The sequence below is a fragment of the Corapipo altera genome, unplaced genomic scaffold, assembly GCF_003945725.1.
Source record: "Corapipo altera isolate COAL_440 unplaced genomic scaffold, ASM394572v1 1, whole genome shotgun sequence".
In the NCBI taxonomy this organism is placed as follows: Eukaryota; Metazoa; Chordata; class Aves; order Passeriformes; family Pipridae; genus Corapipo; species Corapipo altera.
The window spans coordinates 30,653,854-30,725,942 of NW_020884873.1; the positions used below are offsets into that span (position 1 = coordinate 30,653,854).

General features: G+C 36.9%; 1 long non-coding RNA gene across 1 annotated transcript; it reads left to right on the forward strand.

Annotated features, from left to right (window-relative positions):
- The first annotated feature begins 23,697 nt into the window (after positions 1-23,697).
- On the forward strand, positions 23,698-47,531 carry LOC113956345. Its single transcript, XR_003530815.1, has 4 exons — positions 23,698-24,018; positions 30,359-30,485; positions 34,300-34,430; positions 47,357-47,531. It is a non-coding gene; the product is annotated as an uncharacterized LOC113956345 (long non-coding RNA).
- The last annotated feature ends 24,558 nt before the right edge of the window (positions 47,532-72,089 follow it).

Sequence of the window (72,089 nt, forward strand, 5' to 3'; positions counted from 1 at the left end):
ATTTGAAAGTGCAGATATACTTTTGGAGGGGAAAAAAATTGAATTCTGCTGCAGGTTCAGCACTGTTGTAGTTTAACTCCAGTTACCTCACTTTCTATGGCAGGTTAAGGATGAGGAGAATTTTCTCCAAAGACTCCGACTGAGACACTTCGTATAGGACTAGTAGAGAGAGAAAGTTTTTGATTGATGAATGATCATCAGTTTATAGACAAGCATTTACATGGATGAGTAATCTAATGATGAATAATGAATTAGCACCACTTTGGGGAAATTGTGCTCCTCTTCAAAAGAGTTTGAAAATGAGACAATAGAAAGATTTTCTGGAGTGCAATAACTGTTTTGCAGATTGTCCAGCACTCAGCCAGCCTTTAAAATTATTCACCTTTAGGAATCAGTTCCAAATTAGACATAAGATTATTAGGGGAAACTTCCATTATAAATTACTCCTTTCATGTTTTTCTCTACTAATAAACTAAATAGGGCTAATGCATTAGTCCTGAGCCCTGCCCTGAGATTGTTCAACCTATCACTGTAATTCTAGGCACAGTTTTGAATTGTGATAACTAGGACTTAACAACATCTCAGCCTTGGCCACGTTGATCAACCTAACTGGTCTACTCTGGCCTCCAATCGGGAGGTCTGGAGACACACTATCTTCAACGCTGCTGATGCTTTTGAGAAAACACGCAGGATTCACTCTTGAGGAGAAAAGACAACGCAGAAAGAATCATGTCTTGCAGGATATACCACCTAAGGAGTCTTTCTGCTGTGCCTTTTGCAACCGGACATGTCTATCTCGTATTGGCCTTTTTAGCCACCAACGCGCTTGCAACAAACGTGGGTAGAGCCCTCCCCAAATCTTTGTTCACAAAGCCCAGCCATGAGTGAGATGAGATGACCTAGGCAAAACCTGGGCATGGTTTGGAGGTTAGTGTAGACCAATAACCTTTCCAATTACACAGATTAGGAGTAGTCACCTCTTGTGAGAGGACAAGCAAGTGTAATTGCAGAGATGGAGCTGTGACATAAGTGGACCTCAGTGTCAGAACATGGTTCTTGATCCATTTGATATGTTTAAATACTGCATAAATTAATGTATACAGCAGTAACCCGCAAAATTCCTTGATATGCTTGTTTTGCTTTCCTGTGTGGAAATAGAATTTGTACTAACACAAAGCTGAAGGTCACTTAGACAAACTCAATTTTCATCAAAGCTACAAGAAGGTTTGTGAAAAGGGTACAGTCACAGGTCAGGAACCTTTTTCATAATCCCTGTGCACGACCAGGTGTCCCAGCCCTCCAGAAGTATAACATGTTGGGTCTCATCCCAAAACAGAGATCTGGAGATATGTTTTTCTTTCATCCCAGATCACAGACTCACACCTTCACAAGAAAAGTTGAGATTCTGCTTTGCCACTTTCATCCTTTCAATGAGTAAACCATAAGTTTCAAAAACTGATTTTGATCATGGAAATTATGAACACTTCTAAGAATAATCAAGTTCTCTCTAGTCTGGCTTAGACATAATCAACTGATGTCAAATTGCTTCTTTGAATAGCACAGAATATAATTAGGACAGGAATAATCACGTACTTACTACCTGTTAGCAAATCCTTCCTTCACAGTGAGCTTTATATTTAATTTCTATATATAGACCTTATTGTCCTATATGTCAAATAAGTCTCTCTGTGCATTTAAAGAAAGAGTCTATTTCACATTTATGATAAACTGCTTCACAGTAAGTCATATCAAACAGTTGCAAGATCTCACTTTAGTAATTTTATTTAATAAGATTAGCATACTTGATACGCAGACCCTTGACTTGTTTGAGGGATGTCTGTACAAGTACAGAAATACAATGTTCCCTACCATGTTTCTTTGTTAAACTGAGAGAAGAAAAGCATGGGCATTGGAGTAGTCCTCAATGAGATTCACTTCTTGAAATCTCTCAGATTTTTTTAAGAAATCTCCTAGGATGAGAGCTTTTTATTCTTCTCCAAGCTTAAACATCTTTTCAAAGTTTGAGGCCAAGAGTCTTGACAAAATTCACAAAAACTGTGACGCAGTCCTTTTTCAAACTACTTCATTCTATAAGTGACTAGAGGGACAATACATTTGTTACCAACAGTAAAATCCAAATGAGAATAAAAATGCATTACTTTTAATGAATTGAATTTTATCTCCAATAATTTTTATTTGTACAAGAGGAGTTGTATCACTTTTGCAAATATATTTGGGCTAAGGTATAGCTTTATTTTGCAAATTTGGAATCTCTGAATCATTACCAGTGAAGTCTAGCATAGTGTTAGTATATAATATAATGTAATAATCTGGGAGTACAGTTTTAGAAAAAATAGTGCTAAATTATTTTCTCTGTTATGATTTTGACTCTGTTATGATTTTTAGAAGAGAAATATTATACCTATTAATAATCTAAGGTAGCATTAAATCAGACTTTTTTTAGTTCGGTCACCATTCAATTCTCTGAAAAATAATTCTCAATAGTCATACCTGTTGCCCAAGGGACAGTTTTTCATGAAATTAGGGTCTAATTCCATGCAAAAAAATCATGTAATCAAACAATATAGCTACAATAATTTAGTAATATTTAACATGAACAGTAGTATGATAGAAGTCTGAATAAATAACAGCAACTCTATTAAGTTTTATCAGTCTTGTAATCTGATCAAAATAGATATCATATTAATTAAATAGAATCATCCTTCTATAAGGTCATATTGATTACTGCTATTTCTATTGTCAGATTTTATTTAATCTAATGCTTTATTTTTTATTGTTCACAAATGGCAATTTTGTTTCAAAGTTATTCAGACTTTCCAAAGTAAAATGCATGTACTCTCCATGTATGGAAGTCACATGTGCATGTGGAAGAATAATGAGGAAAACCTTTCTTGTTGTTCTTTCTTAGGTGACTCCTAATAACAGAAACAACATGTACTTAAGTGGAGGTAGGGTCCATTTCTAGAATTCCCAGATTAATTCAATCCAACATTTTAGTACATAAATGTAATCAAATGATGAAACAAAGATACCTGCTTAAGTATGTGCTTAAATGCTCTACTGAACTGGATATATATCTTCCAGCTTCTTAAATTTCCCAGAATTAAAACCCATATTTTCCACTTTGATAAAATATCAGATGATTTTCACAAGGAAGGACAAAGCTGCTTCTCAAGTCATTAGACCAAGTTCTGATTGCAGGTATATTCCAGAGACACCACAGTCACTCACTCCTAAGATACCTTACTTTGAACAAGTGGAAATAAGAGTCCAGACTAGCCCAGGAAGAGCTATATGTACTTACATAGGATCACAACTCATGTTCTTTCTTTGATAAAATGATGAAAAGCAATGTCAGAAATTGAGTACATGAGACCAAGAAAATGATATCAAGTCTTAATATTTCTCAATTATGAGTTAAACATGAAAAAAAAAATCCTAGAGGGAATACGTCATTTATAATGTCCATTTAAACTGAAAGAGGACCATAACATTCAGATACTTAAAATATACTGTGGCGTTTCTGACTTTTCTAAAGATGTTCGTTGATTTTCTGTTGCTATAATTACATTTCATACGTAATTTTTAAACAAAAATTTTTTACTCCAGGTCTTCAGCCACCTTAAGGATAAACTTGAAGTGGTATATGGAAGCTAGCTGAAGAAGTTAGGCAAAGAACAGCATTGAAATGCTTGAATCTTTAAGGGTCAACTAACCATAGAAATTTTGCTAAAGCCAACATATTTAGCCTCAGGAATTGTAAGGGATAGAATTAATAAATATCTCAATGGCTCTGCAGCTACTAATTAAAAACATAAAGAAATACTTGCAGTGCATTCATAGCACAAATGTAATCTTGTCTATTGAGTGTAGATCTTCTTTCTTCCATCTGTCCTAACTATAATTCTTCCCTTCTAACAGCGAAGAAAATCACTTTTGGTCTGGTTGAAATAAATATTTATTTTTGAACTCTAAAAAAAAATACTTTTACCTTTAAAAGATCAATATTAAGGTTTCTTAAAACCACAGTTGAGGTTAAGGGACATGATCCTTCCTCTCTGTGTGACACTGGTGGGGCACACTTGGCATACTGGGTCAAGTCCTGGGCTCCCCAGCACAAGAGTAACACAGAAATACTTGAGCAGGTCCAGAAAAGAGCCACAGAGATGATTAAGGGACTGGAGCATCTGACATAGGAAGAGTATGGACCCTGCTCAGCCTGGAGGAAAGTCGAGGGAATATTTAAAAATACCTGGCCGAGGGCAGTAAAGAAGATGGAGTCAGACTTTTCTCACTGGTGCCAACTGACAGAAAAAGAGACAATGGGCACAAACTGAAGTACAGGGGGGATTTAACCATAACAGATGTCAAGCCCAGGAACTGCCTGGAGAGTTTGTGAAGTCTCTATCCTCTGAGATATTCAAAACCTTACTGGACACAACCCCTAGCAACCAGCTCTAGTTGATACTGCTTTGAACAGGGAGTTGGATTACACAGTCCTGAGAGGCACTTCCCCATCACAGTCATTCTGTGATTCTGTGAACAAAAGTTTCATTTCTGTTTTGAACCCAAAGCCTCCATGAAGATGCAAATGTCTTGCCAAAGTCAGGAATACAGCATACATGTTCTCATTCTTCTACCACCTTCTGCAACTGAACTAACATGCAAGACGGTGCCCAACTAGACAAGAAAAAGCCAGATCAGCAACATTTTCAGACTTGAGGTGAGGGAAAATCATAAAAAATGTCTAATAATTCGAGTTTATTTTATTACTTTCTAAGGGGAAAAAAACCCAACACCCCACAGTTTTATCTTTATCACTTCCTTTATTTCCTAAATTTTTCCATGTTCTGGAAGGGTTTCCTTTTTCTTACACATGTTATTCAGAGAGCAGTGCTGAAATAGATTTTGTTCCTAAACCTCTGTGAGCTTTCCTTGAGCACTCCTGAGTGAGAGACACTCAGGTCTATTTGGAGTAAAGGTTCAAGTTGAAACAGGTTGCCCAGAGAAGTGGTTGAGTCACCATCCTTGGAGTTATTTAAATGTTGTGGTGCTCATGCACATGTTTTAGTGGTGAACTTGGCAGTGCTTGATTAACAGTTGTGCCAATGATCTTAAAGTTCTTTTCCAACTGAAAAGATTTCATATTTCTATGAAAGTCAAGAGGTTGAGCAGTAGTATGACATACTGAGAAGAGCTTTGTGAAGTCTCAAGGGCAATATCCTGGGTTTGCCTAGAATAGTTAGTTTTCTTCCTAGCAGCTGATATAGTGCTGTGTTTTGTATTTAGTATGAAAGCTATGTTGATAACATACTGATATTTTACTTGTTGCTGAGCAGTGCTTACACTAAGTCAAGGACTTCTCATACTGCCCTGCCAGTGAGGAGGCTGGCGGTGCACAAGAAACTGTGAGGAGACACAGCAAGGACAACTAAGCATCACTGACCAAAGGGATATTCCATTTAGTACGGTGTTATGCTAAACAATGAAAATGTGAGGAGTTGACTGGGGGGTAGCAGTCTGCTGTTTGGGGCTGGTTGTGCATCTGTCATCAGAGGGTGGTGAACAGTTGCATTGTGCACCACTTGTTTTGTTTATTCTTTTACCTTTATTATTATTTTACCTTTATTTTTTGTCCTATTAAATTGTATTTATCTTAACCCAAGAATTTTACTTTTTTTTCTGATTCTCTCCCTCATCTCACTGGGAGACGGTGAGTGAACAGCTGTGTGGTGTTTAGCTGCCTGCCAGGCTAAACACAACAGACCATTGCAAATGTCCAGGATTAACGGTGTGACATATATCTCTTGGGTCTGGTGAGGCTTAAATGAAACCATGGGACAAGTCAGATGTCCAAGAATGGATCAGTATATACCAGCAGGTTTTGTTCCTGATAAAGTAAGTACTAGTGCTTTCATACAAAATCATAGAGATGTGTAGAAACACCACTTTTGCAACCACTAACTTTATCTTAGAGTGGACTAAATGCAACATTCTTTTAAAGGTGTCTAGCTGACACCCCAACCTCCCAAAAAAGACAAGGAGCCTTTTGTCTTTTTGCCTTGAAGATGCAACACCATAGTGCTTTACTCCTCCAGTAGCTCAGAGTTTAGCCCACATAGCCAAATAATCAAGGGGACTAGGAGCCTACCACTTAAGTGTATCATAGGTTCAATCAGGGCTTGGATGTGATATAAAACAGATTACTGTGACAGAGGTTACAAAGGCTCACATTTTACCCAAATTAACCCAAATTTAGCCATTTTCTTCTCAAGAATCCAGCTTTCAATAAGGAAAATAATAATACAGAAGTAAGGACTATTATATGCTTTATTATAGTAATGTGTGACAATGTTGCATCCACAGTATTCTTTCCAGATGTACTCATGAGCATGTTTATAAATGTTAGTTTAATAGTAACTTTTCAAATATTTAAGCAGATGGAGCATCTGCTTCTATCAAGTCTATAAAGAAGGTGAGGTGTTAACAAAGGCTTCACTACTGGCACAGTAAATGTGAGAAAGATTATTGTCACTTATAAAAGCAGTAAACACTATGAGAGGTGCAGTCTGCATACCGATGGCGAAATCTTTCCAAAGGTCCCTTCCTCTCTCATCATTAGACTGTATTAGCAGTCTATCAAAACAGGAGCTCTCTATTAAAGAGACAGGAGCAAGGCAGGGTAAAATGCTGAAAGTAAAGCCACATGGCAGTAATCATGGTGAATAACTCTAGCTGTAAAATTTCATTAAATGAAATTAACTTTATAGTCACAATAAAACTGGAAATAGTAAAGGTTATGTTCTTTCTGCAGAGAAAAGCCTAGCTGTTTCAAGTTTAGAGGGAATCACGTAGGCATTTGAAACTGTCTGCAAATGTACTATTAAGCCCTGAAGTTCAGCTATAATGAACCATGAAAGAGGAGTAAAAAACTGCATATAGGCATAATATAAGATGTAATCATATTAAAATTACATGAGATCTATGAATCTACAGTGGGTGTGCATGTGCTCAGCTGCAAGTCTCAGAAAGGGAAACTTCAAGAATGTCAGTCTTTATTGCCATGGAATGTGACATGTATTACTTTACTATTCTTCTTATATTGTTAACTTGCTATGTACTTTGCCACTGTTGCCCTCTCCTACATTAACTGCAATCACTGCAGTGAGAATATTGCCAAGACTTCTCTTGCATCCTTGCAGCCTCAACAATTGCAATCTCCTTTGTGAACTGCTATTTAATTGCAGTACTTTCTTTTTCTCACAGACAGTTTTTTTCAGCATATTTTTTAGAATTCCTAATAAAAAATTATCAACATTAAAATCTTAGACATCTTAATTGGGACAGTAGTTGGCTTCTGGCTTCCAGCCCTGTTGTGCTGTTCAGAAAAATAGCATGAGATCATTTTCTTCTAGATAGACACAGCATGGTCATTTTGATGTTCATTTGAATATTCACCAAAATGTTGTCACTGATATTAGTATGATTGGCATAGCAATAACAATTACTTTTGAGTGACTTTTTTCCTTAGAATAAAGTCTTCTATTTACATATGAAAAAAGACGAAGGGAGGTTTGGGTTATGATGGGGAGAAGGATGGGGAGCATTTGCTAGCCAGTTCTTATTTATAAACACTGGTTTCTACCTCTAAACCCAGGAATAAACTGATCAAGATTGTTGCACCATTTGAGTTATGTGCAATCCTGTTAGCATTTCCTACAGGGCAGTTCCTCAGATCAAAGGACTGAGTCTCTTCAGGAGCTTCACATTAATTTTTTTTTGTGGGGAGAGAGAGAGAAAGAGAGAGAGATGTATGCATTTATATATTTATTTTATATGCATAGATATGAAGCCTGCAATCAAACAATCAAACAGTATTTTGCAAGTTGATGATGGTATGCTGTTTGGGAGTGACTATTCTGTCATTGAATTTAACCTTGTTCACCTGCACCTTTAACCCCCATATTTCCGAACATTACTTTACATATATGTATTTATACTCAGTTTAAATTTATTCTACAGGATTCCACAATTTCACATTATACCTCTGGAATCAAAAGAATATCTCTACCTTTTGTGCAGATTAGCAACATTTTCAGAAACATCCTACAGTTTGATATACTTCATCATTTAATCTGAGTACATGATATTATCAGCAAACACCAGTTTGCTGATAAAACCTCCTACAACAAGGAAGGTTGAATGAATCATAGAATGGTTTGGGTTAGAAGGGACCTTAAGGATCATCTAGTTCCAGCCCCTCTGCCATGGGAAGGGACACTGTCCACTAGACCAGACTGCTCAATGCTTGATCCAACCTGGCCTTGAACACTGCCAGAGTTAGGGCATCCCCAACTTCTCTGGGCTACTTGTTCCATTTCAGTGTCTCACCACCTTCACAGTAAAGAATTTCTTCCTAATATCTTATTTAAACCTATTCTTTTTTGGTTTGAAGCCATTCTCCCTTGTTCTATCACTACAGTTCCTGATGAAGAGTTCCTTTTTGGCTTCCTCATAGGCCTCCTTCAGATACTGGAAAGTTGCTATGAGGTCTCTGTGCAACCTTCTCTTCTCCAGGCTGAATAGCCCCAACTCTCTCAGCCTGTCTTCATAGAGGAGGTGCTCCAGTCCTTTTGCAAACTTCTTGCCCCTCTCTGGGCTTGCTCCAACAGTTCCATGTCCTTCTTATGCTGAACCAAATGCAATACTCCAAGTGGAGTCTCACAAGAGCAGAGCAGAGGAGCAGAATCACCTTCCTTGACCTGCTGACTGTGCTCCTTTTGATGCAGCCTGGGTCTCAATTGGCTTTCTGGGCTGCGAGTGCACATTGCCAGCTCATGATGAGTTTTTCATCAGCCATCACCCCCAAGTCCTTCCCTGCAGGGCTGCTCTAAATCAATTCTTCACCCAACCTCTATAATTTCTTTTCAAAATGGCACTCCTCAGGACTTAATTAGGGCAAAATAATGCTGATATCCAATAAAACAGTAGAACAGGAAAAGTTCACGGTAGAGGAGATTTAATTCAAACTTCATCTAAATGTTTACATAATGGTTTTTCATTAACTGTTGTTTCAGATTTTCTTTTAAATATTTATAACATAACACTTTTACCAACATAAATATATTTTAGTAATATTCTCAGTGGTGTTTTTTTCTTAAACCAGTCTTCTAGATTGAAAAACTCATAGCACATAAAAAATGTTCTAGGAAGTACTCCAAGCAGCTAAAACTACTCCTAAAATGTAGCAATGGACCTTTAGTTCATGGAATAAGAACAGTACATATTCACACAAAAAACAGGGAGTATTTCAGCTTTTATGTCATTCCAGTGACAATAGTACAGCACTAATTTTTCTTTCTTATCTCCTTTGTATGGCTCGATATGAGCAGGATTCAAGTGAACATATACAGTAAAATATTTAACAGCCCCCTCTGCCCTATTCCTACTTGCCCTTCTCTCCCTACTTTTTTTGATTTTCCATATCCCGTTGTGGTGGGTTGACCTTGGCTGGAGGCCAGGTGCCCACCCAGCCGCTCTATCACTCCCCTTCCCAGAGGGACAGGAGAGAGAATAAGGTGGGGGAAAAAAAAAAGAAAACAATTAGTGGGTTGGGATAAGACAGTTTATTTAAAGCAAAAAAAGCAAAGCGAAGCTTGCGCGTGCAGAAGTAAAGGATAGCAGGGTTTATTCTCTACTTCCCATGAGCAGCGATGGTCGGCTACTCCCGAGAAGCGGGGCTTCAGTACGTGTGACAGTTTCTCAGCAGGCAGCCATCAGACAGTGAATGCCCACCCTCCTGCTCTGTGCCTTAGCTTTTATATCTGAGCTGATGTCATACAGTACGGAATAACCCTTTGGTCAGTTTGGGCCTACTTGTGTCCCCTCCCAGGATCTTGCCGTCAATTAAGGAAGGAATGTTACAGTGTTCATGCTGTGCTCAGCAGTAACCAAAACATTGGTGTGTTATCAATACCCTTCTAGCTGCTAGTGCAAAGCACAGCACTGTGAGGGCTACTCCTGTGAGGGGAAATGAACTCCAGCTCAGCCAGACCCAACACACCCGTCCAAAAAAATTTCTTCCATACCTCTAAATTGAGGTAGTATACATCCTTATAAAATCACTCCCATCTACTGTTTACCTACAAAACCCAAAAGAGTGTAACCTCTATAATTTTTTTTTTTTTTGCATTCTGTTTATTCTTAATCTGGGCTACAGTTTTTCCTTGAATATCAAAATATTTTCTAATCTTGAAAATTTGGATTTAAATTCTTTCGGTCAGGAATTAACCTTATTCCATGATTATACCTATAACAGGGTGATTTCATATTGATATAGTCCTTATACATAACCAAAATAAAATGAAACAATCAGTAAGATTTTATTAAATTATTTTAAGTCTTGTTATGCCATAGAATAGGTGCTACACCATTTTTTTTTCTTGCACTTATTGCTTCAGAATCAGCACTCTCTTTATAACCAAAACCTGAGACTGGAGTTTAGATATTTTGCGTCTTGTATGGGGGCGACCGTTTTTGATTATGTGTCTGATAACACTGTCCTTTGCTTAGGATGCTGTTACTATCAAACTTTCCCTTTGCCTTAACATAAAATTAGTAGAACAATACATTCCATTGTGCTGAGTTTATTATAATTAAAAGACATTGTTATTTTTTATTAAAAGACGTTAAAAGGTCTCCCTTTCCTCCCCTTTTCAGAGTCAACAAACACAGAAAAGGTAATCTTTTCCCTAGCACTCCATGTTATTTTTTTCAAATTGATCAGCTGGGAGAAGCACTCAGTGAAACAAGCCATGACTCACTATTAGTAAAACTTGAGACGTTCCTGAGAGCTGTGGTGAAATATAAAAATATATATGAAGCAAAAAATGAGGATAGACTAAAAAGTATTTTAAGGATAAGTAAGGGAAACACCAAAAGGACACATCAAATAGAAAACTCCTGTGTTCATTCAAGCCAGTGAGCCAGCATCTGAATACGAGGGCAGGGAAACCACAGAGAGAATGATATCACACCACTCTCTACTACATCAGCAGTTTGCTGATTTTTTTCATTCTTTTTGTACTAGTGTGCTCTGAGGTAGATTTCACATTGTAAACCATATATTTTGGAAGAAACTGAGAGTTGTACATGTTCTGTGATTCTGTATGTGTGTGGAAATACATACTTTATTCTTAAATCAAAATGGAAAGCAGTAGGACTAAGAAGCCTTTAGACAGCACAAAAAACAATAGCTTGAAGGAGATGATGTTTCCCTTGGGTGAAGTAAGTTCTTTATTCTTTGTAAAAGAAAGCAACCTTTCTCTATTTGAAAATGGGCATCTCCAATTACTGTGAATTTGTGGATGAACAGCATGTTGTTAGGGAGTCATTAGTCAGGCAAGTGGTCTTGGTGACTTACAGAGCTACTTTAAAAGTTTATCCACAGATTGTCAGCATCAGTGATGTCTCTGAAAGAGTAACTGTCTTAGAAATCATGAGGATCTTTAGAAGCTCCAAATATTACAGAAGTTAATTAACATCTTATTATAAAGAAACACTTCATTGCAATATTTATTTTTTTATGTGGGTCATAAAAGGGAATATGAAGATATATAAAGTCTGTGACAACTGCTGGGGGAGATGTAGCCATGCAGTGACTCAAATTATTACTAAGGCAAACCACACAGTATAAAGCAACGCTGAAGAAGATGGGAGGAATAGTATGCCTTATATAGCAATTCTATCATCCAGACTTCGTAGAAGAAAAAAAAAGATGGTAGGCTCCCTCAGCTGCCTGAAGCTCCGTCTCCTCAATAGCACCCCATGGAGATTTATTTGGACATTCATGGGCAGTTTACCAAAGGGAACTTTGCGGAACCCTCCTAACACGCTGGCCTCCAAGAATTCTCTTCAGAATCTTTGGGTGTCCTTACTTCCAGTTACCACAGCAATTAAGGTAATTACGGAACATCCCAACTTGAGAATTCAGTGACCACATGATTTTTCTCAGATAGTCATCTTGTATCTCTTCCATGCATAAAAGATGGAGCAGTGCAGTAGAAGGTGCTCAAAAAAGGTGGAAAATAAGGGATAACATGCCACACTGAAGAGCAAACTCACAGGAGAAGCACTTTGAACATAATATAGAAAATTTAAAGTAAAAGTTACCATCACAAGTCCACTCATCTGGCTTTGATATCTAGTTGCTGAGCAACATGTTCATTTGTAACAATCACTGAACTTGATAAACATGGTTTGTCTCTTTGCTGGAGGTGATATAAAGATTTCTCAGTCTGCAATCAAGAGATGATCAAACTTTGAAAAATACACAATAAACCAGCAGGCTTAACCTGAAATCCAATTTGTTTTATAGTCTCCAGTAATAATTTCTATAACCAAGTGCTAAATGTTGGGTCAATATTACTTCCTTACTTCATGCTTTGCAACTAAATTATGCTGCTATATAGGGAAATGGTAATTATAGCACTTGAGAAGCAGTTTGTATTTCCAAAGCTCTATTCAAAAGTTAATTACTAAAAAGTGATATAGCTTGACCCCTCTGGCTGTATACTCTGGCAGGGCTACACTCAAGGGACAATTCTGTGAGGTTAGCAGCTTTCACAGTCTGTCCTGAACTGTGCCACAGATTTCCTGAATGAGTCTTGTGAGATAACTTAGGTGCAAATTTTGCTGATCCTGGTCACAGTCAGTCTAAACAAATAACTTACAATTACTTCATTAGGATTTCATTAGTCCAGCTGACTAACACTGTACTCTGTGAATAGCATGGTGTTAATGAGGGATTCTCAGGGTAAATAGAGTAAAAGAGCAATAATAAATAAAAAAACTGAAAGAATAAAAAAAAGCCATTGGACATTAACAATTTTTACTTCAAACAAGTAATAAACAGAGTAAAAATTTATTTTTCAAGAATTTTCATCCTGAAAGTATTTCCTTAAGACCTTGAAGTATTCACAGACCTAGCTCCATAGTTGTTAACTGTGAAAAACCATCTGCATGAATGTTATCTTCTTATGGCACAAAACCAGAAGATTAATAATAATTAAGGTACAGATAAAAAAGATTTAACATTAGATGCATGGTCTGGCCTTTGGTTAATATTTGCAAGCTGCATTCAGTACAGTAAGAGTTCTATCACGTATCTGTAAGTCAAGCCAATGAGTAACTTTCCTTTGTCTTCACTACTGCAAAGAAAACACAGTATCTATACTATGTCTATACTGTAATATCTATACTGAGTCCTCTCAAAATCACTTCGATGTTTATCAGCAAAACTGTTTTGTGTTTCCATGTGTTTAGTGTCTTAGGGTACTTCCAGTGTTGTCTCAGGAAAGTCTGAAAAATTGTGAGACCCCTTGTACTAACATTAAAGACTCGGAAAATATTCTTTTTAAGAGAAACAATGTATTGTGAGTTATTTGTATGAAAATAGCAAAATTCTCTTGTGTAGCGCTAAACCTGCATTATATGGGAAAACTGTGGTTTAAACAGGTTTTAAAATGGCTTTTACCTTTTTGCAGAGTCATTGCCCCTTCTTCCCAACACCCCCCACGGTAGTGTTATCTCAGGAATGTCCTGGGAAGGTGTCCTGAGGTGTTTCCCATTGGCCTTTGTTAACCCCTTCCTGTGATTGGGTGTTCCTGTAAGCCCCTTGAGACTTCTAATTGGTTACTCTGTGAATCCTCCTAAACCCTATAAATGTAACATCCCCCACAATAAACTCTCTCTTGCCTCCTCTCCACACCCGGTGTCCTGTCTCCATGCCGGCCATGGGGCCACGTGCAGGGGGGGAAGGGGGAGCACCTCTCCCCTCCAGGCTCAGGACCAGAAGAGACCCCTGAAGAAACCCCTGGAGTTCTCTTTCCCCTTCCTTCAAGGCGTCGCAATGGTTCTTCAGATGGAAATGGAACTAGAACTGGGCCACCTCACGTCGTGGGTGGGGAAAGGGATCCAGACTCTTGTAGGTGGGATGTAAAGGTAAAATTTCTGACATCACTGGCCAGTCTATCATGTCTAATTTTTTAAATAAATTAATATATATGGTCTTGGGGTTTTAATTTTGAGAAGTTTAAGGATACACTTGATCAGCCTGATGTTTTTATCTATGCTAAGATACTCTTCAATACATGACCCTTTGTTGCATTTCCAGTTGTTCTTCTGAAAAATATGTGGAAACTGTGGGAGTTGTCAGTATGACTGTTTTGCCTTTGTGATACTGTTGTTTGTCATGAATGAATAATAGGTTAACTCAGAATTAGATAATTTTGTATTTCTGGATAAAGTCAGAAGATGGCTTTAGGTAACACACATTATCAAAATGTACAGGGATAATATAGCTTTCAGGCCTTGCACATTGTACTTCTGAATATACCTTCATATCCACAGAAAAGATTAAAAAAAAAAAAGATGATTTCTAAAAAACTCATCTCCTACAAATATTGGGAAGCAACTGTCTCTGGATAAAAGTATACAGTGTCCAATTGCATCTTAAAACCTCCCATGATGGAGACTCTACACTTTTCCAATGACTGGTTGTTCTCACAGTAAATGAATTCTTTCCTATATCAAGATAAAACTCCTATTCTATGCAACTTGTACTCTTTTTTTCTTGTCTTTTCCATGAGTAAAGACCTTTTCCAGAGAGTAAAGACCTAACTCCTTCAATCTTTGCCCAGAGGACAGATTCTTCGATCATGTTCTTGAATCTCCTTTGGACTGTTTCTATTCTCTGTTCACATTGTTCTTGATTTGTGGGGACCAGAACTGGACACAGTAGTCCAGGTCCAACATGACAAGCACTGAGCAGAGTGGGATGATCATATCTACATGTCAGCTAGTAATGTCCCTGTGGATGCAGGCAAGGATCTCATTTACCTTCATTGCTGCAGCAGCACACTGCTGACTTGTGTTCAGCTTATTGTTCACCAGGACCCCCAGGTCCCTTTCAGCAAGGCTGCTCCCCAGCCGTGTAGATTCTAGTGTGATTTTGTCTCACAGGCAGGACTTTGCACTTGTCTATGTTTATCTCATCCTGTTCTTGTTAGCCCACTCTTCCAGCCTGTCCAGTCTCTCTCTAAGATATCTCTCCCTTCTGTTGTTTGCACATCACAACCCAGTTTGATGTCATCAGGAAATAGGGTGATAGGGCTGTCAATTCCGTTATCCAGATTATTTATGAAGACACTGAACATAGACTACCATGACCTATCAGCGAGTTTCCTACCCGTCTTGAAGACCACCCATCCAATCTGTATCTTGTCAGTTTTTCTAGGAGAAGTTTTATACTTTTAGCAGAAACATTACAGTTTTATAAAACTCAGTTTTCTGGCATACTGGTTATTAGGCACTATATACTATCACGGCTAGTGGTTGCACTCATAACTACAGGGAACTTGAAAAATTAATTTTTATTTGAAGCCATCATTGAGAGTTACCACTTTGGTTTTCAAAATGAGGCGGTGCATTTGTTTTTTCTCCCTGGAGAATTTTTTAAATGCAGGAAAGGCACATACATACCTTAGGTTGCCATATGCTTTAATGTTTACTAAAAGGAATTTGGAACAAAAACTGGCTAGAAAACACAATTTCTAGTGTCTGTAGAGTAATATCCCTGCTTGTAATGACAAAATCTAATATTCGCAATCAATTTACGCTCTGCAGCTTGGTATGGCACGTGGTAAACTGATGCAACCTTAAATAAATACTGCTAGTAATAATAATAGGGAAAGATCCATAGGAGAAGGGAACCATTATAGCATGGCTCTGCTTTTCTGTTAATTTGAGATGCTGATTCACAACATTAGGCACTAGTGTATATAAACCATATAACTAGCCAGTCAGAGAAGGTGGATTTGGACATAATGGCAAGTGAGTATTAAAGAGATGAAGTGCGAACCAAGTTCACATCCAGAGCCAAACTAAATATAAACTCACAGCAAAACCACTTAAACAGTACTATTGTTATTAACTAGTGTCTTAGAAAAAGTTGTGCTTTTATAGATCTCAGTACCTGGGTCAGTGAAGCATGATCAGTTTGGGATCTTCATTTCCTCCATATTGTACTGCAGTTAAGATAAAATTAAACACGTACTATGTAGAAATAGGTGCCACTGTGTGATGCCATTAGCACAGTTTGCGTTCTAGTCACATAAGTGTCCTTACAAAACTTGCTATTTTCTTATTCTTAGGTGTTCAACAATGTTAGACAACTTCAGAAATAGAACGTTAAATTTGATGATATATTACTCAAAACCCAACATTTTGCTATGAGAAATGAGTTTATAAAGATGCTTTGATTGCACAGCTCTGTGTCAAACATTTGGAATACGATTTCTGAATTTGCACTTGAGAAAAAAATTTTTGGAGCCTTGTTTATGGGTCATTGGTAAGCTTAAAGTGTGTATTAAAATAGTCATGACAGCATACTGCCTTGGAGAGTTTTTCCCTAGACAAGAAGTCAGACATATTAGAAATATAATTAATAATGATCCAGAAAACTTGGAAGTATTGTAAAGCAGTTAATTTAAACATCCATTCTCTGGCAAAGTAGCCATAAAAACTTTCAAAAGGAAAACCATTTGGAGAAATTCACATCTAGAAAATTCATTGCTCCGGTTTTCTGCGAGTAGTTGTATGCAGTATCATCCATGTGTTGTATTTAATTTCTAAATTTCATTTCTTGTTCTACATATAAAGATGTCCAGTGAGATTTCTAAATGTAGGTAAAAAGCACAATTATGTTAAAGTTCATGGAAAATTTTGGATATAGGAGATATTCTCCATATTTACAGAAGATTCTTAATTCCATCCTCTCAGCCCAATCTTGATATGATAGCTGTAAAATGCAGTTTAACTTCTCATAAATGTTATTTTGTGCTCAGGATAAGCAGGTAAAACATGGAGGAAAATAGCCACAAGGTACCAAACGAAAAACACACAGGAGCCATAAGCTCATCTAACACTTAAAAATAAAATAATTTTTTTTCCTGTTGATCTAGTAATTTAAATACAAGATCCCTTGGATTCATATTAGGTTATGCAACAAGAAATAATTATGTGTTGGTAAGTTCTAAAGAGCACTGATACTTTCGGTTAACAACAAGTACATGTGGACTGCTATTGGACTACACATTAAGTTCAAAAAACAAATATTAATTTAAGCATGTTATTCAAATTTATTGATCTTGTTACAAATTCTAGTACATTCCAAAGTTGTGTATTGGCAAAGCATGAGTGCTTGTGGAAGCTGTCCTTAGGGAAAGCTGGAAGCTTTTTCTAGGTTAAGGAAGCTGAAAAATTTAACCACGAGAAATGGCTATGTCTCTTCTATTTTTTTAGCAAACAGGGCTGTTACTTAACAAAGTTGTTTAGCAGTGAAGTAGCTAGTGTAATTTAAACTATTGTGCTGTTTTTGCGGGAACATACTATTGAGTGAAAATGCAGCTATTCAACTATTTCAAGCTAACTCTAGACCTTGACAAACAATTGTACTGAAATTTCAACTTGTCAGTCAATACTAGTCATTTAGATTGGGGAAAGGAAATTTCTTTTCTGTAGCCAATTCTAGCACAGAAAAGGAGGTGTTGGATATCCTGTTAGTTGTAGATATTTAGATTTTGATTTTTGATTAAACCTTAGACTAACACAAGTCCATGCCAAACAGTCAGTTAAGAAGAAGAATTTCAGTCGGTGAAGAATTTCTTTACATATAAATATGCAAAGAATTAGACAGTAATTAAGACATCTAGAGAGAGTAATCTGAAAGCTTTCATTAATAAAATTTACAGTAGTTTACATAACCATGTCTAATTAGTGTTTCATCACTGTAAAATAAGAAACTCAGAGTTCTAGAAAATTATCTAATATCCTGTTTTGAAATTTTATCACTCTTTTCATTAAAGATATGAAAGGTTTGTTCTGAAATTCTCTTCCAAAGGTACTAAATTGGCAATTGGAAGGTTTGGGAGGGGAAGGTTTGGGAAGGGAATATTTGGGAAGGGAAAGGAAAGGGAAAGGGAAGGTTTGGGAAGGGAAGGTTAGGTAAGGGAAGGGTAATTAAAAATATTATGGGTAAGATAAGCATAATGTTACAGGAAGGAATCTTATCTGCTCTTATCATAATCACAGAAATATAGCATCAGATTTAGACACACAGAAGAAAATTGCATAATTTGACAAAATTAGATTCCCTGCATACTTCCATATATGCAATGATAGTTCAAACCCTTTCTCAGTCCAACAGATGGTGTAAGTGTAGTCATCACTTATTTCACTAAGATAGTCCTAAAAGAAGCTGACTTCACACCAGTGGTGGAAAATATTTTTCTGTACACAGTTAATTGCTGTCCTGTATTCAAAAGATTTTTCCCTATTCTGTTCAGCTCTTGAAATCTAGATGTTATTCAAAAGGGTAATCAGGGTTAACATATGATATGAGTATGGTAATTCTTGTCTTTGCTACCATAAAGTTAATCAGTATTGAAGGCTATGTTTGGCACATGTCTACGTACTTTGATCATTGAGCTGAACAGCATAGCAGTCAAAACCAGAAAAATTTGTCTGGACACCTTTAATTGAGAACAATTAGAATTATTCCATTCCATGATTTGTTTCAGACACTTCAGACACTCTAATCTGAGTGGACCTCAATCTTAACGGAGTTTCCTTTGCCCTGAATATTGAGTAGAAAGGGACCGGCTGTGACTAGACAGGTAATGTTTACATGAGTAACATCAGATGGGATAAATCCTACCTAATAAATAATCACTTTCCACAGTGAGATTTCTTCCATATTAAGCATTAAATACTGTAAATAGTATCCCAAATTAATTTATGTTGTTTCCAGGCTTTATGCTCAATTAAATGATGTTGTATTTATTGAAAACCAACTACAAGTCAGTACATTTTGAATATGGGGAAAAATTCTAAAGTCCCATCATTCCTCTCTTTCAGCCCATCTGTTTCTGGGTAGCCAGAGTCTTTCTAATATTCCTAACCACCATCTGAGCTAAGGTTACCATATGTCTAGGTTTTCCATGATACTTTGTCTTTTCCAGCTGGAAGTTTCATTGTTCAGGAATTTGAGAGCCTCTATTATTTGTCCAGGAATTCTTGGCATATAGGTTCTGGCTCACAGCTAGCTATTTCCTGCTGAAAAATCATAGTCTAAAATATGGCAGCCCTAGTGAGGGGAAAACCATCTGTCATGGCTGTAGAGCTTAGATTTGAGCATAGATAGATATATTTATCTGGACAGTGGCAACTTTGCAATTACTGCACTAATCAATAGGTTTTGGCTGCAATTTTTGCAGCAGCAGCAGTTACATTTACATTTTCTTTCCCAGCTGCAGCTGGGAAATGAAGAGAATGAAAAGAAAGGAATAGCAAGGAAGCAGCACATCCGGAGGTGCTGATTCACAAGCAATTTTCTTTAGGATCTCTTCATGTTTTAGTGTGTGAGGCTCAGGGGAAAAGGACTTATCAATGGCTACAGACTTCAAGATACAACAGGAATAGCAAACTGCACCACTGTGCAAGGCTTCTCTGACTTATGGAGCCAGCCCACTGCTGTGAGGATTCATTGTCCATTCACTCTGTGACCACTGCCACAATGGCACTTGCTGCCCAGTGTGGCAGAGGTAGATCAGCTGTTGTTGTTGCAGTGGAAATGAATAAACCTATTAAAAATGCTCCATTGCTGCAAACTGTAAAACTCTAAAACTCAAATATCTAGTGATGTTTTGGCAAATGGGAATGGAGTTATCTAATTGCATTGGCAAAACTGCAGGGACTGACATTTCCATCATTTTTCAGTGCAAGGCTTGAATTCACAACTGGAAAACCCTTCCTGATGCACACTTGGAGAGTAAATGGCAAAGGTATTTCTTTAGGAGATCCAAGTTGTTTTCCTTTTTTGTAGAAAGACTAATTTGTCATCACAGATAACAATGCAGATATTGATCATGAAAATTCTGCTCTTATTCAGAAAAGTTTCCAAACCTACCTTCCCTATGGTTTATGAAGTCGATTAGTGGATTACACAGTAGAACAAGAGCCTAAATATTTGTAAAATGACAGTAAAATTTCCACTTGTCCTCTGATCTTGTTATTTATACCAGCTATGTCTGAGGACTTGTCAAGTTATGGAAGCTTCCCTTTAACCATTTCCTGATTGTAGCTCAACTGGTCATCCATTCCAACAAAAAGAGGGAGCTGGGAGATATAGGAGATCCTAGAGACTATAAGAATATGAACCTGCATATCTACCCTATAAAACAAAACTGAAGGCAATTTCTTTTGTCTTTTTTATCTTTACATGTCAAAATACTCAATCTTTCAGGAGGTTATAGATCATATAATATATTTCTAAGTCTTTACAATGTGTTTTGTAGATAGTTAGTCAGTAAAAATACCTGACAATTACCAATTATTAGTTTCTCAAAGGCTCCTTTACCTTTAAATCAGTGTAATGATGCTCTCATAAAATATGACTTGTTTAGTATTACTTTTATGTGCTGTAGCTTGCACACCATTACAATTACCTTCTATCTTTTCTGTCTGGAAACAAGGAGAAGAACTTATCTTCTTTGTATTGTATGGAAAATAATTACCAGTGATACTCTGTATCATAACTGAAGAAGAATTTTACATCATAACTTGATTGCTGATTTCATAAGACAAATCTCTTTAACAACATATATTACAAGCTACTATTACATATAATACATATATAAATATGTTACATATATTACATGCTACTATTATGACATTGCAATAAATTTCAGAATTGAGTTCCTCCATCTGGACAATACCATAATGTTTCAAAAACCTTAGGAAAGCTCTTCCAAAGAAAATATTTTCATCACCCAGATGTGATGCACAGGATCACACCAACCTAAGGAATTAAAAAGTTGTTTGTCAAAACAGTTCCATCATGTCCCTTTTAATGTGACAATAAAAAAACCTAATTAGCAATAATGGTCAAATCCCACTAGACTTGAAATCTTATTTAGCTCAGATTAGCAGGCAAACTTTCAGATATTTATCTGAATTTAGTCAATCTATTTAAATGCAATGAGTAATGATAATAAAACCTTCCAGTCTGTAGTTCAGCAGCTTGGGCAGACTTAAACATGCACAGAATTTCCATGAGAACAAGGATCTGATCATACACATTTTATTGCAGGAAGTGTTTCCTCATTAATTTTTCAAGTATCATTCTTAAGCAGAAAACAAGTTTTTTGCAGCTCTTTGTCCTAATATCAGAACTGGAAGAGAAGCATAATGGGGAGGCAGCAGACATAGACAAACTTTGCATACATCGAAGAAGAACCAAGAGGTTTCAACTCAAATTGAAAGTGTGAAGAATTCCTTGAGTCATGACCAGAAAAAAAATGGGTTTCAAAAGCCTATGTGAAAAAATGTCACTGAAAGGGTATTTCATATTCGCCACTATAACATAAGGGGAGGGAAATCTACATATAAAAGCACAGTAAACTACTGACTATAAAATTGCAAAAATATCTTTAGCAACCCTCAATCATAATTTATTACCATAAAAGGAAAAAAGTTCCATATTTCCATATAAATGCCTATGTTTTTGTAGAAATTCAAAATTAATCAAATTTTGATGCCTGCAGGGGAAAAGTGAATCTATAATGCAGTGCAAACAATGTCAAATAAATAGGAACAGTCATGGATCAGATTTCTGTTAAAAAAAAATTGCCCCTGGGAAATTCAGGGTTTTTTCATGAAGGTTTTACATCTTTATACAATGTAAAGACACACTCTTCACTGGTTGATCTATGGCAGCAAAATAAATATCTTCCTATCACCAGTCAATATCTCTTTTAAAGATTAAAAAAGAATGTCAAAGTAAGCATTTGCAAGAAGACTCTTTCATCTTAAAGATTAAGTCTAATATAAAATTGCTCTATCTTGTCTTGCAACTATTTGGAAATTCATTAAATTTACAACAGTCATTTCATATGGAAATTACTTCTCTCCCCTGAAGAGACTGTTAACTGTAGCCACGTATTTCATGGTCCATGATTGTACAAACTTGCCCTGTTTCACCAAAGAGCTCAAAATCTGTACAAGACTTATTCAATGACAAGGCCTAAGCTGGAGTTCAGAATATCTTTCTTCCCTTTTCTTAACATCTGCCTACAGAGAGGCTGGCAATGCATGTACTGTTTTGCTAATTGAGCATTAGATTAAGCGAACTGGTGTATTTGTTGACTGTTTTTTAGTAAATAAGTGGAAGAAATAACTGCCATCATGTGCAGTCACAAATCCACTTTACATTTTAATTTACTGTGTTTGTATGGGATCTTAATCCTTAAGATAGTTACACCCTACTGTAGCTAGCTATAAATATGATGCATAAAGTTTTCTTCTAATAGCGTGTCATCAACATTTGCATTTTCAGCATGGAAAAAAGAGTTTTGGAAAGGTCAATGAATTTCAAAGTATTACAGTCAATATTTTGCAAGCTGAACAAATACAGTATTTTCTAAGAGGAAAACTGCAACTCCATTGCTCTTTATAAAAGTTGTTAGACCAGAAAGCCAGAGAAATTTTAACTAATTGCTGCAATTGAAGGCAGTCCTATACTTAGTAAATAAAACTATCCACTTGTAAGCCATTCTAGGAACAATATAATCTAATGTTTCTGTTTAGTTTTTGTGAATCAAACCTATTAGAATAAACACAAATATTTGAACTTTAACATGTGTCTTCAGAATATTATTACCTCATATCATATAATGTTTTCACTAGTCAAATGAGACAGTGGTTAAATCTAGTGGTTAAAAAATGTATTTATTTTTTGAGAAATTTACTTTTTTTGGAGACAATCCATTGGTTCCTGTGTCAGGACCTGGAGGGCACTGACAGGGCTGTTTGTCCACAAGGAGCCTGTCAGGGCAGCCCCGTCTGCAGGCCAAGGAGGCCAGGGCAGGCTCAGCCTGGGACCCCAGCCCTGTGCCCAGCCGAGGCCCTGTTGACCCCAGCTGGGCTGCCTGGATGGACCCCAGTCCCTCTACATGTAGCAATCCCACTCCGACTGCTTCCTGACATTAAGTTGCACAGGAAGTAGTATTATAACTGCTGTTGGATGCAAAAATTGCATAGACCTTTCTGCACTACAAAAAGCTAAATTCTGTCAAAGTACCACCAGGCAAGAATTTATGTTCTTCCACTGGGTAAAACTCACCTTTAAGCACCATCATCATGGCTAGGCTTCGCGAACAAAGAATTGGGAAGACATGACAGTTCATGGGCAACCAGAGCAGACCGACGCTCAGGACGTCCGCTATCCACAGGACTCAGCATGGTTCTGATGTTCCAGCATGCTAGAGTTAATTCGTGTACAGCTTTGGAGGCAGGTGTGTATGCCTTTGTCTTTTGATCTTTGTGCGACTGCATTTGTAGAAGATGTCGATACAGGGCTTTGCAAATGCGGATAAGGCCTTCGAGCCTGCGCAATGGATTTTTTAGGTGAGAAGCAGTGAGCGCGGAACTGAGCCCACCCTTTAATCCTAAGGTTCATCTACCAGGGCAGAGCGAGCTTGGACGGTGGCAGCGAGGTCCTCAGGATGTAGGTTTATTTAGAGTGACCTTCTCTTAGATGGATGGCCTTACAGGGCTGATCGAGCTCCATCTGCCTGGGTTTAGAGTTGTCCTTCTCTTCTGTGTGTTCTGGGCTCCCCCTCTCATCTCCCACGATGGCACAGTCCGCACTGGCGAAGCTCCTCCTCTTTCACTCCTTTCCATGCCCAGGGCCAGAGCCAGGCCAGGCCCAAGTGCCCAGAGCCAGGTTGCGCCATGGTGTGCACGCACCTGGAGCCGCCCGGGGCCACAGTGCAGCATCTTTAAGCACCAAGCTACTATATTTATTTCCATGGAAGCTAATTCATCATACAATGGTCCCCAGCTGCTCTGACAACTGCTCTAAGAAGCACAGATGAAATTGTGAGTGATACTGGTTTGCAATATAGAATTAGTAGATACAGAACTAGAAAAAGAATGAGAAGTGCAAACTCACTTTACATAATAAATGAAAGATATAACAGCAGAGTGTAGGAACTGTACATAGAGGAAGTGCATGAATTGCTGTCAAGTAAGCACAGGTTGCTGAAACCAAGTAGACAAAGCTTCAGAATCCACTGGCTTCCCAAGACCTTCCCAATATAGATTTTCCCTCTTTATAATTGGACAATCCAGTGTCTGGAAAGTCTTATGGTACCCAGAGCTCTGTCTCTTGAGGAACTGACACAGTTTCTGGTAGTGTGGAGCTGAAATAGGACTGTAAGTGTCCAAAAGAAAAATGCCCATCTGGACTGAAACAAATCAAATATTACAAAATTCTGTTGTATCAGATAGAAATCCCACTCCAAAACTGCAAACGATGACCCACAGGTATAATACTTGACCATCACGGAGATCCTGCTCAAGTTGTCCTGTTTTGGGCCCAGTTAGGGTTAATTTTTGCGGTAGCCAGGAGAGGGCATGGCTAGGATACAGAGAATATTCTGTACCACCTCACAGTCATTGCCAGGGGCAGAGGAAGGGAATCTCTTCCGAGCAAGCGCAGTGAGCGCTGCAGACAGAGCAGTTGGGGGGTAATGCTGGTCATGAGCTGGAGGGAGCAGTCAGGGTGGTACAGTTGTGGTTGGGTTGAGCTCTGCAGAGAATCACTCTTTTGTACACTTTTGTTATTAATATTGTTGCTGTTATTTGTTTTCTTATCTCATTGCTGTTTCCAGTAAATTGTTCTTATCTCAACCCATCTTCTTTACCTTTTGTGCCTCTAGTAGAGTTCTCCTCTCCAGTCACCTGCAGGGGAGGGGATGGGGAGGGGAGAATAAGAGACTGGCAGTGTGGTTTGGAGAGTCTCAGTGGGAGAACTAAATTTCAGAGTAGCATTCCTAAAGCATGACACAAGTCCTCACAAAAAATGAAATTCAAAAGATATCAAAGATAATTCCCTAATGTCGATAGTATTAAGCACTTCTTTCATGAATGCTGTCTGTAGGGAAATGCTGTCATTATTTTGCTTTTCCTCTGCAGGTGATTGCCCTTCCTTGACATGAAGTTGCAGTTGCCATTTTGGTACTGGCCCAGTTTTCTAGTTCCCATAAAAATGTATTGAAATTGTGTTCAAAAAATGTCACCCTAACTGTCCTAGATAGGAATGTTTTATTGTTGCTGCTGCTTTTAAGATCTATTTAAATGTAATTATGAAAGTGGTAGAATTTGCAGACTGTGTTTCCCATGTTTCACGCAAGAACAGCAGTTTAGATTCAAATACAAATAGGAACATAAGAGAAATGAATGGTGAGGAAAAATACATGTTTTTATAGACAGATTAATATATATGCGCATGAACATTCTTTCATACATATACACAAATATTGTGTCAATTGAGAAAATTCAGAATGCAGTAGAGGCCTACTAATTTATGTATCCTGCAAATTCATACTTATGTAAGCTGTCTATATATAGTGGAATCAGTGGTCAGAAAAATTATTGAAGATACAAGCTTCACTTGCCAGCTCTCAACTCCTAAAGACCTTGTACAGAGAATCTCCTTTTGTTGGATGAATACTTAAAGCAGATTGAACCACTGGTCCACATGCAATCAACCCAGGCACTTGTAGTCTTAATTATGAGTGACAGCCCAAGCCAGAACTTCAGTGCTGGCTCACTTCACTCCTTCATCTGTGTACCCTCAGGGATTACAATTCCAATGCCTCTGTTGCTAAGGAAATTACACAATTAAACTAGCTTTCATAGGGAAATCAATTACTCCTCAAATTTTTGAGTTCATTTTGACATCCCAGAGCTATCTTCAGGACTTCATATTGAAATGACACAACTATAACATTATTTAATATCACTTTAACTTTTCATTTTCTTAGGATATCTGTTTCTACTTTTCTACTCTTGCCCCAAAATATATCTTTTGGACAAAGAAATATGGCATTAAGTGGATATATCACATACCTTGTCACCCACAAGCCTCTGGAAAGGCTGATACAATGGACTGCTAAAGACTATATTAAGAGCCTTAGGCAATGGGGCATGGAAGCATCAGGATGCAAATTCAGCAGAAGGTACTTGGCTGGTTAACACCAGAGAATCTGCTAACCATCCCGGTCTTGCCCAAACAAACCTCTTATGTACTGTGGGAGGAGATAAGGTACCCATACTACACATAGGGAATTGACTGGGAAAGGCGGTGTGGATTTTTCCTCCTATGGGAAAAGGCAAACCCATTTGTGGGATTGTCTTTGCTCAAAGGCCTGGATGTACCAGGTGGATAAGGCAGCAGGATGAGGAAACCTGATGCACCTCAAGGAGATTTCACTTTGGGGGGAAAAGAACCTATTGTATGTCACAGGAAGTAAAGTAGAAGGAATAACATGAAGCAACAAAGAGTGGATTTTCTGAGGAGCAAGGACAGAGCCATGATGACCCAGGATGGGCTGGTGTTGGTGCTCAATGACTCAATGTGCTCTTTCTCCTGTCCTGAGCACCCGACATGATGGAGTGAAGCCTAAGTCATGGCCCTTTTTTTACCATCTGGAGGGGTGGTGGAAATCCATGGAATGAGAAAATAATATCTACCTGTGAAAGGACAGGAAATAGTTAATGAAAATGTATACATCTTTATGTTGGCTATAAAGCTGGTTTATGTACTTAAAGTTGTAAGTGTTGGTAAGAAGGGATTTCAATATTGAGAAGTAAATACAGTGGAATAGTTAGAAGAGATATATATAAACACACACACACATATATACAGTGTATAAAATTATATGGGATCTGAGCATGAAGTAAACGGTATGGAATAAGGGGTAAAGATTGTATTGGGTCTGGTTGAGATGTGAAGTGCTTCCTGTGAAGTGGTCAGACATTGCTTGCTGATGGAGTGTAGAAAATAATTTTTTTTTCCTTTGCTTGTACACACACAACCTTTTACTTTTGCTTTAGAAAATTGCCTTATCTCAACCTATGAGCTGTTTTCTATCTTATTTTCTCTCTCCTGTCCATCTGAGAAATGCAAATGATAGAGCAGTTTGGTGGGCACCTGGGACCCTGACGAGGTCAACCCACCACAACCCTGAACATTTTTGCTTCATGGTTCACTTGAATGTCTGTGATGAGGGTGACATATTTACATTATTATTCTGTTTTTATTCAGATAAAAATTATTTCTGTTTCACAAATGTCATATCCACCTATGTACCCTACCACTCATATTATGATTTTTCTTTCAGTCATACTATCTTGCATGTGTGTGCACACATGCATATGTGTGTGTGTTTAGGTATATACAGGTATAGAATAAAACTTAATTTCTTGCCTGGTCAAATTTTCTTATGCGGTTCCAATTTATCCTGTCTAATGAGACAACTTCTAGCAGCAGACATGTTGACAGTAAAAGTAATAGCTTTACAAAAGCAGTAACCTGTTGCTGTACATTGCTATATTGAAAAATGGATGCTCTGGTTTGGAGCACATCTTTTTATTGAGCGACTACACTTTGTGAGAAAGATACGTGAAAGAGAAGAACATTCCTAATCACCAAATGTTCTGATAAAGAAGACCAATTAATCTTTGTCTATTAGAAATGATGATAGGGATTAATGCCTGTAAACTAGTGTGAAGACAAAGTTAAAATAAAACTTAACAATATTGAAGTTCTTTGCAATTCTTTCATGCTCTGTGCAAATTACTTTGCACTCATGCCAGCCTACGGCTTAATACAGTTTCTGGGATCTGGTATGTCAGTAATGCTGAGAAAAGCTTAAAACTATAAATTATCCTGGCAATGACTATTACCTAAACCTGACTGCCTAGCTGCATTTAGATTAGCTCATCTTTCCTTGTTATCTTTAGGGAGTTTACTTAAACACAGCCAGCTCTGTGAGAAAGCCAGCTCTCAGACAGGAAGCTCCTCTATTTGCTCTGGCCACTGGTGCAAAAACGACTTGGTATCGCCAAGAGCTTGTGGCCTGACCTGTAGCAGGTTTTAAGGGCAGCCCTTTGTCTGCCATGCAGGCTACTAAGAAGTTCTTCATTCATTATATTATGGCCTTAGTCTTTAAGTATTAGGCTGATGCAAAGGGTTTTTCTCTGGCCTCAATGCCACAAACAAAACTATTTCACTCACTTACTTGTGAGCATACTCACACTGTTTCACAAATCGTGGGTGGTGATTAAATGCTGTGTATTTCTGAGCTCCAAAAGAATTCAATTAATGGGAAAATGAAATTCTCTTGCAATGCTGAGCTTACTGATGTTCACTTTTACCATTACCTTCAAAGAGGAGTCAAAAAAACAACAATACATACTTTTGCAGTATGTATTATAGGTTCTTGAGGGATTCTGTATGTAACAATATTACTGAAGGATTAAAACGATAGACCATCAGTCTAAAACACTGATTAAGATTAGATGCAGTGCAATCCACAGGTGAAATTCCTTTCACTGGTATGAAGTCAGTAATCACGCTGTATGTAAAAGAAGCCTGGAGTCTTCCAGGTGCTTCATTTGATCCTTCTAACCCACTGCCTAAACTGCAGGATACAGAGCTCCTCCAGAGCCATAATCTCTTACCTGCAGACTAGAGAGAGAAGTAGTGTGTTACTTAGAGCCCTGGGTCAAACGGACTTGCATGAGGCAGCCTCTCTCAGGATCCCTCACACATCCTTCCACTTGTGCCTCTCCTGAGGATACAGAGACACACGCATACAGAAACATAACATGACCCTAGAAGGTTTATCATTCCCCTTCCTACCATCAGCCATTTTCAGCTAAGAGAATTATTTTCAATGTCATAGAATCATAGAATCAGCCAGGTTGGAAAAGACCTCCAAGATCATCAAGTCCAACCCTTGATCTGCTACCACCGTGGTTACTAGACCAGGTCGCTAAGTGCCACATCCAGTCTCTTAAAAACCTCCAAGGACAGTGAATCCACCCCCTCCCTGGGCAGCCCATTCCAATGTCTGATTACTCTCTCTGTAAAAGATTTCTTCCTAATATCCAACCTAAGCCTCCCCTGGCAGAGCTTAAGACCATGCCCTCTTGTGCTACTGTTGGTTGCCTGGGAGGAGAGACCAATGCCCACCTGGCTACAACTTCCTTTCAGGTAGTTTTAGGGAGTGAGGAGGTCTCCCCTGAGCCTTTTTTTGTAAGCTACCAAATTCTTTAGGGGGAATTAACAATGCAAAAGTGATGACAAAGTGGAAATTTTACATTTTCAGAAAAAAATTTATTAGGGTTATAGATTTACAAACAATACTACGGACTTTTTTTTAAAGCTTCGCATCAGGAACAGGGATATTGGTATCGAACAATGCCCACCAACCTTTCAATTTATGGAAAATTTTATTTCTCCAATATTTAGTTGAATATGTTTAAATCACATTTTAAAAGTATCACTAGTCACCAAAAGAACAAACTGAGCAAATTTTTCCTTTCACTGACATTAGACAGTAATTTTTTTTGATGCAATACTACAGCTGCATTTAAGTTTTGCTTCAAACCACTGCAAAATTCACAGGAGCCTAAAAAGAAAATACCTGTCATGTGGTAAGCCCTGGTCAATGGTATGTCATCCACTCTGGGTCTCAATTTAGTTTAAAAAGACTTAAAAACTGTCAATTTGAAGAAACAAGTTTGGAATAACAATGACCGTCTCATTCTGTTTATTGATTTTAGCCATTTTATTTTGTTTTATCAAGCATGCTAAAATTCAGAGCCTCCCTAGTAGCTTTCAGATATACTTACAGAAAAACTTTAAGATGGGGGATGGATTTGAAATAGATTTTCCCTGGTTAAATTCTAACAAACAAAAAAAAAATCTCAACAGCATTTGGTTTCCTTATTAGTAGCATTGTCAACTATGAAGCTATAAAATAAAGATTACAAATACCTGGTGTTGGTTTTAAAATGAAGGTTTCCTTTCAGTAAAAACTGAAGGAAGACGCCAGTAGGGTGGTTGACCTGATTTTCTGACTTGTTTCTCAGTACCTTTGAGCTCTCAATATAGAAAAATTCATGACTTTCATTTAAATATCATGAGGAATTAGTTTCTCATTATTCTATTGACTGTGTGTTTTGCTTTATTTGTTTTATTCAATTTTTCTATGTGCCATCAGAGATCTCTATTTTTTCCTAGGCTCAAAGTACATGTTTATCCACCCATTGATGTCTTGTAATTTCCTGAATACCTTGTACAATAGGCATTTCATTATTCCTTTACTATAATGACTGAACTGTTCTGGGCCATTTGATTTAACAGCAGAGGACATGGTGTGAAGGGATGTCTGTTGGGCTGTCAACTTTGAGAACAAACTGACAAAGTTAAAAGTGATGGAAAGAAAATTCCCTGGGAACAAGGAACCAAACAGCAGGAAAAGCAAAACCAGGTGAACAATAATAAAGATTTCAACATATTTCCTTATCAGGACTGAAGGTGCAAAAAAGAAAAAAAAAAGGGATAATATAAAAATTCATATCTGCCATAAGGTGTTATCCTTCTACTTTTACAGCATCTATGTGAAATCAACAGTACAATATCAACTGAATGCAGCAGTTATATGTTTGCTGTTTATGATTTATGTCATATTGTGTCCTATCTGTCAGCTTGCACTTGAGAGTAGCTGCTATGACATAAATCACCCCCAAATGTTTACATAAAAGGTAGGAAGCATTTTTTCTTTTTTTCCTTTTTTTTTTGTTTATTTGTTTGCTTATTTGTTTGGATGAGGAGGCAGGGGGCAGGGAGGAGGTGTGAGGAAGAGAAAGGGGATGGAATTTCAAAAACATTAAAAGAGGATAGATATTACTTTTTAAAATTTTATGCCATTCTCAGCCTTCAGAAGTGTTTGCAAAATTTTACATGCCATCTAGAATTTTTGAAACCAGAAAACAGCAACCATGTAACTGTTCTCAAAAGTGCAAACAGTCAGGGAAGACTATATACAATTGTTAACAGATTATCCTTTTTTCTGGATTGTGTCTGTGACATAAGAGGGGATAATATTTGCTAAATACTCCAGAATAGCATCAGGAAAGATTTTGTTCCTGCTGTTACTGTTACCATTGCTACCTTAATGGGTGACCAGGTAACAGTTTTTATATGTTCATTCAGGCTCTGACTCTCTCCTTATGTTGTTGCTGATTTTGTTGTCCTCGATTCTGTTTTCGTTTCTGTTCTTTTGCTGTTACTGTTGGTTGCAGAAGAATTTGGAGCTCATAAATGCTTGTGCTGTATATGTCTGTCCTGTATAGCCCACAAACTTATCTAGCTGATATAAACTTGGTAAAAATGCTGACACTTAGCAGAGAGACAAATTCTAGCAGTAAACTGAGTTAGAAGTACTTTGACAAAACATATGGTCTCAAAGTTAGTAGAAGCTGATCAGAATTTCCATGTGACTTGGGTTTATTTCCCCTAGTGTTGCCTTAAAGTCAGACAATTTGAGCCAGTTACTGGTGACTATCTTTTTCCACTGACTATAGCAGAGGATTTAATTTTTAGGTGGTTAATTAAAATAAGATGAAGTTCACACTTTGTAGGTCCATTCATGAAGACCACTGTTTGGACAACTCGCTCTACAAGGTACTGAAAGAACTTGCAACTAGGCAGGGACAAAGCAAACCAATAATGACAGTTTCCTTCACTTGCTCTGTACCTAAAGTGTTGGTATATAACTTGTATTCTTGCTTGTATTTATCAACAAAACAAAACTTTGATTTTAAATGTTAAGGAAAAGTGATACATCAGGATTAAATGATAAAATTTTAATGCATGGCTTTACAGATTTTACTGTTTAATGTGTGCTCCATAAAGCCCAATAATTGTTTATATTTATTTTGTTCTAACAATAAATATCAAAACAAAACTATAAATACATATTCACATGATTTGCAACATGGCTGTTCTAGTCAACTATGAGAAAATTACACAAATGCTGATATGTATTTCATTACAAATAAAGGCATTTTTGCCATAGCTACTTTTTTTTTCTCTAGAGTCATCTAGATTTTCATTTTGACTTTCTCCCTATCCTACCTTTTAACAGCCAATGAAGATAAAATATAGACTAACTCTGACAACTAATGGTGTCAGTTTTTGGGAATGAATTAGAACTGAGATCCACCTTGTCCAGCAATGGAGTACCCTTAGTCCTGCAGCAGGATGAAAGGTTGCAAATAGGTGTTTAATAGAGATTTGAATGAGTTTAAGACAGTTTTGACTAATCTGTTCTAGTACTACTATACATTTATTTACATTTGGAGTATAGAGTTGTTTTCTTGAAACTATAATACCCCATTCTGGCATCTCATGATGATGGTTCCCCCATGCGTACGTTTTCCTTTTTCCTTTTTTCTATAATCCTAAAGGTTGTATTTTCTTGTTTAAGCATGGGTATGATTTTAACATCAAAATGTTTGAGAAGTTGGTCAGAGATGGAGGAATTACAACAAAAACACTATTGCAATTTACCTGTCTTGTTTCATTCAATCCTTCTGCTATTAGAGGAAAGCAGCAATAATGAATAGTGCCCAGACTGCTGAGTGCTCTCCTATGCATGAGCAGCTGAATTCATGATTTGAGGTCTCTTTTTTTTCCTGCGGTCTGGACATTAATGGCCCCTTAGCCTAGAACCCCTCTGAAAGTAAGACTTGCATTTAGTTGCTGAAAGATGTTCAGCACTTCAGCCCCTTTATGTGGCTATTACTAAACATCTTCTAAACTGACTTATAATTACTTATAATGCTTCTCTTCTTGAAGGATGTTACAATAAACAAGAAAATTGCAAAAATAAATGGTTCTTCTGGGCAGCAATGGCAGGGGGCAGAGGAACTCCTTATGTCAAGTACAGCTAAGATTGCATTCAACAGCTGGCTTCATAAAGCATGGTTAAAATATGTGGTGAAAACACAGGGAAGGACCCACAGGATTCTGCAAGTTCCACCACAGGAGTCCATCACTGTTTAGCAGAAACAGGTTATTTAGACTTTGGTTCTCCTGCAGGGAAAAAGAAACAAAGGAAAAGTCAGACACAGTCTTTGTTTCCTGCATTGGGTCTATAAAACATTAAGGGTTTACTTTTCAAAGGCAAGAGTAGTAGCAGCTAGCAAGAATTCTGTTTAGGTCTGCTTTTCATCCAGTAAAATGTTGGGGTTTTTTCAAGAATTGAGTGATATAATATTCTGTATTTACTTTTTGATTAAAAGAATAAACTATAGGTCATTTGAGAGCCACTATTAATCTTTCTTATTACTTTGTTCTACAGGAAAAATAAAACAAAATAGTTAGAGATATTTTCAGCAATACAAATGACCCTCTTTGAGAATTTTATGTCACAGATAAACTGTGAAATTAGCCATTTTTTGCCTTAATCATTCCTCCAGTTTGCCAACAGTGATTAATACAGCACCCTAATTATCCATGTTCCAGTAGTTTCATATCAGTCACAGAAGATCCATGGTTTAAAGCAAAAATCTGATGATTAAATAGTCACAATTCAGCTTTATTAATAGAAAGTGAGAGGATTTTGTCTTTGACATGTAAGGCAGGAGGAAGAAAAAGAGTGTTATCTGGATCTGAAAGCTAGAAGAATGCATTCTAAAGCATGAAGGAACAGGTAATTTAGGGGCCAATGTTTTCAAATCTATGGTTTTCTTTTTCAGATATACTTCTCTCTTTCACCAAGGGCATGTAGTTGAAAGTCAAGGCAGACACATAACAAACATAAAATGTCAGAAAGGATATTTGTACAGAATGTAAGAGTTTAATGCCAAGAAAAATGACCCACATTGTTTCAACTGCATAAGACATGCTAAAGCTCCTTGTCTACAGGTGTTTTACGGATGTCCACAGCTGTCTGAATCCCTTCTTTAGCTAAGCCAAATAACTCAGCCTTCATCTGGGTCTATCTGAAAAGCTTTAGGGTATCTGGCATTCATACAGGAATGACAGATATAATACAGAATTTATGTACACCATTTTGGAGTAGCAGCTGAAAGCCAGGCTAGAGCATTCTGTAGTGCCTGATATCCCATCTGCTGCAGAGAAGCAATACCAAATTAATTTGCAGAATACTGCTGCCATAATCATGTAGTGAGACCACTTCTTTCATAGGAGTTGCAGACTTCAGTTGTCTTCGTCTAGAAGGAATTTGAATCTATAGCTTCAAATCCCCTGAAAGCTACCTATCAATCCAATTACAGGATAAATAAAATGGAAGCATATGTCATATGTCCTGTTGAAGATTGGCTGCAGATGTATGAGGAACATGAAAGTCAAGGATAACTGCTGAGAAAACATCACTCTCTATCTTACTGTGTCAAAAACTTGCTTGGTAAGAAATCTATAAAATATTTATTTATTTATTTCAGGTGAAGTAATCATGAGATAGTTAAAATCAAATCAAGAATAATCATCACCACATGACTTTTAAGTATAAACTAAAAGTGCACAAACTGTTTAACACTTTGAATCCCAGCTTCCAGTGGGCAAGTAGGCAAAAGAAAAAGCTAATAAAAATTAGACTATTATTATGTCTTTTAAAGACAATCCTTGTTACAGGCTAGTTGATATGTGCAGACAATATGCAGGGAAAAGCCATTGCCCAAACGAAAGGAAATTATTCCCAGAACAATTTCCAATGCAGCAGAACTGCTGTTATCAGCTATGAGGAGGTGCACTAGAGGAGTCTACCCAGATGCATATTTTGTTTGGGAGACGCTGACAGGTGATACTGCTTTTGGATGTAATGTTTCAAGTAAGTTCTAGGAGTAAGAAGCAAGCACGATTCTTGCAAGAAGTAAGAGGTAATACTTCAGAAGCAGTGTGTCCAAACATGACAGAAGAACAAGAACCCTAAGTCCATAGGCATTATGCAGAAAGAATCCCAGCTGAGTTATGCGCACACACACACACACACAAAACACATTATGGTATGTTTCCTGTTTCATCAGGGCCTTGGTATATTATGATGTTCATCTCACTCTCTGGTCCAACAATAAGGCCTAGTCATGAGTACAAAAGTGCTGTATTGATTTACAGCTGGTGCACCCTTGACATGACTGCAGAATTCAGACAATTGGAACAACTAGTGACAGCCCCTTGTCACTAAAATTTATTTTCATGTTTTCTATTTTTATCTGAAAGGAGAATTGCACTCATGGATACAAGTGCATTTTCATTGCACTATACCTTTACCTCTGATCACTAATCAGAGAAAGTAGGAGAAATTTAAGTCCTTTATAAGTATCTCAAAGCATTTGATTTCAATATAATAAACTCAAAGGACTCATCTCAGTGTGTAGACTCCATAAGTCAGCAGTATCAGCTGCCCGTGAGCTCAGTGCATTGAAATATGCATACAAAAATGATTTCTAAAGATCAGTTTTGCAGGTGAAAAAAAATGAGTCTGCATAAAAAACCCTACTGAAAAAATGCTGAATGCTTTCCAGACCAGCAATATTTTCACTGAAATCAGAAAAAGGTATAACACAAAAGAAGGGGCAGATATATAAAGAACCTACTACTTGGAACTTGCTCTAGAAATGTCAAACTTTGTAAAGAAGCAGAAGGATTATGCAATGATGAGTTTGATGCAGAGGGTAGAAAGAGTTAAAGGAGATTGATTTCAGCAAGCCCATGGGAAGTTACTTGAAAAGTGAGCACAAATGGAATACATCCTGCTGTAGTTTTTCTGTGATTGTGTCTGTAATGCATTAAATTTCAATAGCACGTCTTATGCACCACTCATAGAATGAGACATGAATGTTTTCTCTCTTCTTAATCAATTTTTTTTAATTCCTATTTCATTTTTCCACCTACTGATTTAAAAAAAATAAAGTGAAACATACAAAATTTTTTGTACAACACTATTCATAATTTTAATAATTTTCTTAAGGTAACATCAAGATTTGTTTAAAAATGGGCTCTAGTGGACCTGTAAAGTTCACTAATATAGTAAGTACTAATATATTGTATTTTTTGTCTTTTTAGTTGTCCTTTTGAGATGTCTGCTTAAAAATCAGATTTCAAAACCACCAATGCCTCTAATTCCTTCTTTGTACCTGTTTTTTTCATTAGGTTGATAATATTTTTTCCAGAAGAAAGATTTTAGCATTTCAGAATTGTCTAAAAACTGTAGCAAGTTTTCATTAAAGGGAAAATGTTAAACTTTTACTCATCTGAACTCAGTACACCATGAATCAAATTTTTAAATCTTTTCCATATGATAGGTAAATAATGGTTCTTCACAGTTAGCAAAACTAAAATCAATAAAAATATCGATTTTTTTAAATGCTCTTTGACCTATTTCTTTCATTTCCAAATATTATTAAATTCCATATGTAATTTTTACTGAGAGCAGCTTTGGCACAGTAATTATTGTATATGAGTCTTTTACAGGAACTTGCTAGTTTATACATTCTCCAGAGAGGTATTTCACATATCTCTGTACTGGATTTCTATAAATGTAATAACTATGAACTAGTGATTAAAAGGATGCTGCCTCATGTAACGAACCTTTATCAAAACCACTGAGGAAACATCGCAAGGAGGAAATTGAATGACAATTTTCTTGAAGTTTCTTCCATGAACTCCAACAGGGTGTCAAAACATTTTAATGTAGCCAGTATTTATCCTTCTTGCTCTCTTTTGGGAAGGGAGTAAATATAAATATCCTACATGTAGGATCTGTCTCTTTATCTCCACTACCCAAAACAGTTTTAAAGTTCAGAGTCTTTGTAGAGGATTCCCAACTTCTATATTCTTCATAATCTTCAGATTTCTAGAAAGTCTCTAGAGGTAAATATGTTTAATTATATTTACATCTGCACCACACATACTCATTCCTCTTGATAACCAAAAAATTTTCTTTTATTGTGAATGACCTAAGAGACTTCTAAAATTTTTCTAGAAATTGTGTGCATAAATTAGGTACAATGGATTCCACCCACTTCTATGGGTTTATATTTATTAAAAGAATGAATGTTGGGTTAGCCAATGCTAATTAGACAGTGCAGTTTTCTGATCTGTTACAAGACAATGCTGATACGTCTTCTTTTTATTTACTCAAGTTTACTCACTGGGAATGTGATACTATCATCCATAAATTAATATATTCATACCACTTTAAAATGAGTAAGCCAATCTATTCCTACTAAAACCAAGGCATATCTCAGGAAAACACAGTGTTATAGAATAGTAATTAATTTAACTGAGAACAGTGTTCTACACCCATTTTTTTCTAACTTCACTGAATACAACTTAGCATCTATACTCTGCTATTTCTAAGCATTATTGTTAGGTCCTTTCTAGCATGTCTGTGTAAGTGAAGCAGCACCCTTTACAAAATTGGGACTGGGAGAGAGCCCTCTAAAGTGTGTTCTCTGTAAGGCGGGAAACAACATAGATGTTAGACCTGTCATTCTACTTACTCTCTTGCCTTCTGTAAAATATATAAACTGAACCACTCTCCTCTTTGTTCAGTGGCCTGGTTCCTACAACTGCAACATACCACCTAATGCTCCAAACAGAAAATTGTAACAAATAACTACATTTCTCAAGCACACTGGAACTTTCTCAAATCAGATCAAGTCCCAAAGCTTACTACAAACCACAGCTTCTGTTCCAACGCTGAGGATATTTCTACCTTTTTTTCATATAAAAGTGTAGCAGTACCCAAAACTTATTTAAACAAAAGTAGAACCCAGATGCTTCCTACACCATGCAGTGTAAATCCACTTATTTCAGGTGTGAATGGTGATGGTAATGAATTGTTTGTAACCTGTTACTCAGAATAATTAATTGTTCTGCGAAGCGCAAAAATAATAATAAAATTCTTAAGGTTGGAAAAGACCTCTAAGATCAAGTCCAACCATTAACCCAGCACTGCCAAGTCCACCACTAAACCACATCCCTCAGACATATTATTTTAGCCAAGTTCTAGCTCACACAACGCTGAACCATCTACAGTCAGAGTAATTACCCAGGGTCTCACCTAACTGTATGCATTGTCTGTGTAGGTGCCCGCATCTGGCTATGAACTTTTGGCTCTCTCATTGACAACTCACTAATAAAAGATAGTTACCTCCAGAGAAAAATTAGTCTACTGTCTCCTTTGGGAATAATTGTGCTGTAAAAATTCTTGTTTCTCTTCACAGATTATAAAGCCATATGGTCAGATGTAGTCATCAGCTTTAGACATCTGCATCAGTCTTTAGACTACTACTCTAAAAGGGTCCAGATTGTGTAAGGTGCATATTGAACTTTCCAGCTATAGACAGTCATCCCATATACTCAAAAGTGTCTCAGACATCATTGGCTACATATGTGTACACAACTGAAACACTCCTTCCATCTCACAGAGATTTAGGTGTTTAGCATAAGTTTCCTTTGCATGCAGTGGATAGACCTCCAAGAGGAGTAATGAATCTTATTTTAAGAATGATTCCTAAGATTAATGGTTCTCTGGAGATCTCTCAGTTTCTTATTGACTCCAAAGGAAGCCTAGACTGCTATCTGAAATGGACACTTCAGTGACATGCACTTATGGCTGAGATTAATATAACTGTTGCAGAATTAAGTGACTGTGGAATATATGTTATGGACTTGGAATTTACAAAGCTTTTAGATGTTTGAACGACACTTCCGAAACTGACAGCTAATGTCTGCATGTGTTTTCACTCCTGTGAAAAATACTGAATTGCCTTCTTTCTTGAAAATAAGGTAGTTTTCAATAACAAAATAAATTATTTTTTTTTTAAAAGAGACATTACTATTTTCACACCAATATATATTGCTAAAGCCAATGTTGTCACCAGTCCTTTTACAGATTCTGAAGTCTGTCTTGTGGAGCCAAACACAAAATTGACAAACATCCATTTCTTTATGATGCATATTATTTAGTGCAAGTGGAGTGGTATTATATTCACTATATCTTCAGCTAACTGGAGACACACAATAAAAATAAGTTCTTTTGTGAGTTCATTGTAAGCCTCATTTTAGAAAGGTCTTCTAGCAGACAAAAAAATTGTTAAAAGTTAGCATCCTACCATGCCATAAATAGAAAAAATCTTTCAATTTAAAGATCACTCTCAGGAACTACCACTCCTACTATGTTAATCAAATCTCTGTTACAATGCAGAACTACAGTTAAGTGAACATAAAGTTGGGACCATTTAATTAAAGGAGTTAAAGTTGAGTAAAAAAAATTTAGCTCCTTTATTTTGCTTTTAACAAGAATCCTTTTAACTGGAGGTAAAATTCCTGAAATTCCAGGAATCATAGCTTTAAGAATAGAAAATCCTACAGAATGAAATGCTGGCAGTTAGTTAGAAGTTGTAGGTGAACACAGGTGACAAGATAACAAACAACTGATGAGGTTGCACCAGTGTAGTGAAGTGGAAATAGAAAGAAAAAGTAGCAAATCAGACAGAAGCCATTTGAACTATTACACAGTATCTACATGGATCTCTGAAAAGGGTAACACAGAATCTCTGTAGTGTAAGCGGAGAAAAATAGACCCTAAAAGGATGTGAGTCTACTTACTTTAGATGTCTACTGTCCTACTGTCTTCTCATTTCTCAGTGGGCTAAGGTAGGGGGATGCTCCTTCAACTTACTGTGGAATTTTTTTTTTTAAATGAATGCAACATGTAGCTACCTAATACCTCTCATACATTAGATGGGGAGCCTGTGTACTATCTTCAGTCAAACAGATTCCATTTTTAAAAATCAAACTCTGAAATTGTGAAGCTTTTAGTACAGATTTAGTGCCAGAGGAAAAATACAAGTTTTGCCTTAGTAACAAATAAAACAACATTAACTAAGAATATTGAATACTTGTGTTTTATCAGAAGAAGAAGAGGAGGAGGAAGGGGAAGGGAGGAACAACAGTGACAATGACAATAACAGCTTTAATAGAATTGAACTGAATTGGTCATCAAATATTGTTGGATGGTTCTGTAAAGCTGAAAGTACATATTGTTAGAAGCAGCGGGACGTTATTTGACCGACAGAAAGACTGTTCATATATTGTCAAATGCAAACTTTCATTTGTCCTACACAGAACTGGAGAATGTCCTCGGAGTAAGTGTTACATAAAGGGATACATCTAATCTCAAGAAATCAGCAGTTTCAGCATAAAGGAGGTAGCCTTTGCTATGTAAGAGGCCTCATCCAAAAACTTTTCAAATGCATAAAGCTCATAAAACTATCCCAGTAATTATTACTAACATGAATAAATGTTAAAGAACTGACTTCTGCTATAAATGTATTTTTCTAAAACCCACTGAATCCTGTTCCTTGATGAGATCTTTAGTGATTACTGCTCACTAGAGTTGTCTAAAAATAGGTAGGGAATAAACGTTCAGAATAAGAATATAAAGCATACATAGTAGAGTACCATTTTTTTGCTTTGTACTGTAACTGACCTGATGTTCACAATGGCTGTCAATGAAGAACTAGAAAAACAGTGATTAAAAAGTAATGTCTTTGATATAATACTGCATAGAAAAATCTATTGTTACGATGAGATATTATCATCTATTTCCCAGATAAACAACTACTAGCATAAGCAGGAAACTTCATCACATTTCCCAAATATTAATAGGCTACTGCAAAACAAGTATCATAAAGATAAGCTTAGATAGAAAGCAGTCAAAGAATTTAAAAGCATATTATGGCTGCAACTTTACCATCTCCTCCTATAAATCTTGCTATTTTTGAAGTACGCCTGCATTGCACTTTAATATAGCAGCCACTTATATCCAGGAATCATTTCTGTATGAATTACCCAATGAGAAAACAAAACTATAATTGTAATGCATAAAGATATCCATTGAACACTTCATAATGACAAGATGTATTCACTATATTACAGACAAGCCTAAATGCCCTGCATCAGATATTTCTAACAGTACAGCATTTTACATATGCTAATTCACATAAATATACTCCCTTAATTGAAATATATTTGTGCCATACTGATAAAATCCAAGAAAAGATAAACAAATATTTAGCTTTGGGGGGCCTTTAAATTGTACTGTCTCCTAAGCAGGCATCACATAACTTTGTTCTATTTAGAAGACAAGCCATTTAAGTTTGGCAGTTTTACACATTTTACATTAATGTTTTTGAATAAGCTTAAAATGTAACAAGTGTTTAGAAATTTTCTTTTATGGACTGTAATTTGAATAGCTAGAGTTTTTTTCAAATACATCTACCTACTTTTGTACAAAAGCCTTTTCCAAGTTCAGATTATCATGAATGATAACATAAACATCGTAGTTATTTTCTAATAAGAAGAACATTTCATAACATGAAAAAGAGGCACATTCAAGACTGTGGAGAAAAACTACAAAAGCAATGCAAACAAACACCATAAATATTTCTTAGCAGTCAAAGTAGAGCTAGAGAAATATGAAGAAAAATAATTCAGAACATTGCTCAAAGATGTGATAAAAGGACGTAAAAGGTGTGGTGAATGATACAGTTATGTACAGAAATAGGTAATGCGTGACATGCATGTAGGACTGAGATAGTTGAGGAAAACTGCTAGATGGTACTAAAATAACAGAAAAATATATGAATTTATTTTTTGTACCTTAGAAAGCAAACACAAGCATCAAACATGAAAGAATTAGCGAGGATATGTGAAGTATCAAGAGATATTATTCTCCTAGAGAGATTTTGTTTATAATATCCTTGGAAAAATGTGTTTCAGTTACTGTGTCAGTGCAAAATAAGAACTGCAATACAGTGCAGAAACTCTCAAGGATCTTACTAACCAGAAGGAAAGTTTGTTTTTCTCTCTGCACAAATGCCTGGTTGAATGCCTGTAAGAGAGATTTCCCATCATGTGAAAATGAATCTCTCTAAAGAGGGAAGTGTTTCTTTCTAGTTTTCGAAACCTGATACTTAATACTCAACTGGATGAACTTTTTATAATATATTATTCTCTTTTTATTCCCTCCCCCCCCAAGGAAAATTTGAGATTGTGATAAATAAGTTTTTAGCAATTGTTCTAGCTAGACTTTTTGCCCTGGAAGTTTCCACTGACTGAAACTAATAGTCACAACATGGTTAAAACCAAGAGTGATTCTGAATAATCTGTTCCAGTCATGTCTGAGCAGAAGAAAGCAAACATTTTCAGAAATGCTTCATAGAGTATGTTGTCCAAAAACTATAAGCTATACTAATTGCTGCAAATCAGGTAGTTTCTGATCTACTTGTGAGATCAACTGTGGGGCTGGCAAGTAGGATGCTTTGGGGCTGCTGGAGTCCAACCCATCACCTCCTTGCTTGCCCTTTATACATTGAATTTACCTGAGCTTTTCAGTGTGAAATCTGCTGCAAAACTATCTGCTCCCCTTTTTCTGACATCTTAGTTTTTACAGCACCTCTCCTATGAAGACAGACTTAGTGATTTGGGGGTTTTCGGCCTGGAGAAGAGAAGGCTCCAAGGAAACCTTTAGCAACCTTCCAGAACTTAAAAGGGATCTTAAAAAAAAAAAAAAAAAAAAAAAGAGGAAGGGTGACTTTTTACTTGAGCAGATAGTGATAGGATAAGGGAAAATGGTTTTAAACTAAAAGAGGGGAGATTTAGATTAGATGTTAGGAGGAAATTCTTTACTCAGAGGGTGGTGAGGCACTGGAAACAGTTTCCCAGAGAACTGGTGGATGGGGTGTGAAAGTGTTCAAGGTCAGACTAGGTAAGGTCCTGGGCAACCTGATCTGCTGGGTGGCAACCCTGCCCACTGTGTGTGGGAGGGAGAACTAGATGATCTTTAAGGTTCCTTCCAACCTGAATCATTCTTTGATTCTATGATTTTATAGTTGTCACCTCAGGTGTGCTGCTACAAGAAATCTGTGCAGCTTTGCACATACCTGACCATGGTTAAAATAGCCCCTAAAGCCCTGAATTTTTCAGTCTCGTGTCGTAGGATAAAGTTATATGAGTGTCAGATTTTCTTAGCCCTCCCACTATCCCAACCTGCTGCTTTTAATTTCCAAGAGATAGTTTAGGTCATGTGTTCTATTGTCCAGCTCAATCAGCAACTGCTCTGCATAGCTCAGGGCAAGTTGTGAGCTTCGGCAATAAGGTAAGACCATGTGGAAAGGAGCAAGGGACACTGGAGTGGCCCACACCAGCCCTGTATTAGAGGCAACGTAACATTGAATACTGCTGCTCATTCAGGCTCATTTCCTGCATCAGTTCAAGATAATATAAATAATATAGAATTTAAGTAGTTGAGTTAAGGGTCTGTCTTCCCTTCTACCAGTTTCATTGTCCAGTAGTCACCTCTGGCTAGGGGTGAAATTAAATACTAATAATATAGTATGTAAAACCTGTAAACAAAGTTTTCCTATCCTTTCCTCTTGGAGTTTTCAGGCACTTTAATCTTTAGACAGAAGCTGGGATGGAGGTTTCAGCCTAAATTTTGAGCATAAGGTCCTTGAGGGTTCCTTAAGTGCTTTACTCTCTCTGCATCTCATTTAATAGGAAATATGCTTCTCTTGACAAAACCTATATGTAGGAAAGAGAGAATAATGATTAGTAATTGTCAAATATTTGATCTGTGAACAGCATTCTTCAAAAGTACATTGATTCATGGAAGTCCAAGGGTTTTGTGCAAATTAATTTTAATGGAAAATTTAGCAAACTATTAAAAATGTTAACTTTTTTTTAGACAGCATTGAAAAATTTCATTCTGACAAGGTCAAAGTACTTTTCTCTTTTGCATTTTGATCTTAACACTGTTATGTATAATTAACATGAAGATAAATAAAAGCTGAAGTGTTATAGTCAAGAGGAAGTGCTACCTTGCATCAAAGAAGTGCTTTAATCTCATCAAAGTGAAGCAAGACCATGAAACTTTTTGAGAATTCTGAAATAATGTAAAAGGAAATTTCTTAATCAGAAAATATTTATTTCAATTCCTACTTTTCTTTCCACTCAGTTGAAACAAATGTCAGAATGTTGTAGTTTCTCCCTGACCACAAATTCTGCTATTATTTTAATATGGCTAGATAAGATGCAGACAGTGCATACTCCACAGGCAAATAATGCAGTGATATTGTAAGTGTGGTTTCTGCTGATATATTATGGACGTGTAGACAAGTTGCTTCTTCAAAACTGGTGACAAAGCAGTTTTCTTTCTAGGTGTATAATGAAGATTGCTCTTCTGCCTCTTTCTTTACATGGTTCCATGATTTGAGTTATCCTCCATTACAACCTGTTGCAACCACTTACAGAAAGGTGTAAAATAAGGAAAAAAGGAGCATCTGATGAAGACATTACTGCAGGAGAAGAGGTCAGTTAGGTTATGACTCACTAGCTGAAGCCATGCCAGCTGATGAGAGGGATACTGCAGAAGGTTATAAAATCATGGATGACACAGAGAAGGTATTAGAAAATAGTGGTAGCTTTTCCTCACTGTACAAAACCCAGACAATTGATGCAGTATATTCTTTCACACACAACAAATATAATTTGGAAGTTCATTGCCATTCAACGCTTTTTGTCACACAAGTACAAATGGCTTCATAAACTATTAAAAAATGTCTCTCATGGAGGAAATTCTGTCAAGAGCTATTAAACACAACCCAGAAAATGCAACCTCTGTTTCATATACACAAGTTGATAGCTAGAAGCTGATAGCAAATATTTTGCGAAATGTTGTTCTCACTTAGCTTAGTCTTACTCTCTTTTCATAAGTACCTGCCTGAAGATTATGTGGGCTTTTGGTTGCTGTCTGTAGGGTTCTTCAAATATTTGGTAGGAATAAAGCCCTTAAATACAGAAAATAAATTTTCAGTGTATCTGTAGTCACTGGATAGCCTGCATGTATTTCAGAACCTTTCTGGCAAATGTGAATGGTTAATGATACTCTGGAAAACAAAACGCTATCAAATTATCTCTCTCCCTCTCTATATATATATACACACCAGTGATGAAACAGGGATGTCAACTTTCTAAGTGAAGATAAGGTTCCCTTCTTTTTTCTTACTTGTTCCTAACTAAATGACTATTTTCCTTTATGCATCAAAGCAATCACAAATATCTGTTGTGAAAGTATACTGTTAAATGCCTGAAATTACTGGATACTGAGATGGAAAACTCTCTTTTAGAAGCCACATGTACCTACGTCTACCAAAGTTAAAAGAACAAAATCTTTCAGTAGAAACTTTTCTTGATAATTATAGAGAAATTAGACATTCCAGTTTCACTGGGCAGTTCACTGAAACTGCAAAAATGTCCCTTTACCTCAGGTTACAGCTATTACAGTGTAAAGTTAGGAAAAAACCCTTTTGAATGCATCATGCAGTTCCAATTATCATTGTTCTTGTAACACTGTCGCAAGTGTTATAATTAGTGGTGCTAGCAAGGGCATCGTCTATGAGGTCAGCTTCACCATGTTCTGGCTGTTATAACTACCACCATACTCTGAAAATTAAGATCCTTGCACTGTCTTCTGCCCCCCTATTCATGATGTTTTCCTTCTTCTTTTCAAATCTGAAAATGTGAGTTCTCTAGTGAATATGTGTACCATTTGCATTTCTGTAAAGCTAAAATCAAAAGATCTTCTACCTTCTCTATTTTCGCTCTTTGCACAGTGTACTGACTTTTAAAGCTACTAACAAGGTGTTTTAGTTAATAGGAAAAATGGCTACAGAGAATGAGGCAGATGACCCCACAACTGGTGCTAAACTTCTTAAAGAGAGTGGAAAGTATCCTCTGGGTTGAGGAACCCTGTAATTAATCCTGTTCAGAAATGTGATTGTATACCTCTGAAAACCAATGAGGCTGGCTGTTCTCATTACTTTATTGGAAAGTCTGCTCTCTAATCACACAAGTTTTAAGGTGCAGGAAGGACTTCTAATTTTCAACCTAGTTTTATTGAAGTGATAACAATTTCGTTTTAAAAATAAGAAGCAATTGCACTTCCACGAAGGGCAGAATGGCAGTGCCAAAAATTTCACTGAAGTGTTATACTTTTATAGCACAGGATTATTATAATATCTTGTATACACAGTTTTTCTGTTTCCTTTCCAGTTTTCTATTTGTTTTCCTTGCTTTGGTAAAAGTTCTTTATATGTGTATATATTATTTTTCTTTTGCCATTTATTGGAAAGCCAGCAATAAGCTATTACGTTATGACCTTTCTGTAGCATTTTCCATTGGGACATTAATGGTAGGTTATTTATCATTTTGCTGGGAAGGAATAGATTTCCTGTCTCTTCTCTTGGGGAAACCTTATTTTCACTTGTTTCATTGACTAAATGTACTCATTATTTACTCTCAAGTGTATGCCTGGGGTGTAGCCCCTGCAATGATTAAGTTTTCCTAGCAAATCAACACTATGGAAAATGTTTATGATACTTAATATGTCTCACGGTTCATTTATTTTTCTGTCCTCTCTTGATTAACTTCAAGTTTGCTTTTTCTTTTCTTTGTTTGTTTCTATATCCAGTGATGACATCTCAGTTCTAGCTTTCACAATTAATTGTCACTGTGGTGTTTTCATTATCATAAACACCCAGGACAGAGAAGCCCTTTAATGAATAATTTCCTAAGGGTAACTTTTACATGTTACTTGTCTTTCTTTCTTGAGCTTTGTGGGTTTTACAAAGAAGCTTGTTATTTAAAATCTTGTACAGTACAAAAAAAATCCTTCACACCCTTCCCATATTCCTATCACATACACATTCACACACAATACGCATTGGATATTATTCTGTCATTCAGATCCACAGTTCCCAAGTACATAATGATTTAACTAGTGTGCAAAACTCCTTAAAAAACTTGATTTCACCCTTCCCTTGAGCTAAACCACATTTTCAATCATAAACTGTCGGTTTGATTAAATGATGTAATTGTTATTAATAATTTAATGAATATTAAAATTATTATCCATCTTGTGGTATAATAGTATGCCTTCTAAGTTCTCAGTTATCCTCTTGGTTAGGTATTTATTGTGGGCAGAAGCAGATTAGCTATAAAGATCTCTGCTAGAAATTACTTTATAAAGACAAATCTTCATTTACTTCCTGGCTCTTTTTCGAATGCTTTCCACCTGACATTGACATTAAGAATTCATCTTTCAGCATGGAGGATCACAGATTACAAAAGTATATGGCAATGACTGTAATGATAAATAACAGGTCCTGAAACTGAACTTGCATATGCAACCCCTAAAAATCTGCCCAATTTAATTTTTAGCTCCCTCTCTCACATTGGGCCACTCTACCTATTTCACTACAGGATCAATCTACTACAGATGGGACAAGTCTCAAGACTCTTGGATATCAGCTTACACATTCCACTTGGTGTTGAAGGCAGAAATCAGACCTCTCCTGTTCAGCATTATAGATAAAGTACAGGTGACTGTAGGTGAACACAATAGCATTTTTAAGGATTCTAAAAGAGTAACAAACAAAGAAACAGTGTTAGAAGGCAACAAAGCAAAACAATGGCAGAGAAAATGTTTTTTCCTTTGCATTTTACAGTTGAAACTGAAGCTACCCATTCTTTATTTTTGCATAAAATGTTAAGAAGTTTTGACTGAGACTGTAAGAACTGTTATAAGCTAGTAAATATTATTACAGGAAAACAGAAGAAGAATATTCCATTCTCTCTTTCCCATATGAAAAGAATAAAGAGAAACTAATTTGAAAGGGAAAATTTAAAAATATTAAATATACAGCTAAACAATGGAATTGATTGCTGCAGCATGGCACTCTGATCAGTATTTATTTCTATTTGTGATAGAAAAATGGGTAATGATGTGTAGGAAAAAAATTTCCTTGCAAAAATTATTTTTTAATTGTTCACTGGTTAATTCATGAAAATTTTGGATTTGGGCCAACATATTTTTAAGTTTTTATGTTTTCAAAACACCAAGACATTTTAGGAAAGGAGACACAAGACAAGATCAAATCTGAGATTTAAATGTTTATTTCTAAACCTAAATCCTTCCCTAAGAATATAGAAAGTCACAGAATCAAGTGCTTTCAAGCATAACCTGCCTTTTTCCTTTGTTTTCTTATAACAATTGCAACCTTCTTTAAAAAAAAAAAAAAATTAGTAGACTGTGACCAGTAATAGATTCAGATACTGTGATAAATTCTGTCACAGTCTGAAGGTAGAAGGCAGGAAATGAAGCTGTTTAACCATGATAGGACAGCCATGTTGGAGAGCCAAAGTATGTCCCCGACAAGCCTTATCAATTTAAACTGACACGTCAGAACCACAGAATCACAGAATCACAGAATCAATCACAGAATGAGTAAAGTTGGAAGGGACCACAGTGGGTCATCTGGCCCAGCCCATCTGCTCGAGTAGGGTCATCCTAGAGTACATTAAACAGGATTGCATCCAGACAGTTCTTGAATGTGAGGGAGACTCCACAACATCTCTGGCCACTCAGTTGAAGTGCACAGTCACCTGCACCGTAAAGTTCTTCCTCATATTCAAGTGGAACTTCCTATATATAGCTTTCTGCCCATTGCCTCTTGTCCTATTGCTTGGCACCACCTGTCTGGCTCCATCCTCTTGACACCCTCCCTTCAGATATTACAGACCATTGTCAGTCATCTCTTCTCAAGGCTGAACAGGCCCAGCTCCCTCAGTCTCTCTTCTTAAGAGAGATGCTTGTCCCCTAATCATCTTTGCAGCCCTCTGCTGGACACGCTCCAGGAAATCCATGTCTCTCTTGTCCTGAGGAGCCCATGACTAGACACAGCACTTCAGATGTGGCCTCATTAGGGCTGAGTAGAGGGGCAGGATCACCTCCCTAGACTTGCTGGCAATGGTCTTTCTAATGCATCCCAGGACACCATTGGCTTTCTTGGCCACAAGGACACACTGCTGGCTCATGGACAGCTTGTTGTCCACCAAGACCCTGAGGTCCTTCTCCACTGAGCTCCTTTCCAGCAGGTCAGGCCCCAGGCTGTACTGGTGCTTGGGGTTATTCTTCCCCAAGGGCAAGACCCTGCACTTGTCTTTGTTGATTTTCAGAAGGTTCTTCTCTGCCCATCTCTCCAACCTGTTAAGGTCCTTCTGAAGGGCTACAAAACCCTCTATGGTATCAGCCACTCCTACCAGCACTGTGTCACCAGTAAACTTGCTGAGGAGGCTTCTGCCCCTTAATCAAGTCATTGATGGATAAATTAAACAATACTGAGTCCACTGTTGAATCTTAAGGCACACCACTAGTGACAAACTTCCAATTAGACCCTGTACCACTGATTACAACCCTTTGAGATCTGCCATTCAGCCAGTTTTCAATCCGCCTCACTGTCCACTCATCCAGTCCCCACTTCCTGAGTTTGACTATGAGGATGTTGTGAGAGAGAGTGTTGAAAGCTTTGCTGAAGTCAAAGTAGACAATATCCACTGCTGACCTGTCATCTATACATGTAGTTGTTTTATCACAGAGGGTAATCAGGCTAGTGAAGCATGACTTTCGTTTACTGAATCCATGTTGACCACTCCTGATCACCCTCTTGTCCTCCATGTGGATAGAGATGGCCTTCGGAATGAGGACTCCATCACCTTTCTAGGGACTGAGGTGAGACTGACTGGCTGGTTGTTCCCTGGGTTCTCCTTCTTGCCCTTTTAGAAGGCTGGGGTGACATTTGCTTTCTTCCAGTCCTCAATCATCTCTCCTGATAGCCATAGCCTTACAAAGATGATCATAAGTGACCTTGCTATGGTGTCCACCAGCTCTCTCAGCACTTTTGGATGCATGTTGCCACGGTTCATGGACTCCTGGATGTCAAGTTTGACCAGGTGTTCTCTAACCCAACCCTCCTTGAGCAAGTGAAAGTCTTCCTTCCAACATTCCTTTACCTTGGTCTCCTGGGTCAGAGATTCCTGAAGGCTGGTCTTGTCAGTGAAGATGGATGCAAAGAAAGCATTCAGTAACTCTGACTTCTCCGCATCCTCTGTTACTAGCCAGCAGCCCCCGCCCTCCCACCTCTATTTACTAATGGGCCCATATTATCTATAGCTTCCTTTTGTTACTGATATATTTGAAAAAGACCTTCTTGTTGTCCTTGACATCCTTGGCCAGATTTAACTCCAGATGGGCCTTGGCCTCCTTTATCTCATTTCTACATACTCCGTTCATTCCAAGTGGCCTGACTCTGCTTCCATCTCCTGTGTATTTTCTGCTTATGCTTGAGTAATGACAGGAGGTCTTTATTCATCCATGTAGGTCCCTTGACCTCTTTGCTTGATTTCTTGCTCATTGGGATGCAAGGAAGGAATAATGTTCAGTGTTATGCTAGATGGCAATTTCTATATTTTCAAGGATTATATATAAGCGTGGATACCATCTGGATCTCTATCAGTTGTGGCTGACCTGAGCTGACATAACCATTATATGAAGACATATGACCTCTGTCCTGGCCCCTTCTATGTACTGGTGCCAAGAGTTACAGCCTTGTGGCAAAGTGAATGGGGGCTTAATCCTGGCAAAATTAACCCAGAGTGGAAAAATGTTTACTTTTTAGCTTAGGTCAAATCCACGATCATTTTGCATCCCACAAGAGTCAAGGTAGAATTACCATTTTCATTGGGAGAGATATGAAGTTAACCTGGAACTACAACTTAAGTAGCATAAGGTTTTATCAGTTATCAAAGCCTTGAATTGAAATGTGAAGTGAAAGTATCTGTACATAGTCACTGTACAATGTCTTAATATTACAATCTTATGAGGGATCTCATGCTTTCCTCTGGACAAAAAATAACAGATTGATGTCCATTTTAAAGAGTAAAAATTGTTTGTCATTTCTCAAACAGTTTTTAATTGGGTATGAGATACTCAAATCCTATTGCATAGCTAATTCCCCAGACTTCTGTGGTTTTGGGGTACAGTGAGACAGTGTGACTAGCATGAAAAGTAATCTTGATAGAAGCTTCTGAGCACTGGACATGCTCTGGTCAGGTAAAATTAGATCAACTGTTGCAAATCCACAGCCAAGAAACCTAACTGATCTATTCACAGTTGCACAGCATAGATAACTTGATTAATCCAGAGTCATATTTAAATTATTCTAGGATATAAAATTTTTCCAAATAGATTAGTAACATTTTCAGTGACAATTTCTTACCACTAGCATCAGGGTTTTTTTCCTGTAGAACTCAACATTTGATTCAGTATAAATCCAATTATTCACCAAAGAGTTAAATATACTATAGTAATTAATTAGAGAAAAATTCAGCTTCTAATGAATAAAACAACTTCATAACTTATAGGTAGAATATGCTAATCCATCCTCATCAGTGGATGAAATGTAATACAGGTTTTATCCAGCATTTCTTAATAATTATGTACCATTCTAAAACAAGAAAGGTATTTAAAAAGAAGTAAGAATTTTTTAGCATGCTGCCAGTATCTACAATAAAGAATCTCCTTAGTGATTTATGACACACAGCATGAAATGGGGAAGAAAGGTTGTTTAAGCAATCACATAATTTGAACAAAGTGTAACAAGGTTTACAATATAAAGCAGGTTTAGTAGAAAAGACCTTTTTCCAAAGTTGTTCTGTCTACTTTATAAATTTGTATTGCATTAATTTGAAGGTGGTGAAAATATTTGATATCTCTTTTGCCCATAGAAGGCACTTCTTTCTGAGTTGTCTTAATTTTGAAAGGTTTTACAATACTATATAATCTCTATATATTATTCTCTCCACCAGCCTTGTTACTTAGCAGTACTCCAGAAGAGAATTTGCCACCTTCTACATAAAACACCACGGGAATTGACAAACTAATGAAAAGGACCTATTGACTAAAGCATACACTGTTGCTTTTTCCTTTCAAGTTATGAACAGAGTACTTAGAAAAGGGTGAAGGCATATAATTGATTTAGAAGCCTACACAGCAGCATTTGACTCTTCTTGGAGGTAGAATGTAATCTAAAAATCAGTTAGGCTTCCCCTACAAGATTTTTTACTTTAAACAGTCACTTCACAAAAATCCAAAATTAAACCTGAAGCAAGAATCTTGAGTCCAGGTTTTTATTCTTTCAAGGCACTAAGTTAAGCAACAAACTGCAGAGTATGTCTTCCTTTCGGCTTCATTTTCCTAGCTCCACAAGTCTTGGATTAACTACTAAGGATGAAAGACAAGGAAATAAAGACTATGATCTAATCTATCCTTTGGTCGTTATTACCTACTCTTTAATTTGGTAATCAATATGCTTCAGGGAGAAGTGAGACTTAGGCCTTTAACTCAAGGAAAGGCACTCATCCCTGGTCTCCAAGCTATTAAACAAATGCTCATTCTCTTATACAACTAGGTAAAGGTGGCTAGTATTTAGCTACTAGCATATTAAAAATAATCTGCCTATACAACATCCTGGAAAAAAAAATCAGTCACTGATGCATATAGGTGGTAAAACCTTCAGCTGTCAGATGGCGTTTGGATTGCTTGTTACAGTTTGTCCTTAACATGCATTTAAGGGGACAATGACTGTGGACCATGTTTTTGAACAGATTATTTTGTCATTAAGCTTTAAAAACTGTAGAGATTACATCAACATCATAAGATTGTTATTTTCTACACAGTTTTAAAAACAGTCAGGAGAGCACTGGCCTAAGAAAAGAAACAAAAATTCAACCTTTTTACAACAGATTTCTTTTATGTCAGATTTGATTTAATTGAAAGTCAAATACTTTCTTGAAGAATAAGAGATTGGATTTTTTTTAAAAAAAGGTAAAAACAAGACTGTGATCATACTTTCAAATATATACTATTCATTCTAACCATCTATAGTTCACAGAAGTGAAAAAAAAAGGGAGAAATATTTTGGCCGCATTTGCCAAATACATATTTGCTAGTTTACTTGATAGACCTTGCAGAGTCCAATAGGGAAAGTAAATTCACTGTCATGGGTTGAACAGTAGCTAAGAATATAGGTAATAAAGACTGTGGGAAATAGGTCTTGTGTTCTTCTCTAGAAAATGTTTAAATATCAAGACAATTCCATTTTAAAATGATTTTAAGTAGAATCCAGGAAAATGTTGTAGAAGATATTACCTTAATTCTAATTTTCCTAGTCCCAGAGTGCTAAGGATAGATGGAGGTGGAGAAAGAGTGGATGTCTGCCTTACTCTTGATCTCTCTGCACTCCTGTCCCAAGTATATTACAGGTGGCAAGACAGGAGAGAAAGCTCAGTAACCAACAACCTGAAAAGATCAACCTTTTGGCAAGAGGCCAAACAGAGAACAGAGGGAACATACGCTGGACAGATTGCTTTTTTAAATTGTTTTCTCTGTGACCGCAGTTTTTTTAGGGCATCATCTGGCAAACAGATTTGCAACCTACTAGTTAGAACAAAACTTAATTTGAAGGAAATATCAAGCAAAGTTTCAGCTAAGTATGCTCTCTTTTCCTCCCCTCAGCAAATATTATTTCTAATTATTAATATCCAGGTATGAGGTGGTCTGAGCCAAGTGTCTTTGTCAACTTATTTTGCCATTGTATTTCCTAATGTAGATTAGATTGTGAATAGGATCATCTGCTCTGGGGACAGGTGTGGGTATATGTTTTGGCTACAGTAAAGCATTGCAGACTTTTAAACCTGGCATATGAGTGATTCCCACCAATAACTATTGAATATGCATAGTTTTCTAATACTATTACATGTTCAGACTATGAATATGACATGAAGAAAAAAACTGAAATATAACCAAATAATTCAGAACCAGGGTTTACACAGAAACAAATAAAACCAAAGTAGCTGAAGGTGGTTCCCCGTGATGTCTATATTGTTTGATTTAGATCTTTTGTGTTTTGCACTTCCTGAATGCAAGGCATAATGACTTACTGCTGTATTTAAGTGCCAAGAAAGTGCTTTGTCTGAATTTTCATGTGCTAGGCAAAAAAAAATTGCACTTCATGACAGCAAAATATGGAAGTAAAACAATTGCTTTTGAAGGTGTTCAGGCATTGCTTTTTGCTACTTTTTGTACTGTATTATCATATTTTCAGTTGGATAGACTATGCAGGCACAGGAATCTACAAGTAAGGTTAACCTTCACAGAAAAAGGTGTTACGTCCTACCAGAAAATGAGTTTTACCTCCTCTGCATAGAGAACTAAGTATATGTTGGAACAACTAACCATGTCGGAAATCTCTCTTCAAAGGCATTTACAGACATCAATATAATAAACTTATGTGAAATAATTTTTTAATATTAAAAGTAACCACATGAAAGGCAATGACAGCTTTCTTTCTTTGATTGAATGTGACTGATGGGATACACAAAGTAATTTTTAAATGTTGAAATAAACATTATTAAATATTATGTCACTCTGAAAAATGAGCAAAGAATCAGCAAAACTATGTAAGTGCAGTACTTAGTGTCAGTAACAGAGGCTAAAAAAGCATTTAGCTTCCCAGTTATGTTATTTACTCCATCTGGAAGTATCTAGTACAGCAGGTGAAACATTGTCCAGAAACTTGAAATTACTTATTAGCCAGATGAACAATTGGTTTTCCAAATCATCAGTGCATCAAATAACCAAACATTTTATGAACTGTCACTGAAGGTCACAATATTCAAAATATTTTCCAGTCATGCCAAGACAAAATAAAGGTCCACTGATTCTCTTCTATTTAAGATGACTGACCAATGGCTGGGACTGAAAACCTATTTTCATTTAATGCATGAAAATGAGAAAATTCCAACTGCAGGAATGCTCCACTGAATGTACAGGTATGAAGAAATTCTTACATACCTGTTGCTTCTCAGATTAATATTAGCTGACATGCCAGATGAAAGCAAGCCCTCAGAGAGAAGCAAAACTCTTATCATCTTAATTGCTTATGGACTACCTCTACTTTTCCAGTCTGTGTTGCAAAAGATATTTATTCCTATGTGCTAAGTGATAGTGAATTTACAGGATGCTTGCTTAATTTTCTTTGACAGCCTGACAAAAATCCAACTAAAGTATTTTTTTAGGAAATCAATCTCTGTATTTTATACTGTTTTGAATGCAGACTCAATAATTATTAGAGGGGAGTGTTCTGTACCTTTTGTTCTATTCCAGGAAAAAAGGTCTCTAGACTTTCCAAATGGTGACCTGTCTTCAGAGTTTATGATCATATTTCCATCTGCACTCCCATACTCACAGCCCTTTAGTAACATTTTTCATCTAACTCTGGTAGTAAACTTCTGTTCAACACCATTTTCCATGCACATGCAGTTTTTAGAGTAACTTTAATTATACAAGAAATATTTCTGAGAGAAGAAGGGTATTAGTCTCCAAATATGTCTCCAAATTTTCACCACAGGGTTCAGCCTTACCAACGTTACAGTACAGCTACTGTTTAAAACAATGTTTCCATCAGCATTTGTATCAGAACACTGAAAATACAGACAGCCATACATTCAGAAAAATGGACTTTGGAAACATCTGTATTCCAGATTAGACCCTCCAACTTTCCCTTACCAACTGAGCTGTACAGTGTGGAAGCCTGATACATGAGGATATTAACACAATGCCATATTAAGTAGAATATATTGCTGTAACAGGCACAGCAAATACTCCTGGAAATCACAGAATCGTTTAGATTGGAAAAGACCCTGAATATCGAGTCTGACCATTAACTGTCATGTGTTGATAGATTCCAATTGCAGTCCTTGGTTACTACCCAAGACCAATGACTGTGGAATACTGCCTGGAGTTACCCATAGCCATCATTCAGATGGATGGGCAGACAAGTCTGTCTGGCTCGGAGCAGCAGTCCTGCAATGTGTGTCCAAATTGCTCCTTCCAGTGAGTTGCCCTTATTCTGAACAATAAGATCAGTTAACCTGAACCACTCCTGGCAATTATATGTTGCTCTCACTCATGCTGGCAAGTTATCTAGACACTAGCTGGGTGATGAACATTTTGGGATGCCACATCTGGGTGAAAGTTTTTAATAACACTGAGTAATGTAATCAAAATTTGCAAACATTTAGTATTAACCTGGATTCTTAGGAGTGTTTCATCTGGCTCGTAAGTCTTACCAATATTTTATCACTCACTTTCCTTTTATTCCTGATAATTTTTGAATTAATCTCTGCTTGGGACTCACCCCGCATACAAGTATTTCAGGAAAAACTGATGCTGAACCTCACAAAACACACTGTTGCTTTTCTCTCCTAGAACCAGAGATCCAGAAAAGGGAAGATTCACCTAAAGTGAAGGAAAGATTTTCCTTTTTATTTTTTTCTTGTTTTTCCAAAGACCAGAATTCCTCGAGACAAAGTGTTTTCAAGAATATCTTTACTCATACAAGCCAGAGAGTTACTCACTGTAATCTGTTCTAACACGGGCCTGCCAACAACTAAATTGATGGAAGAACTAGTCAGATATTGGTTTGATTTTCAACAGGTCCTGTGCAAGCATAATATATTGATGTCATGTGCATATTGTTATTTCATTGCATAGCTAGTGAACAGTTAATAGTTTTATTTTTGAATACATAGATAATTATAATAGTTAACTACTATCTCCCCAATTATCTTTCATTCTAAATATTTTCTCAACGTTTCTGTAACTAATTCTCTACTCTCTCACTGCATGAGAACTAATAAGTGAGACTTAAATATTTAAATCTACATGCCTATAATAAGAATACTTAGATGGGAATAAGTCACTTGAGTTTCCTTTTACAGAGAGTAGGAAGCTCATCACTGAAGTCAAGAGAAAAGAACATTTGGGCCTACAGTAAGCAGGCATCCAAATTAAATCAGATGAATCATTGCCTAAAATTGCCCATAAATGGAGCATAGGTTGACCCCCTCAGCAGTTGAGACCTATGCTGTAAGCATCTAAATTTGACTCTGTAATTTTTGTTTTATGCTGTCTTTTCATTTATGGAATAGATCCTGAATTTGTCTAAAAAGAATTTTTTATGCACTGACTGTTTTGTAAGCGGTATCACTGCACACTAACTTGGTATCCACACAGGTTAAACTGATAGAGTTTAAAGTTAAAGAGTAAGGAAGAGAAGCACAAGACAAAGTCTAGTGCTGTTGGAGAATGTAGTGTTGAATGCTCTTACTCCTGAAAGACTTTTTCATATAGGTAGGTGGTGTAGAAAGAAATCAAGAGCAGAAAATCTTGAGATGAAAAGAATGTTGGTTCATCTGATCTATCAAACCAAGAAGTCTAGTATACAATGACAGTCTATAGAGACAGCCGGGTAGAAGTCTAGAAAATGTGACCAAAATTATTGTAAGGAACTTAGGTTGGTGATTTAAAAGTTTTCAACTATCACAACAGAAAGTATAAAAACATTCAAACAAGAATAAGGGAGGGTAGAAAAATAACAATTATTAACGATGACTGAGTACAAGACATTAGTGAGTAGAATACATGATGCTAGTGGTACCAAGCTACCAGACTCAATGATCCAGGACTTCATGCTTTGAGCTCCTAAAACACCTGATAATCCTGAGCCTGACTCCTTTCCCCTCTTTCTTCCCTGTCTCCATCTTCCCAGAGCTTCCCTCCTAACTGATGATTCATTTAGAAAGACTTGAGGGTTTATCCAAACCAAGCTACTTACTAGTTGTAGCACCCACAATATTTTCACATGCAGAATGACAAAGCTGTACAAGAAGAAACAATTTCTTTAAAAACAGAACTTTGATTTGCATTTATTTTCGTACCACTAACAAGATAAAAAGCAAAAATAAAGCATTTAGGTCTTTCCCTTTCTTTAATGAGGAACCTTAGTTAAGTGATTTTTTTTGTGCGTGTTTCAAGCCAGGAGGAATTGATGAACACTAAATCATAAAAAAAAGTATGACACCTCAGTGTTTGTAATTTTTATGGCAATAACCTGCATTTGCTGACTTGTCATAAATAAAATATTTTATTTTATTTTAAAATAAAATAAAAAGCCAATCAAACCAGAACATCCATCTCTCATATTTATTTCCTAAGATAAACCTTTTCATTAATCACTGAAGCTAACAGTTAGACATAATTGACTATGCTGATTAATGAAATAGTTTATCTAAGGAAATAGATATGAAAGGCTTCATAATCAATGTACTTTGAATCTAAAAAAAAGGTAGATAAAATCAGGATAGAGAAGGACTAAGTAAAACATACCACTGATTTTTCTACATGATTTCTGTAGTCAACCCTTTTTGTTTATTTGCGTGTTTCACTAGTATTCTTCACAAAAAGTGAAAACGACTGACTATATCAGTATCAAATTATTATATTCTATTGTGACTGTTGAATTAGAAAGATAGGAAATTTTCACAAGACTAGTTTTTACTTTCACCACTCTTTGCAAAAAAGGAGCATGTTTAGTCTTTCCAGAATGTATAGGCCTTTCTAAGGCCATCCCATTACTCAGCATTTCTGTAGTTTTAGGTCAGGGAATTAAAAAAAAAAAAGAAAGAAAAGGAAACAAGAATTCTCCCCTTCATTGTAGAGAGGGCCTCCCTGGATGTCCCATAGAAGTAAAACATATTAGATCCTGAGATTAGCTCAGTTGTTTAGAGTATGGTGCTAATCATGCCAAGGTTGCAGGTTCAATCCCAGAATGGGCTATTTGCTTAAGAGTTGGACTTAATGATCCTTGTGGGTCCCTTCCAACTTAGAATATTCTGTGATTCAAGACTGAGAATAATGAGAAAGCAGAATTTGTAAATGCAAACAAGTCTTAAAATAGGAAAACCATAAAAGAAAATTATATTTTTCATTTAACAAAATTGTCTACACTGAATTGAATTTCGTGAGGCCTCATAGTAATGTGTTACCATGAGAGAGTTTTTCAGTTTGGAAACATAAGCAACAAAATCAAATGTTCGATGACTGAGGAAATTTTCTAGAAATGACTTTTAAGCCAAAGGAAGTGAAAGAGAATCATGTGCTATATATATAAAAAGAATTTCTGAAATTGTTCAGGGGTAGTTTGTACAATTTCATTGTTCTCCATGCACCTTTGAACACAGTAGTTATATGCAATCCTTATCTAGGACAGCAATTGAAACACCTCTCCTCATCACATAATTATATCTCTGGAGACAATTATGAATTCCTTACTTACATTTTTAACCTTGAATATATCTCCTGTGTCTAGGTCTGCATAAAGTTCAAGCTGAAGTTATTTATCCTTGGAAATGAGTAGCAAGACTGATATTGCCTGAAAAAAATGTACATAATATCTAAGACAAAGTGAGTACAGAAAAATAGTGATACAAAATACAAAATTACTCTTCTATCTCCTGATAATTTTGTAATTTAAACAACAAGGAACCCTAGAGACTTAAGTAGATATGATATTCTGCTTCTTTTATACAAAGTTGAATAATGTGAGAAAAATCACTAAAGGGTTTAAATGTATCAGAGGACTTATGTTTTATTGATTTTGATTCACTATATATAATCCACCGCAGTTTGAAATGGCAACTTGGACTTCTGAAGTGTAGAGGTCAGAGTATATAAGAACTGTATCCTAGTACAGAAACATCTTCCACAATGACTCCTAATGAAGACAATATTCTATAGTTTATTTACGTAACTTAATATTGACCGTAGAGATCATTTGGTGCACGAGTTGAATAGATTATGATTCAAATTTCTCCTGAAGTTTGAAAATAGAAGGCAGACAAAAAATCTGAAAAATTGCTGTTGTTAATTTTACAAAACAAGATAAAAGGGTTCGTGAGTTAGGGAGGACTCTAGAGGTAAAAGTGAAAAACAGAAATTAGTCAGAATAGAACTGTCAGATCATGAAACCATAATAACTTTCTCTGAGACCAGAGTATGCTCCTCATCTTGGCAGCTTCCTTTGCCACACCAACCACTTGGTTCAGTAAGCTGCATAATACTTTCTCACCTTGTTCCCTCTGGCTTGTCCCAAACCATTGCAGTAAGCACTGCTCCCTGGACAAACATTTCCATAGTGAACTATCTGCTCTGAGTAGCTGGAAAAGAGAGCACAAAGAAGATGTGGGAAAAGGGCTGAGGTTATGGCTGGCCAAAAGTGAAGTGAGACTCAAAGGTTATTTGCTTAATTAGCAAAAATTAGTGTATATTTTAACAACAAATTGTACCTGCTTATTAAACTCTGTTTAAAAGAGCTAACAAAATGCTATACATAAAAAAGGGGGAAGTCTTCGTAATTTTTTTCCAGGTTTTTAAAATATTTTTCAAAAATTCCTTTAAAGACCTTTTCAGAGAAATATGGTAAGCCCCAGATGACATTTAATATAGTGATTAACTTATAACATAGTATGGTGGCATATTGATTAAAAAATAGTTGAAAGGAAGAAAATTAAGAGTAAGAATAAATTACTAGTTCCCCAGGAAGAAAATTTTTGATCTGAGATTCCTTACGATGAGAACAATAAGTGTAATAGAACCAGTCTTAAATTTTATCTGGATAGATGTATGTGTGTGGACTCATAAAGGAATTTGAAACTCTCTTGAGTTCATGTTATAACTGTCTTCATGAAATAAGCATTGTTTTTCAAATGCTCTTGTGTTATGAATGAATCACAGAAGGTTTGTGTAAATTTCCTTTAAACTCCTGCAAATTCTTTTATATTGCCATTTCCACTGCATTTCAAGGTCAAGTGTGAGGTGGACTATCTCCACAGAACAAAAAGGCATATGTCAAATGTCACATAATGTGTGTATATCTCTTTAAAGAATGTCAGCATAATCAAAATCACTTTATCTTTAAAAACATAATTTAATTCTATTGTGCAAGATTCCTTGGTGAAAACAAGAAATCATGGGAGAGATTTATAATTTTTCCCTTCCTGTATTGAGATATGATTTTGGTAGTGATAACTTGTAATGTTACAAAAAATAACATTACAGCAACCAACCCCCAAGGTGTCATTTAGGGTGACATCAACAAACAATAGAGGAGAAAAGAAGTACCTAATTCCTAATCTTCCTCAACAAAAACAAGTAATAATAAAAGCTTTAAAAGCATCTGTTCTGTGACAGTAGCTCTCTCTCAGGATCAATCAATTAGACAGGATAGAAGTCTGTGCATGGAAACAAATATGAATTTGGGGAAGAAGGCTTAGCTTTCAGACAAAAGACAGATAGAAGCTCTCTAGAACATAAAGTTAGGGACAATTCAAAATTCATTAAATGCAAAATGTTGTTGTAAGCAAGTTGTCCTTTATACATCAAGTTAAAAGATACAGATCACCTTGTTCAAACAGTCATGAAACAGCATAAGTTTGCATGGAGTAAGCATACATAAAAAGGGAACTGGTGTGCAATGAGGTAAGTTGACTATTTTTCAAGATGTTAACAAATGATAAATAGATCAGTAAGCTTGTTGATGACACAAATCTGGGAGGAGTAGCTGATACCCCAGAGTGTTGTGCACCTCTTCAGAAGGACCTCAACAGGTTGGAGAGATGGGCAGAGAAAAACCTTCTGAAGTTCGACAAAGGCAAGTGCAGCTTCCTGCCCTTGGGAAAGAATAACCCCATGCACCAGTATAGGCTGGGAGACAACCTGCTGGGAAGCAGCTCTACAGAGAAGGATCTGACAGACAACAAGCTGTCCATGAGCCAGCAGTGTGTCCTTGTGGCCAGGAAGGCCTATGGTATCCTAGGATGTATAAGGAAAAGCATTGCCAGCAGGTCAAGGGAAGTGGTCCTGTCCCTCTACTCAGCCCTAATGAGGCCAGATCTGGAGTACTGTGTCCAATTCTGGACTCCTCAGGACAAGAGAGACATAGAGTTTCTGGAGTTCCACCTGAATATGAGGAAGAATTTTACTGTGTGGGTGACCACACACTGGAATCAATTGCCCAGAGAGGTTGTAGAGTCTCCCTCACTGGAGATATTTGAGAACCATCTGGACACAGTCCTGTGCCATGTGTTCTAGGATAACCCTGCTTGAGCAGGGAGGTTGGACAAGAGGTAGTTCCTTCCAACCTTACCCATTCTGTGATTCTGTGAAAAACTGAGGAAGGCATGCAATGATACTTGACTTTGGCTTTCCCTTTAGGATTCAGACTGACTTAGAAACTATTGATAAAAAAACTGGTCTTTCATTCCTAAATTATGATTCATAGTTCATGAATAACTATGTGAATGATGACTCAGATTTGGCCTTACACGCATGATCATACTCATTGTCACTAATGAATGACCAAGATAAATGACTACTGAATGTTGATTTCACAAAATACTGGAATAATTCAGAAACATGATGACAGGGGAAATTCTTCATAGTTAAAAGACAATACATGCATATTCATTCATACTTTAACCTAGATTTTCTAAAGTGCCTATAACATAGAATCATAGAATTTTTTAAGTTGGAAAAGTCCTTTAAGATCCTCAAGTCCAACTGTTAACCCAGCACAGCCAAGTCCACTACTACATCATGTTCCAAAGTGCTATATCTACATATATTTTAAATAACTCCAGGGATGCTGACTCAACCACTTCCCTGGGCAGTCCATTCCAATGCCTGACCAACCTTTTTGTGAAGAAATTTTTTCCTAATATCTAATCTAAACCTCCTGTGGTGCAAATTGAGGCCAATTCCTCTTGCCATATTGCTTGATACTTGAGAGTAGAGCCCGACCTTCAGCTGGCTCCAACCTCCTTTGAGGTAGTTGTAGAGAATGATAAGTTCTCCTGAGCCTCCTTTTCTGCAGGTTAAACAACCTCAGCTCCTTCAGCCACTCCTCATCAGTTTATGAGCCGTCTGTGGTCAGTGGCAGCAGTGATTTGAACTATAGTAGACTCTAAAGAGAATATTTGTACCCATTTACTAATGAAGCTGAAATCAGTACATTTTTGCAAAGGAATAAACCAAAATCCGCTGATACTTCTGACAATATTGAAAGCATCTCTCTCAAAGTGCACCTCTAGATGTTGTGACACCTCCTGAGTACCAGCAGTAGACAGTGGACAATAGGTGGGAGTCATATAGAATAAGAATTCAGTGTATTAAATGTTGTAAAAAGCAGAACAAAACTTTCCAAATTTTCCCACAAAGAAGAATGTTTTACTTAAATATACATCTATGCAGTTACTAGGGTTTTTCCTGAATGGTACTGTGGACCATGTTCTTTTTTTTCCTTTGTGGATACAAAAACATGGTACTTGTAAGGAGTAAATATTACTTATTAAGAGAGGTTAATATATTTCCTTTATTTAAAGAATAGATCAGAAGCATTTTGATAGTCAGTTTCAAGAGATTACTGTTTGAACATGGTCATTTTGGTATCTGATAGCATCTGGTAGGGAGTCAGCTTCTACAGGTAACAGCACTTAGCAGTCTTGATTTTACAGATCTTTATTAACTAGATGTGGTCAGATAAGTTTCTGATGAATACCTAGATAGGTTGATTATAGCAATATATATGCTTCAATGAAATACCTAACATTAGTTACTGTTGGTGACTGATACCAGATTACAGAGGACATTGGAAGGATGTGAATGAGTAATTTTGACATCCTCAGGGGACGAAGTCCAGTAGCTGAGTATGTGCAGTGAGACAAGAATAAGATATCACTAGAGAACAAATCATCTCCCAAAGTAATACATATCCCAGAGCAATGTAATATTTTCCCTCTCCCACACTGGCCTTGATTTAAGCTTCTTATAAAATAACAGAATTTGCAGATCTATTTCAATAAAAACTCTATTAAAACTTAAATGAATGTTAGCAAAGGATTTTTGTGGTGATTCAAATAATTCTAAAATTAGATACAGGTATTCAGCTGAGTACCATACATTATGAGAATCTGCAATATGATTGTGTATAATTTACTTCATAGCTTGAAAGAGTTTTTCTGTAATATTTAATGAAGGATATATCCAAAGTTTTTAAAAAACTTTTACTTTCCCAGGGATATTATGCATTCATCTTTGCACCTTTTTCTCTTTAAATTAACTAAAACATCTAAGATTATTTTGACACCACCATCAGGTCTGAAAGTAAAAGCACTTCCTTTTGTTACAGTAAAGGAGAAAAATATAATCAATGTGATAAAAGGAACTGTCACATCTTATTTCTTCAAAAATGCAAGGATAATAGCTCCTAGCTGTCATGTATGATAAGGTTCTGACAACCCATGAAATAGGAGGAAATCAGAGTTTGGCCCAAATTGTGAACCAAACTTGTGGACTATGGGATCAGTGTATCCTGTGCTGTGCCCTGGCAGCTCTTTAAGGACCTTGTCACAGCATGACTAACTCACTTTCTATTAATATCAGATTTGCTTTCTGTGGGAGACACCTGATTAACTTTCAGTTTTCATTACACCATCACCATTCTTGTTTTTTTTCTTTTTTATGAAAGAATTTGTTCCCAATACAAATCTGTGATCAGATTTTGCCTCAACTGGAGCATGAACAGCAGGTGCAATAGGTGGTTCCCTCTTCTTCCTAAGATGACTACTTGTCCTGCTCTGGAAACTATCAACATACTATGGATTATTTTCAAATTATAATAATCTCTACTTATGATGATATTACTATTTCTTTTAAACAGTGTATTCGTTTTAGTCAGGTTTCCAAACTCATTGTGCTAAGGCAGCAGCGAGCCCAAGCTTCCCTTTTCACTCTCTCTAGTGAGGTAAGAATGGAGTGGGATCGCAAGGATCAGTACCTTATTGATCTATATGGATTGCATTTTTTCATTCTTTTCATTCGCTGACAAAAAAAAGCAATCATCCACTCAGCTCCACCTTTAACAGTAGCATAAGTTTGTGCAAATGTTTAATAAACAGAAGTTTCATTTCATTTTAACTTGTACATGTTCCATGTCCTCAATTAATGGGCAGGTACTGTTAGGAATTTTAGATTAAGACAAACAACCTACACCTTACCAATCTAAATAGGTAATATTACTTCTTTGACAACTGGCTTATTATTCTGGCACTTCACCAACTCCTGAATACATTAGATTTGTCCTTAAAAAGGAACAGAAACTCTCTATTTCATAGTTTCTAACTCTGACTCTAGAATACAAATTTAACATGACAGCTCCTCATGGGCCAAATAATTTTTCCAAGCTAGTTACTTGGATGAATATTTACTAAGTTGGCAGGGGAAACATTTAATATGGATGGGTTTGTCCATAGAATCTCAGCTTTTGCAGATTGTTTTACTTAAAATACTATTAAATTCAAATCTCCTCTACTTAGACTTATATACAACCTATCTCAAAATCCAGTAAGCAACTGTTAACCAAAACCTCTTCAGGTTTTTTTTTAAATCAGGGCATTTTATTTAGGCACAAATATACCTTTAAGAATCAGGTCCAGAGTTGGGCTAAAGCCGAGCTTTGCTAAACTTGAACTTCTTTGTCGGTAATCAAGGTGCCAATGTAAAAAGACAATGTGATCCAAAAAACTCTCACTTGATTGCTGCTAGTTTCATCCGCAAAAGGGAAAACAAAGCCCTGGCATACTTAGGGGCCAATCCCACACTTTCCAGAGATTGTCCCACTGACAAGTCTATTCCTTTGAAACAATTTTACCATTCATGGAATGCTTCAGGAGAGGGGGATGAGAAATCTGCAGCAAATGAAGCTGCACTGAGTGGGGAAAACCAATCAGCTGACTGCAGTGTCCTGCTTTAGATGCATTGTCCTACCCTGAATGTAAAACAGACCATGCTTATTTTGGGAAGTAGGACATTTGGTTGAGAGCTGGAAGACCCGTGTTTTCGCTTCATTGGCTGAAAGTATTTCTAAATTACTGTCTGAACATGGTAAGTAAGTGTAAAATGCATAAACACTTCTTGAAGAGCCTGAACCCAGAACTGCACCTTCCATTAACACACCTTAACCAGCAGAGGCACAATAATCATCCTCTTGATGTTTTCCTTTCTCTGGCTATAAAAAAGCTAGGACACTTTTCTGCACCACAGCACAAGAGCTGCAATGGAAGGTGCAGTAACGCCCATCCCTCATCCCTGTCCTACACAGCAAGGCTTAGGGTACAAGCTTTGCTTTATTCAAACATTGAAACTGGCCCTGACTCTCTGATTGCCAAAATGTTTTTCCTGACCATGTTTAAAAGGTGAGAGTGTTCTCGCTCAGCCAGGGAACAAACAGTGTCTACAAGTATCCAAAATCCATTGCAGTTCCTCCCTGAGGTCTGAAAACAGGGACAACTTCAACTCACTGCTTTTGCTCAGTATTTCCAGCCAGCTACCTCCAGCCAGGCTCCTTGGCTCTGTACATGCTGGTTTATGGTGCTGCCCAGTATGTTGGTTAGTTCTGAATTTCACCCCCAGTCATTTTTACCTACACAGAGTATCTGTCAGGCATGGTATGTTCATGCCTCACTCAAGATTTGGAGTCTACTCTTTAGCAAAAACAGGGAGAGATGCACATAAAAAAAAAATCTAAGAAACTTTAATTCTAATTTTGAATATGACTACAGATGTTAATGCAGGGATCTAAGTTTCATCCTCTCCTTTCCCATAATTCATATGCTTTGAGTAATGTCAATGAAACTTTAAAGAACTTAAATGGTTTTCTCCAAACTAATTCTAATGGCCACATCCCTTCAGTCTTTGGGTAGCACTCAACTCTCCAGATGAGGTGTTAGGATTATAGAGCTACTCTGGTGTCAAATACTAAAATATTTGATGGTCCAATTGCTGTACAATTTGCTTTCCGTTTTCAATTTCCTTCCACTGGAGGCTGTGGAGGATTTGCTTTCCCTACTGTTAGAAAAACCTGAGGATATATACATAACTTACATGTGTTTTTCAGATTCTTTCTGATAGTAAGAATAAAAAAAGATATGCCTGGGTAGGAAATAAGGCAGAGATGTTAAGATCTTTGCTTCAAGTTTCATTTATATTAAGCTTACTCTCTGAAAACTGGCATGATCTTTTTACTTTTCTACAAGCTAACTGGGGGTATTTCTTGAAGAAATTTATTTTATCCAGCAAGATGTTGCTGTAGTCTGATGAAAAGTGGTAATAAATAAAAAGAAAGTCATTACCTACGTGATTTAATAAGAAATTATATGATTCTTTGAATAAATTGATATTCATAAAAACTAGTGAATTATTTAGTGAACAGCTTTTTACAACTCTGGAGTTTCTTGCATATTATAAAGAACTACATAATTAGATAGCTTTCTATATTCTATAAGACATTATCTCCAAAAATCATTTCTGGTGTAGATTAGCACATGGTACTGGTATACCAGGCAGAAGATGAGAATATCTGGCATGAAAAAGAAGTAAACTATCATTTTAAGACTGGTATCTATTACCTGGGAAAAACAATCAGAATGAAGAGCTGGCTGAGACACCTGTGTCACAAGGGTAGGCTCCTGGCATACCAGGACAGGGGCTGAGCAGGCACAAAGCTGGAGATGCCTGGCTAAAGCAGGGCAGCAATCGCTGCTTGTTGTGAAAGAAGGTAATGGACAGAGAGGTAATGAGGTTATACAGCCACAAAAATGTCCACCCAGTCATTTTCTGCTGTACCTGCAGGTATTTACATTTGAAGGTATAGAGTCGGACACAACGAAAAGATTGGTTTTTAGTGCAAATGACATAAAAATCTAACAGGTGACTGAAAGATTACAGAGCTAATGGTAGCAAGAGGAAAACATAAGAATATTTGGCAGCTCTAAGAGGAAAGATGTAATAATGTTACATCTATCATATTAAGCTGTTAGAGAGCATCCAAAGGAGGGCAACAAAGATGATAAAGGGCCTTGAGGGGAAACCATAGGAGGAGCGGCTGAGGTCACTTGGTCTGTTCAGCCTGGAGAAGAGGAGACTGAGGGGAGACCTCATTGCAGTCTACAAGTTCCTCGTGAGTGGAAGAGAAGGGGCAGACACTGATCTCTTCTCTGTGGTGGCCAGTGATAGGATTCAAGTGAATGGGCTGAAGTCATGTCAGGGCAGGTTTAGGATGGATATTAGAAAAAGGTTCTTCACCCAGAAGGTGGTTGGGCACTGGAACAGGCTCCCCAGGGAAGTGGTCACAGCACCAAGCCTGACAGAGTTTAGAAGTGCTTTGATGATATTCTCAGGTATGTGGTATGTGGGGATCGTCCTGTGCAGAGCTAAGGGTTGGACTTGATGATCCATGTGGATCCCTTCCAACTCAGTATATTCTGTGATTCTGTGATATATTTCAAGTTACTGTGTTCCCTACACAATCAGTCAAGTCTGTTGACACAAGGTCTGTGAATTCTTTTGGTAACCTGATAACATCAGAGAACATCTGTTGTTTGGCCACACCGCCATCCCCAATGAAACAAATATCAAAACTAGAATTTAGAAAGTATCGGTAACTTGTGAGAGAGTAAATTTTATTTTTTTTTTTTACTTTTTCTTCTTTCTTTTCTTACTTTTCTCTTTTCTTTTCTTTTCTTTTCTTTTCTTTTCTTTTCTTTTCTTTTCTTTTCTTTTCTTTTCTTTTTTCTTCTCTTCTCTTCTCTTCTCTTCTCTTCTCTTCTCTTCTCTTCTCTTCTCTTCTCTTCTCTTCTCTTCTCTTTTTGGAAAATAAAGAGTAAATTTAAAAAGTGGGAATCTAGACATTAAATGGTAAAATAGTTTGTCGACATGAATGTAGAATTGCAGAGTTCAGCAGAGTTCAGACTGAGAGCTGTAAAACATATGCCTTCTTTGATCAGCACTGTAAAACACCAACAGCACATATTCACTCCTTTTGTCTTTGAACAGCTTTTAAGAGAAATACCTACAGTTTTGTCAGTCCATCAGTGACAAAGCTTATTCCACCAGGTGCACACTGAATTAGATAAATCTCACAACTGCTTCCCTTCCTTTTACAAGCACAGGACCACACTTAGTAACGTGTTTTCAACTATCATGACCACATTCATCTCAACCCAAACTGCTGAAAGTCTCATTGGCAGTCTCTCTGTTAGTAAAATCTACAGGACACAGCACTGAAACATGGAACATCAAAACTCTCACATCATGTGTAGCTCTTTCTCTTTGTACCCAACTGGAGGTCTGATAGAAAACATCAGCCCTTTCTTAAGCAGGCACAGTTCATCCCTTTGATTTTAATTTAAAAGCACATCTTTGTGAAGTAGCTCCATGACACCCTTCAGACATCCTTATCAGTTAACACAGAGAATAGGATGATGACTGCATTTTAATCCTTACAAATAAATCTGGAGTTTTAGGTTTTTTATCAAACACATACTTGGTTTTTTTGAAGAAGTGAATTCAATTACAGAACAACAAGACTCATATTGGGATGATGCCGACTGTGCAAAACATGTCTGTGATGACTTTTTTAAACAATAAGATGATTTACTTTAGCTATTTTCCTTCTGTACTCCGTTGTTTCTCCACAAAGACTCCCTTTCATTTCCAGAAAAGTACATGGAAAAAAAATTTCAGAGCAGCACCTCTCAGGAATCATTGAAATCAAACCTCAGCTTTGCACTTAGAAGCCTCTGTGCTACATTGTGCTTATGTAAAAGCACAACCTCAGTTATTGAATGAGCATGTGTGGAGCTAAAGGTATCAACTGCAGCAGCCTGTGCTGCAGCCATCCATCCAAATTACAGTGCAGTCTTGTTCCCTGCACATCGGAGGCAAGAGGGGAAATGCAGGCTTATGGAAAAGTGAGTTGGCTTATTAAGTAAAAGAACAGGAATAACTTCACATTACCACTATTGGTCAAGCAGCACTGCTCAGATTTTCAGACCTATCAGTCTGAAGGATATTATGGTTTTGACATGTTATTTGTTCAATAAATGTGAGGAAAAAGAGAATGTACCCTATTGACTAGATTATTTGCTGTGATGCATTTACACTATTACTGAGTAAATTACTCGGTGTCTGAAAAGCAGCTGTCTTGGTGCTGATGTATGTTCTTAACAATTTGTCATAAGTACCCTTTAGACCTGACCAGCTGAGCTTTTTCCTAAATTAAAGCAAAACAGAGAAATAAACAAGATTAAAGTAAATGTCAATAAGAAGTAGTTCATAAATAATCTAATATGTCAAATAAAATATAGGAAATGAAAAAGATGGCAGAAAATTAATAAATGTCCTAAAAGCAACCTCATATTTCCCAGTGCTGAAAAATTTACAGTCATACAGATGCTATAAATTTGTGACAATACACAGGAATGGAAACAAATGGGAGGTAAACTAGGAAAGACAGTGCTGAAATGCTTACAGTATTGGAAAACATTTCCACTAAATAGACTGCTGTGACAGGTGCAAAAAATTTTAGTGAATTGCACAGAGGCATTAGTATAAATATATGTTTAATTTATATTGGTAGCAATTTATGGTAAAAAAACCCCTTTTTTTAAAAAACTCCTTTTCTTAGGAGTTCCATTTTGTGCAGTTCATTAAAAAAAAAGAATTGTTCATTTAGATCAAGGAAATTAGGATGCTTTTTCTGTATAAATTCAGGTCTTTTCTGTTTGTCGTATACAGAAACACTTTTGTGTGCTCCTTATTTCTGGCAATGCATGAGTGTCAACGTGTGCCAATCTTCCCAAATAAAATGCAGGCTGTTGTGTCCCTGCCACAGTAATATTGGGAGAACAGGTTTTTCAAATGTTTTACTTTGACCTGTCAATCGTCTTCTTCACTAAGAGCAAAAGACAACTGCCCATGTCTGTTGACTGTGCTCAGGGATAAGTTCCACTGCTCTAAATACATGGAAGGTGACAGGTCTGCTCATCTTCATGTAGCGAGTCAAAATCTATGATGATCCCAGGGAGATGAAAAAACTGGAATGCTTTATTGGACTTACAAGTTCACATTTAAAGGGTTTACGGTTTACATATTTAACAGGGGGTTTACATATTCATTGAGGGTTTACATATTCATTCTATTAAAATTGGAGGGTTTCACAAGGATGAAACAATAGGGAAAAACCCAGGTTGACAAATCTTGGGGTCTTAGGAATTACCTCATGTGGAAAAACCCATTTTATCTTAGGGGATTTTACAGGGGGAAGTCGGTATTTGGGTCTTCAAAATGCAAGGATTCAGGGAACACACAGGGAGAGATAAGGTACAATGGTTCTTCTGCACAGGTCTGATGAGATCAGGGTGTAGACTCTCTGGTTTGGGCAGGGCATGTGATAACATCATGTAAGGAGTCTCTTTACATCCTGCTGAAGAAGGCAGGAAGAGTCCACAGAGATGAGGTTAGTGAAGAGGGGTTTTCCCAGCTTCTGTAGCCCATGGCCTTCTGCAGAGACTACTCAAATCTCTCTCTGCAGATATCATATTTTGGAATCCAACATCTTCAGGAATTAAATTTTTCAGAAAGTGGTCTGGCAGCCTCAGAAGAAGTTCAGAGTGGGATTCAACCCATTTAACCAAAAATCTCCAGTGTAGATGTCTGATTATAGGTGACTCATGTTCCTTTTATAATCAGAGAAGAGAAAAAAAGCAGTGATTCATCTGACACATTTCAGACATCAGCTTCATGCTGTAATCAATCACATCGTGCAAGTGCTTATGTCTTTTCATTGATTATAAGGGGTGTTTAGGTGACAAGCCCAGATCTAGACATGTACAATGAATCTCACCTTAAGCTTCTTGATTCCAGTTCAAAGATTTCTCCTTGTAGAGCACTCAGTAGCCACAGTACAAGCGGAGTTGAGAGAATATATCAGAACAAAACAAAACAAAGCACAAAAAAAAATCACTGGGTACTCCATATGGTCCTTCAGGGTATCATATTGTGGGATGACATGCCTGTGCATTCATCAGATCTCTAAGTGTTATTTTCTGGTCCAGCAGTCTCTGACACAGATGGTTTAGGAGGATTCCAGTTCCAGTTCAGATCATTACTCCAGCCCTAAAATGCCTATTGATGAGCTGGAACGTCTGAGTAAAAAATCAGGCCAGATTATCGCAGTGGCACCTGCTAGTTTAAAATCTGGGAATCTGTGTAGAACGGAAAGGCATAAGCTCACTGTATGGTAGAACTTGTTCTGCTGTGTGACACTGACCTGTCCCAAATCCTCCCCTGTGCATCCTTCTA